At 40.0% G+C, this 52,500-nt stretch overlaps 1 protein-coding gene across 1 annotated transcript; it reads left to right on the forward strand.

Annotated features, from left to right (window-relative positions):
• Positions 1-683: 683 nt before the first annotated feature.
• Positions 684-33,368, forward strand: LOC128643719 (mediator of RNA polymerase II transcription subunit 14; the record flags this gene model as incomplete). The annotated part of the gene is given in 7 exon segments (XM_053696547.1): positions 684-836; positions 7,843-8,112; positions 18,013-18,144; positions 18,247-18,358; positions 30,502-30,633; positions 31,018-31,200; positions 33,286-33,368. Coding segments are annotated over 7 exon segments (1,065 nt in total), but the record flags the coding sequence as incomplete, so codon positions are not given.
• Positions 33,369-52,500: the final 19,132 nt, after the last annotated feature.

Raw genomic sequence — 52,500 nt, forward strand, 5'->3', positions numbered from 1 at the left:
ACAAAAACTGAAAGTTCCCTTTATTTGTTCCACTGTTAAATCCTTGCGTTTCACAAACTCTAGGATTTACTATCACTTTAAACAATTATTTCATCTGCTAACAAGTAACAATTCTTTTTTTTTTTTTGTTATTTGAATACCAGATTTATTTGCTTTTAAGAATTTGGTAGGATATTTTAAAAATAAATTTATAATTAATGCCACAGTGCGTCTACTTCTACTGATGCATTTTTTGTTTTAGTTTTTTTATTAGTTTTTTTTAAAAAACAACCAGTTCACATTTAAAGGAATAGTAAAGTCAGAATTAAAAATTCAGGATTCAGAAAGTGCATGCAATTTTTAAAGAACTCAACAATTCTGTTATCTAATTGTCTTAGTTATTTTGGTATCCCTTGTTGAAAATAATACCTAGATAGGCTCAGGAGTAGCCTTGCCTTGCTATTTCTTCAACAAAGGATATCTGAAGAATTAAGCAAATTAGATAATATAAGTAAATTGGGATGTGACAGATTGTTGTTACCTTAGTTCCAAATAGTGGATTGCTACTCAACAAAGGATAACTAAATACAAGTTAAGTTTTGACTTTACTGTCCCTTTAACTATTTGTTTACTTTATATTAGGTTTGTGTATTTCCAAGATTTCCATGTCAAACATATTTGTGTCCCGATGTTTGATATTACAGATAAGCATTCAGTGGAATTCTATCCATCAAAAATTTCACATATCGCTTGGAACCACTGGTCCTAATTCTGGATGTAGTAACTGCCACAATATTATTCTTCACCAGCTGCAAGAGATGTTCAATAAAATACCAAACGTGGTACAATTATTGCAGGTATTTATTTTTTTTATCCTGAAGATAATTATTGCAAAGTATATCTCCTAAAAAATGTTGTCTCAAAGGTTGTTACATTTGAACTTGTAATTTTAGAGCATGTAATTTTATGACTAGCGACTGTGCACTTTTATGTTTTTAACTCACGCAAAGGGGTTAAATACACACAAGTACTGCTTGGGACCCGCAGAGCACTACTAGTCCAGAGCAGAAACTGCTGCTGATCCAATCAGCAATGCTAATCACATAACCTAGCATTGCATGATTGGCACAATGTTGGATCAGCAGTGCTTTGCTGGTTCCAAGCGGTACTTCTACTAATCCTCTTGTCTTAGTTATGTCCACTAACACTGTTAATTTTTAACTATAATTGATATTTAAAGGAACAAGCACCACCTGGTTTTGAGTAAACATTATACTTAGTGTCACACTTCCTAAAGAGGCCAAAAAGTTAAATCTGTAACCTAGGTTTTCAAGTCGCTGCAAATTGTCAAAACCTGGTATTTCATTTGCAGCATTAGCAGGTTAGAGAATTTACTTTTTGTTCTCTCTAGGAGTGTGGGACAAGAAAAGTGTTTTTCACAAAAGCAAGAAGTGTTTCATTTCTTTTTAACTTCTTAAAATTTAGTTTGATATATTTAGGGGATCTTTAATTGCCTTTGCTTTTCTTGAAATCTGATCACCTTTGTCTTCAAGGGACGGTTCAAAAGAATTAAACGCCAAAAATAATTAACTATCTTGTTGTCAATATACCTTTCCTTTACAACCAGAACAATATGATTACATTGGGAAAAAGTGTTTAATTTAATTACATTACAAATGTAGCTTGTTAATATAGAAACTGAGCAGCATAATGCTTGTAGCTTTATTTGTTCATTATATAAATATATAGAATATTTGTAACGTTCTCTCAGGCGAGGGTTCATATAGAGCAGTGAGTATTTCACTATACTTTAGCACACTCAATGACATACAAATAAGATGTTAGAATAAATGTTTTTTCTTTCATGTAATTAGCAAGAGTCCATGAGCTAGTGACATATGGGATATACATTCCTACCAGGAGGGGCAAAGTTTCCCAAACCTCAAAATGCCTATAAATACACCCCTCACCACACCCACAATTCAATTCAGTTTTACAAACTTTGCCTCCTATGGAGGTGGTGAAGTAAGTTTGTGCTAGATTCTACGTTGATATGCGCTCCGCAGCAAGTTGGAGCCCGGTTTTCCTCTCAGCGTGCAGTGAATGTCAGAGGGATGTGAGGAGAGTATTGCCTATTTGAATGCAGTGATCTCCTTCTACGGGGTCTATTTCATAGGTTCTCTGTTATCGGTCGTAGAGATTCATCTCTTACCTCCCTTTTCAGATCGACGATATACTCTTATTTATATACCATTACCTCTGCTGATTTTCGTTTCAGTACTGGTTTGGCTTTCTACAAACGTGTAGATGAGTGTCCTGGGGTAAGTAAATCTTATTTTCTGTGACACTCTAAGCTATGGTTGGGCACTTTATTTATAAAGTTCTAAATATATGTATTCAAACATTTATTTGCCTTGACTCAGAATGTTCAACATTCCTTATTTTCAGACAGTCAGTTTCATATTTGGGATAATGCGTTTGAATCAATCATTTTTTCTTACCTTAAAAATTTGACTTTTTTTCCCTGTGGGCTGTTAGGCTCGCGGGGGCTGAAAATGCTTCATTTTATTGCGTCATTCTTGGCGCGGACTTTTTTGGCGCAAAAAATCTTTTCTGTTTCCGGCGTCATACGTGTCGCCGGAAGTTGCGTCATTTTTTGACGTCCTTTTGCGCCAAAAATGTCGGCGTTCCGGATGTGGTGTCATTTTTGGCGCCAAAAAGCATTTAGGCGCCAAACAATGTGGGCGTATTATTTGGCGCCAAAAAATATGGGCGTCGCTTTTGTCTCCACATTATTTCTGTCTGATTTTTTCTTTGCTTCTGGTTACTAGAAGCTTGTTTATTGGCATTTTTTCCCATTTCTGAAACTGTCATTTAAGGAATTTGATCAATTTTGCTTTATATGTTGTTTTTTCTCTTACATATTGCAAGATGTCTCACGTTGCATCTGAGTCAGAAGATACTTCAGGAAAATCGCTGTCTAGTGCTGGAACTACCAAAGCTAAGTGTATCTGCTGTAAACTTTTGGTAGCTATTCCTCCGGCTGTTGTTTGTATTAATTGTCATGACAAACTTGTTAAAGCAGATAATATTTCCTTTAGTAATGTACCATTGCCTGTTGCAGTTCCCTCAACATCTAAGGTGCAGAATGTTCCTGATAACATAAGAGATTTTGTTTCTGAATCCATCAAGAAGGCTATGTCTGTTATTTCTCCTTCTAGTAAACATAAAAAATCTTTTAAAACTTCTCTCTCTACAGATGAATTTTTAAATGAACATCATCATTCTGATTCTGATGACTCTTCTGGTTCAGAGGATTCTGTCTCAGATATTGATGCTGATAAATCTTCATATTTATTTAAAATGGAATTTATTCGTTCTTTACTTAAAGAAGTACTAATTGCTTTAGAAATAGAGGATTCTGGTCCTCTTGATACTAATTCTAAACGTTTAGATAAGGTGTTTAAATCTCCTGTGGTTATTCCAGAAGTTTTTCCTGTTCCTAATGCTATTTCTGAAGTAATTTCCAGAGAATGGGATAAATTGGGTAATTAATTTACTCCTTCTAAACGTTTTAAGCAATTATATCCTGTGCCGTCTGACAGATTAGAATTTTGGGACAAAATCCCTAAAGTTGATGGGGCTATTTCTACCCTTGCTAAACGTTCCTACGTCAGATGGTACTTCGTTTAAAGATCCTTTAGATAGGAAAATTGAATCCTTTCTAAGAAAAGCTTATCTGTGTTCAGGTAATCTTCTTAGACCTGCTATATCTTTGGCTGATGTTGCTGCAGCTTCAACTTTTTGGTTGGAGACTTTAGCGCAACAAGTAACAGATCATGATTCTCATAATATTATTATTCTTCTTCAGCATGCTAATAATTTTATCTGTGATGCCATTTTTGATATTATCAGAGTTGATGTCAGGTTTATGTCTGCTAGCTATTTTAGCTAGAAGAGCTTTATGGCTTAAAACTTGGAATGCTGATATGGCTTCTAAATCAACTCTACTTTCCATTTCTTTCCAGGGTAACAAATTATTTGGTTCTCAGTTGGATTCCATTATCTCAACTGTTACTGGTGGGAAAGGAACTTTTTTACCACAGGATAAAAAATCTAAGGGTAAAAACAGGGCTAATAATCGTTTTCGTTCCTTTCGTTTCAACAAAGAACAAAAGCCTGATCCTTCATCCTCAGGAGCAGTTTCAGTTTGGAAACCATCTCCAGTCTGGAATAAATCCAAGCCTTCTAGAAAGGCAAAGCCTGCTTCTAAGTCCACATGAAGGTGCGGCCCTCATTCCAGCTCAGCTGGTAGGGGGCAGGTTACGTTTTTTCAAAGAAATTTGGATCAATTCTGTTCACAATCTTTGGATTCAGAACATTGTTTCAGAAGGGTACAGAATTTGTTTCAAGATGAGACCTCCTGCAAAGAGATTTTTTTCTTTCCCGTGTCCCAGTAAATCCAGTGAAAGCTCAAGCATTTCTGAATTGTGTTTCAGATCTAGAGTTGGCTGGAGTAATTATGCCAGTTCCAGTTCTGGAACAGGGGATGGGGTTTTATTCAAATCTCTTCATTGTACCAAAGAAGGAGAATTCCTTCAGACCAGTTCTGGATCTAAAAATATTGAATCGTTATGTAAGGATACCAACGTTCAAAATGGTAACTGTAAGGACTATCTTGCCTTTTGTTCAGCAAGGGCATTATATGTCCACAATAGATTTACAGGATGCTTATCTGCATATTCCGATTCATCCAGATCATTATCAGTTCCTGAGATTCTCTTTTCTGGACAAGCATTACCAGTTTGTGGCTCTGCCGTTTGGCCTAGCTACAGCTCCAAGAATTTTTACAAAAGTTCTCGGTGCCCTTCTGTCTGTAATCAGAGAACAGGGTATTGTGGTATTTTCCTTATTTGGACGATATCTTGGTACTTGCTCAGTCTTTACATTTAGCAGAATCTCATACGAATCGACTTGTGTTGTTTCTTCAAGATCATGGTTGGAGGATCAATTTACCAAAAAGTTCATTGATTCCTCAGACAAGGGTAACTTTTCTGGGTTTCCAGATAGATTCAGTGTCCATGACTCTGTCTTTAACAAACAAGAGACGTCTAAAATTGATTTCAGCTTGTCGAAACCTTCAGTCACAATTATTCCCTTCGGTAGCCTTATGCATGGAAATTCTAGGTCTTATGACTGCTGCATCGGACGCGATCCCCTTTGCTCGTTTTCACATGCGACCTCTTCAGCTCTGTATGCTGAATCAATGGTGCAGGGATTACACAAAGATATCTCAATTAATATCTTTAAAACCGATTGTACGACACTCTCTAACGTGGTGGACAGATCACCATCGTTTAATTCAGGGGGCTTCTTGTGTGCTTCCGACCTGGACTGTAATTTCAACAGATGCAAGTCTCACAGGTTGGGGAGCTGTGTGGGGATCTCTGACGGCACAAGGAGTTTGGGAATCTCAGGAGGTGAGATTACCGATCAATATTTTGGAACTCCGTGCAATTTTCAGAGCTCTTCAGTCTTGGCCTCTTCTGAAGAGAGAATCGTTCATTTGTTTTCAGACAGACAATGTCACAACTGTGGCATACATCAATCATCAAGGAGGGACTCACAGTCCTCTGGCTATGAAAGAAGTATCTCGAATTCTGGTTTGGGCGGAATCCAGCTCCTGTCTAATCTCTGCGGTTCATATCCCAGGTATAGACAATTGGGAAGCGGATTATCTCAGTCGCCAAACGTTACATCCGGGCGAATGGTCTCTTCACCCAGAGGTATTTCTTCAGATTGTTCAAATGTGGGGACTTCCAGAAATAGATCTGATGGCCTCTCATCTAAACAAGAAACTTCCCAGGTATCTGTCCAGATCCAGGGATCCTCAAGCGGAAGCAGTGGATGCATTGTCACTTCCTTGGAAGTATCATCCTGCCTATATCTTTCCGCCTCTAGTTCTTCTTCCAAGAGTAATCTCCAAGATTCTGAAGGAATGCTAGTTTGTTCTGCTGGTAGCTCCGGCATGGCCCTCACAGGTTTTGGTATGCGGATCTTGTCCAGATGGCCTCTTGCCATCCGTGGACTCTTCCGCTACGACCAGACCTTCTGTCGCAAGGTCCTTTTTTCCATCAGGATCTCAAATCCTTAAATTTAAAGGTATGGAGATTGAACGCTTGATTCTTAGTCAAAGAGGTTTCTCTGACTCTGTGATTAATACTATGTTACAGGCTCGTAAATCTGTATCCAGAGAGATATATTATAGAGTCTGGAAGACTTATATTTCTTGGTGTCTTTCTCATCATTTTTCTTGGCATTCTTTTAGAATTCCAAGAATTTTACAGTTTCTTCAGGATGGTTTAGATTGTCCGCAAGTTCCTTGAAAGGACAAATCTCTGCTCTTTCTGTTCTTTTTCACAGAAAGATTGCTAATCTTCCTGATATTCATTGTTTTGTACAAGCTTTGGTTCGTATAAAACCTGTCATTAAGTCAATTTCTCCTCCTTGGAGTTTGAATTTGGTTCTAGGGGCTCTTCAAGCTCCTCCGTTTGAACCTATGCATTCATTGGACATTAAATTACTTTCTTGGAAAGTTTTGTTCCTTTTGGCAATCTCTTCTGCCAGAAGAGTTTCTGAATTATCTGCTCTTTCTTGTGAGTCTCCTTTTCTGATTTTTTCATCAGGATAAGGCAGTGTTGCGAACTTCTTTTGAATTTTTACCTAAAGTTGTGAATTCCAACAACATTAGTAGAGAAATTGTGGTTCCTTCATTATGTCCTAATCCTAAGAATTCTAAGGAGAAATCGTTACATTCTTTGGATGTTGTTAGAGCTTTGAAATATTATGTTGAAGCTACTAAGTCTTTCCGAAAGACTTCTAGTTTATTTGTTATCTTTTCCGGTTCTAGAAAAGGCCAGAAAGCTTCTGCCATTTCTTTGGCATCTTGGTTGAAATCTTTAATTCATCTTGCCTATGTTGAGATCGGGTAAAACTCCGCCTCAAAGGATTACAGCTCATTCTACTAGGTCAGTTTCTACTTCCTGGGCGTTTAGGAATGAAGCTTCGATTGATCAGATTTGCAAAGCAGCAACTTGGTCCTCTTTGCATACTTTTACTAAATTCTACCATTTTGATGTATTTTCTTCTTCTGAAGCAGTTTTTGGTAGAAAAGTACTTCAGGCAGCGGTTTCAGTTTGAATCTTCTGCTTATGTTTTTCATTAAACTTTATTTTGGGTGTGGATTATTTTCAGCAGGAATTGGCTGTCTTTATTTTATCCCTCCCTCTCTAGTGACTCTTGCGTGGAAAGATCCACATCTTGGGTAATTATTATCCCATACGTCACTAGCTCATGGACTCTTGCTAATTACATGAAAGAAAACATAATTTATGTAAGAACTTACCTGATAAATTCATTTCTTTCATATTAGCAAGAGTCCATGAGGCCCACCCTTTTTTGTGGTGGTTATGATTTTTGTATAAAGCACAATTATTCCAATTCCTTATTTTATATGCTTTCGCACTTTTTTATCACCCCACTTCTTGGCTATTCGTTAAACTGAATTGTGGGTGTGGTGAGGGGTGTATTTATAGGAATTTTGAGGTTTGGGAAACTTTGCCCCTCCTGGTAGGAATGTATATCCCATACGTCACTAGCTCATGGACTCTTGCTAATATGAAAGAAATGAATTTATCAGGTAAGTTCTTACATAAATTATGTTTTCTTGTAATTTTATATTTTCCTTAACAAGATCTCTGGTGGTGTTCTGAAAATGCTGTCCACAGATAATTTGCCAGGCTAGACTATTTGTAAATAGATGGGAACTGTGTTTTATACTAGTATAACATTTATTCCCACCAGGTACTGTTTGATACTCAGCAGCCGTTAACTGCTATCAACAAACTTCCCACTGTGCCAATGCTAGGCCTCACTCAACGAATAAACACGGCCTACCAATGCTTTTCTATCCTCCCTCAGTCGCCCACTCACATCCGTTTGGCCTTTAGAAATATGTATTGTATAGACATCTACTGTAAAAGTCGAGGTGTTGTAGCAATACGTGATGGAGCTTACAGTCTCTTCGACAACAGCAAAATAGTTGAAGGATTTTATCCTGCACCAGGTCTAAAGGTAACAAAATAAATGCATTTAATTTGCAAAGCTGCCCTTCATTCATATCTTTTAACTCTGTATGCATTTAGCATTGTATCTAATATTTATTTCTCCAACATTGGTGTGTCCGGTCCACGGCTTCATCCTTACTTGTGGGATATTCTCTTCCCCTTCAGGAAATGGCAAAGAGAGCACACAGCAAGAGCTGTCCATATAGTCCCCCCTCTGGCTCCGCCCCCCGTCATTCTCTTTGCCGCTCTGAACAAGTAGCATCTCCACGGGGATGGTAAAGAGTATGTGGTGTTAGTTGTAGTTTTTTATTCTTCTATCAAGAGTTTATTTTAAAATAGTGCCGGTTTGTACTATTTACTCTAAAACAGAAAAAGATGAAGAGTTCTGTTTAAAGAGGAGTATGATTTTAGCAGCAGTAACTAAAATCAATTGCTGTTCCCACGCAGGACTGTTGAGCCCAGAGAACTTCAGTTGGGGGGAACAGTTTGCAGACTTTTCTGCTCAAAGGTATGACTAGTCCATTTTCTAACAAGACATAGTAATGCTAGAAGACTGTCATTTTCCCTTTTTGGGATCGGTAAGCCTTTTTCTTAGACTCATAACAGAATGAAGGCTTATTAATGGGCTATATACTGGTTGACACTATTGTGGGCTAAATCGATTGATTTATACAATATTTATATCATATTTATATGGCATTTAGAGTGTTTTTGTGTAGTTAAATACACTTTTGGGAACTTTTTATTTCACCTGGCATTTGGTTAGACTACTATTCCAGTCAGAAAGGCCCCTTCACTCTAGTATGCTGAGGAAGGAGGCCCCATTTTCGCGCCTCTGTTGCGCAGTTTAATTCCAAGGGAGTGCATGCAGCTTCATGTGAGGGGTCCTGTGACTCAAAAAACGGACTCAGGAAGGTTCATTTCAATGGTGAATAACTCTCAGGGAAGGTAAAAAGCCGCAGCAAGGCTGTGGCAGTGATTGTAATGTGTTAAGATTGTTGATTTGAACAAATAGCTCCGGTTTCCTCATTTTAAGGGTTAAAGTCTTGAAACTTTGTGTGCAATACTTTCAAGGCATTAGGACTCTGGGGTGCAAATTTTGTAAAAATCGGATATTGCCTTCATAGTTTTTCAAACTAAGAAATAAAGGGTGCCTTTTTATTATTTAAAGGGACAGTAACGGTTTTGTTTAAAAACGTTTTTATTGTATTATTAGCCTGCCAAATTCTGTCTAACATGTCTGTACCTTCAGATAGCATATGTTCTGTGTGTATAGAGGCCAAGATGGTTCCCCCTATAACTATTTGTGCAAAATGTGCCAGGGCGTCCAAACAAAGTCAGGGCAGTGATGTCACATTTAATAAAATTGCCCAAGATGAAGGTAGTGGGGATAGTTCCTCATCCTCTCCTTCTGTGTCAACACCAGTTTTTGCCCGTGCAGGCGATACCTAGTACATCTAGCGCGCCAATGCTTGTTACTATGCAGCAATTAACTACTGTGATGGATAATTCTATAGCAAATTTATTATCCAAACTACCATCATTTCCTAGAAAGCGCGATTGCTCAGTTATAAATACAGAGGATGAGCAAGTTGGCGCTGATGATAACTTATCTGTTATACCCTCACATCAATCTGTATTGGCAGTGAAGGAGGGTCTGTCTGAAGGGGAAATTTCTGATTCAGGGAAAATTTCTCAGCAGGCAGAACCTGATATCTTGGCATTTAAATTTAAGTTAGAACATCTCCGCGCCGTGCTTAAGGAGGTGCGAACTACGCTCGATGATTGTGATTCTTTGGTAATTCCAGAGAAGCTGTGCAAAATGGACAGATTCTTAGAGGTCTCAGTGCACGCTGATGCTTTTCCGATACCCAAGAGGGTGGCGGACATAGTGACTAAGGAGTGGGAAAGGCCAGATATACCTTTTGTTCCACCTCCCATATCCAAGAAAATGTTCCCCATTGTCGACCCCAGAAGGGACGCATGGCAAACGGCCCCTAAGGTTGAGGGGGCAGTTTCAACGCTAGCCAAGCGCACAACTATTCCTTGCGCTTTCAAAGATCCTATGGATAAAAAAATTGGAAATATTGCTTAAAAAGATATTTGTACCAGCAAGGTTTCCTTCTTCAACCAATTTTGTGCATTATTCCTGTCACCACGGCAGCGTCTTTTGGTTCGAGGAACTAGAAAATTCGCTCCAAAGGAAGACTCCATATGATGAAGTCATGGACAGGTGTGTTGGGGGAAAGGATGGTAGCACGTTTAGAGAACCTTTTAAACTAGGCAAAGGGGGGGAGGGTCAATTTGAACAAAATAGAACAGAGAGATCAGTGTCTGAATATGTCACTCCATTAATATCTCAAGGAAGGGATGACTTAAGAAATGTCACATTAGAAAGTATAGAGGAAAGTACACCAAGTAGCAGCAGAAAGCACATGAAAATTAAATGTATGACAACAAATGCAAGAAGCATGACAGGTAAAATGGGGGAGCTGACGCTCTTAGTTGCAGAAGAGGACTATGATGTTATCAGTATAACTGAAACTTGGTGGGATGATTCACATGACTGGGCAGTTAACTTAGAGGGGTATACATTATTTAGGAGGGACAGGAATAATAAAAGGGGTGGAGGAATCTGCATGTATATTAAACCTGACCTTAAACTACAATAAGGGAAGATATTTATGATACAAGTGACAATGTAGAGACCCTGTGGGTTGAAATAAAGAGTGGGGGGAAAAATCCTAAAAAAATATTACTAGGAACATGCTACAAGCCTCCCAACATTAGTGACCCGGAGGAAACTCAACTACTTATCCAAATAGGTAAGGCTGCTAATAACAGTGCTGTAATTATGGGAGATTTTAACTACCCTGATATAAACTGGGCCAATGAAACTAGTAATTCAGCTAAGGGGGATAGATTTTTAAATGTTCTCAGGGATAACTTCTTGTCACAATTAATAGAGGAGCCAACTAGGAGTAAAGCTATATTGGATTTAGTGCTATCAAACAATACAGATATAATATCAAGCATAGAAGTTAAAGAACATTTGGGTAACAGTGATCATAACATGGTCACATTTGAAATCTCTTTTCATATGCAGTGTTTTAAAGGCTTAACTAAGACTTTTAATTTCAAGAAAGCAAAATTCAACGATTTAAGGAAATCATTAAATAATATAAATTGGGACAATGTATTTTCTAATAAAAATACAGAGGATAAATGGATAATATTTAAAAATTTGTTAAATAAATATACATATCAATACATACCATATGGTTATAAAAAAAAAAATAAAAAAAAAAAGCCGTTATGGCTAAATAAAAATGTGTTAAAAGAAATTAGGAAAAAACGTAGGGCATTTAAATTATTAAAAGAAAATAGTACAGACTCAGCATACAATATTTATAAGGAATGTAACAAAGCATGCAAAAAAGCAATCAAATTAGCCATAATTGAAAATGAAAAATTAATTGCCAAGGATTCTAAGTCTAACCCTAAAAGGTTCTTTAAGTACATAAATAGCAAAAAATCTAAGAAGGATAATATAGGTACATTAAAATGTGTGGAGGGTAGCATGATAAATAATGACGGGGAAAAGGCTGAGGTACTAAACCAGTTTTTTTCTTCAGTATACACAAGAGAGGAACCATTGAATGATACTTTGGAACAGAATAGAACATGCCAGTCCATACCACTAACTGGGTTTTGTTTAGAGGATATCAGGAAAAAACTAAAAAATATTAAGGTAAATAAAACTCCAGGCCCAGATGGAATACACCCAAGGGTGTTAAGTGAACTTAGCACTGTTATAGACAAACCTTTACTCTTAATTTTTCAAGACTCATTATCCTCAGGCATGGTACCCCAGGATTGGCGTAAAGCTGATGTGGTGCCACTCTTCAAAAAGGGAAGCAGGAATGATCCAGGAAGCTATAGACCAGTTAGTCTGACATCAATAGTGGGGAAGATATTTGAAGGGATTATAAGGGATTATATTGATGAGCATATTCGTGTAAACAAGATTATGAGTTCTAATCAGCATGGCTTTAGGAAAAATAGATCATGTCAAACTAATCTAATTAGATTCTACGAGGAAGTAAGTAAAAATATAGATAAAGGGGAATCAGTTGATGTGATATACTTAGATTTTGCAAAGGCATTTGATACAGTGCCACATGAGAGATTAATGCACAAAATTAAGGGACTGGGAATAGCTGAAAATGTTAGCTCATGGATAAATAACTGGATAAAAGATAGGGAGCAACGAGTAGCAGTAAATGGATCATACTCAGATTGGACAAAGGTAATCAGTGGCGTCCCCCAGGGATCAGTACTGGGCCCTGTTCTTTTTAATATTTTTATAAATGACTTGGAGCAAGGATTAAATAGCGACATCTCTATTTTTGCAGATGATACTAAGTTAAGTAAGGTCATTAGGTCAGAGCAGGATGAACTCTCTTTGCAAAGGGATTTGCTAAAATTAGAACTATGGGCAAGTAAATGGAAAATGAGATTTAATACGGAAAAATGTAAGGTTCTACATTTTGGAAGTAAAAATAAGCAGGCTATGTATTTTTTAATGGGACAAGACTTAGCCAAACACAGGAGGAAAGGGATTTGGGAGTAGTAATAGATAACAAGCTAAAGATGAGTGCACAATGCAGAGCAGCGGCTTCAAAGGCTAATAAGATACTAGCATGTATTAAAAGAGGCATTGATTCAAGGGAGGAAAGCATAATTCTGTCATTATATAAAGCCCTGGTAAGACCTCACCTTGAGTTTGGAGTGCAGTTCTGGGGACCGATTGCTAAAAAAGATATTGCAGAACTAGAAAAAGTTCAGAGAAGGGCCACAAAGCTAATAAGGGGATTGGAGAAATTAACCTATGAAGAGAGGCTAGCCAAACTGGGTCTGTTCTCTTTAGAAAAAAGGCGCTTGAGAGGTGACATGATTACTTTATATAAATATATTCAAGGCCCATATACAGAGATGGCAGAAGCTCTTTTATTCCAAGAAAATTGGTTCTGACAAGAGGTCATAATTTAAGGTTGGAGGAAAGGAGATTTAATCTCCTGCAACGGAAACGTTTTTTCACTGTAAGAGCAATAAAATTGTGGAACTCATTACCAAAGGAGGTAGTGAATGCCAATACCATAGATACATTTAAAAATAGTCTGGATAATTTTCTGTATATAAACAAAATTCATGGATATGATTGCTAGTATTAAATGGGTCACATTTTAATGGGGTTATTTAAGCTTAACTGGAGCTTTTTGTAAGTATTTTAGATTTGTATAGGTTGAACTCGATGGACTTAAGTCTTTTTTCAACCTTATCTACTATGTTAGAATTCACGCACTAAAGTTGGCTAATTCCTTTATTTTGGATGCCGCTTTCCAATTTAAGTTAGCGGCGAAAAATTCAGGTTTTGCTATAGTGGCGCGCAGAGCGCTTTGGCTAAAATCTTGGTCGGCGGATGTGTCGTCCAAAACTAAATTGTTTCATATTCCTTTCAAGGGTAAGACCCTTTTTGGGCCGGAATTGAAAGAGATTATTTCAGACATTACTGGTGGTAAGGGTCATGCTCTCCCACAGGATAAGCCTTTCAAGGCTAAGAACAAATCTGATTTTCGTTCCTTTCACAATTTCAGGAACGGACCAAATCCTAACTCTGCAGCCTCTAGACAAGAAGGCACCGCTTCCCAGCCTAAACCAGCATGGAAACCATTGCAAGGCTGGAACAAGGGTAAACAGGCCAAGAATGCTGCTGCTGCTACCAAGACAGCATGAAGGGGTAGCCCCCGATCCGGGACCGGATCTAGTAGGGGGCAGACTTCTCTCTTTGCTCAGGCTTGGGCAAGAGATGTTCCAGATCCCTGGGCACTAGAAATAGTCTCTCAGGGGTATCTTCTAGAGTTCAAGGAACTTCCTCCAAGGGGAAGGTTCCACATGTCTCGCTTATCTTCAGACCAGATAAAGAGACAGGCATTCTTACATTGTGTAGGAGACCTATTAAAGATGGGAGTGATACACCCAGTTCCGATAGCAGAACAAGGTCTGGGGTTTTTTACTCAAACCTGTTTGTAGTTCCCAAAAAAAGAGGGAACTTTCAGGCCAACAATCCAAGAGGGTCAATATATGACTACCGTGGACTTAAAGGATGCGTACCTGCATATTTCTATCAACAAAGATAATTATCAGTTCCTGAGGTTCGCCTTTCTGGACAAACATTACCAGTTCGCGGCTCTTCCGTTCGGTTTAGCCACTGCTCCCAGAATTTTCACAAAGGTGCTAGGGTCCCTTCTAGCGGTGCTAAGACCGAGGGGCATTGCTGTAGCACCTTATCTAGACGACATTCTAATTAATTCAGCGTCGTCTCTTTCCAAAGCAAGGGCTTATACAGACATTGTTCTAGCCTTTCTCAGATCTCACGGGTGGAAGGTGAACGTAGAAAAGAGTTCTCTGTCCCCGTCTACAAGAGTTCCCTTTTTGGGAAAAATAATAGATTCTGTAGAAATGAATATCTTCCTGACAGAGGTAAAAAAATTAAAGCTTCTAGACGCTTGTCAAGTTCTTCACTCTATTCCTCAGCCTTTCCATAGCTCAGTGCATGGAGGTAATAGGATTAATGGTTGCAGCAATGGACATAGTTCCTTTTGCTTGAATTCATCTAAGACCATTACAACTGTGCATGCTCAAACAGTGGAATGGGGATTATGCAGACTTGTGTCCCCAGATTCAAGTAGACCAGATATCCAGGGATTCACTCCGCTGGTGGTTGACTCTAGATCACCTGTGTCTGGGAATGAGTTTCCGCAGTCCAGAGTGGATCTTCGTCACGACCGACGCCAGTCTCTTAGACTGGGGTGCGGTCTGGAACTCTCTGAAAGCTCAGGGTCTATGGTCTTGGGAAGAGTCTCTTCTTCCGATAAACTTTTTAGACTGAGAGCGATATTCAATGCGCTCCAGGCATGGCCTCAACTAGCGGAGGCCAAATTCATCAGATTTCAGTCGGACAACATGACGACTGTAGCGTACATCAGGGCGGAACAGAGAGTTCCCTGGCGATGAGGGAGGTATCCAAGATCATCAAATGGGCGGAGGATAACTCCTGCCATCTATCTGCAATTCACATCCCAGGAGTAGACAACTGGGAGGCGGATTATTTGAGTAGTCAGACTTTCCATCCGGGGGAGTGGGAACTTCACCCGGAGGTATTTACCCAGTTAACACATCTTTGGGGCATTCCAGATATGGATCTGATGGCGTCTCGCCAGAACGCCAAGCTTCCTCGATACGGGTCCAGATCCAGGGATCCCAAGGTGACACTAGTGGATGCATTAGTGGCGACCTGGTCGTTCAATCTAGCTTATGTGTTTCCACCGTTTCCTCTCCTTCCCAGGCTTGTAGCCAGGATAAAACAGGAGAAGGCATCAGTGATTCTAATAGCTCCTGCATGGCCACGCAGGACTTGGTATGCAGACCTGGTGAATATGTCATCGGCTCCACCATGGAAGCTACCTTTGAGACAGGATCTTATAGTACAAGGTCCATTCGAACATCCAAATTTAGTCTCCCTGCATCTGACTGCTTGGAAATTGAACGCTTGATTCTATCTAAGCGTGGGTTTTCGGATTCAGTGATAGACACTCTGGTGCAAGCCAGAAAACCTGTAACTAGAAAAATTTACCATAAGATATGGCAAAAATATATCTGTTGGTGTCAATCCAAGGGATTCTCTTGGAGTAAAATTAAAATTCCTAGGATACTTCCTTTCTCCAAGAGGGTTTGGATAAAGGGTTGTCAGCTAGTTCCTTAAAGGGACAGATATCTGCTCTGTCTTTTTTATTACACAAACGTCTGGCAGCTGTGCCAGACAGGCGTGTGTACAGGCTTTAGTTAAAATCAAGCCTGTTTACAGAACTCTGACTCCTCCTTGGAGTCTAAATTTAGTTCTTTCAGTTCTTCAGGGGGTTCCGTTTGAACCCATGCATTCCATAGATATTAAGTTACTATCTTGGAAAGTTTTGTTTTTGGTTGCTATTTCTTCTGCTAGAAGAGTTTCTGAATTATCTGCTTTGCAGTGTACTTCTCCCTATCTGGTATTCCATACAGATAAGGTAGTTTTTCGCATCAAGCCTGGTTTTCTTCCAAAGGTCGTTTCCAACAGGAATATTAACCAGGAAATTGTTGTTCCTTCTCTGTGTCCGAATCCAGTTTCGAAGAAGGAACGTTTGTTACACAACCTAGATGTGGTCAGTGCTTTGAAATTCTATTTAGAAGCAACAAAGGATTTCAGACAAACTTCATCCTTGTTTGTCGTGTATTCTGGTAAGAGGAGAGGGCAGAAAGCTACTGCTACCTCTTTCTTTTGGCTGAAAAGCATCATCCGATTGGCTTATGAGACTGCCGGACGGCAGCCTCCTGAACGAGTTACAGCTCATTCTACTAGAGCTGTGGCTTCCACATGGGCCTTCAAGAACGAGGTTTTTGCCAAATTTTACAAATTCGATGCTTATGCTTCTTCGGAGGCTGTTTTTGGGAGAAAGGTTTTGCAAGCTGTGGTGTCTTCCGTTTAGGTAACCTGATTTGCTCCCTCCCTTCATCCGTGTCCTAAAGCTTTGGTATTGTTTCCCACAAGTAAGGATGAAGCCGTGGACCGGACACACCAATGTTGGAGAAAACAGAATTTATGTTTACCTGATAAATTTCTTTCTCCAACGGTGTGTCCGGTCCACGGCCCGCCCTTGTTTTTAATCAGGTTTGAAAAATGTCTTTCTTTATACACTACAGTCACCACGGCACCCTATGGTTTCTCCTTTTTCTGCTAACCGTCGGTCGAATGACTGGGGGGCGGAGCCAGAGGGGGGACTATATGGACAGCTCTTGCTGTGTGCTCTCTTTGCCATTTCCTGTAGGGGAAGAGAATATCCCACAAGTAAGGATGAAGCCGTGGACCGGACACACCGTTGGAGAAAGAAATTTATCAGGTAAACATAAATTCTGTTTTCATTTAGTATGTAATTTTCTTTTTTTTTTATATAATTAACTAACCTTTATTATATTTTATATGTACTTATTTTTAAAATCTTTTGTTAATGGACATCATATAATTTATATCCTTACACTTTCAGTGTTTGCTTTTTTTTCTTTAGCCATCTAACAGTTTACAGTCTTAAAGGGACATGGAACTCAAACATTTTATTTCATGAATCAGATAAATCATATGATTTTAACAACTTTCCTACTATCAAATTTGGTCCATTTTTGGTTCTCTAAGTATCCTTTGTTGAATGAGCAACAGTGCATTACTGTAAGGTAGCTGAACACATCTCGTGAGCCAATCACAAGAGCAATATATGTTCAGCCACCATTCAGCAGCTAGCTCCCAGTAGTGCTTTGCTGCTCCTAAAACTACCAAAGCATGTTTTTCAACAAAGGATATCAAGAAACGAAGCAAGTTAACTAAAAGTACATTGGAAAGTTGTTTAAAATTGCATATTCTATCTAAATCTTTAAAGGGACATTAAACCCAAACATTTTCTTTCATGATTCAGATAGATAATACATCCCAATTTAATTCTATTATCTAATTTTCTTCATTCTTTAGATATCCTTTGTTGAAGAAAAAGCAATTCACATTATTGAACCAAGCACACGAGGCCTCTATGTGCAGCCACCAATCAGCAGCTACTGAGCTTTTCAGCAAAGGATATCAAGAGAATTAAGCAAATTAGCTAATAAAAGTAAATTAGAAAGTTGTTTAAAATTGCATGCTCTTTCTAAATTATGAAAGAAAAAAAATTGTTTCATGTCCCTTTAAGTTAGAATTTTATCTCATGCTCTTTTGTTCTGTGAAAGTATTAATTGCAATTTAATGTTTTTTTTTTTTTGTCCCCAGACTTTCCTTAATATGTTTGTTGACAGCAATCAGGATGCGCGGCGGCGGTCAGTCAATGAAGATGATAACCCACCATCCCCTATCGGTGGTGATATGATGGACTCATTGTTATCCCAGCTGCAACCACAGCAGGTAGTGTCTCATTATTTATTTTTCTCCCTCTGTTTAATAAGGCGAGAAGGCAGTTTATAAAATGTTGTGGTGTTTTTATTAATTGCTGCTTTCTTGTTTTAGCAATTTTCAAAGCAAACGGGAACATCAGGTGCATATCCTCTTACTTCACCACCTAACTCTTATCACAATACAGTTGCCCCCTCTCCCAACATGATGCACTCGCAGTCACCAGGTGAGCATTACTCTAAACCTTGTTTGTTTTAGTCAAATCTAAATGCTGGTATTTGTTTTGCATTTAATAATGCATATAAATATTGTTTGTTTTGCTGTTATTGCTGCACACAATCTGATCATGGAGGCCAGTTTTCACTCAAAGCAATCCATAAAAATATATAGCTCTCTATCCCTTCTCTGTTGTTTGGGCAAAAAGAAAGTATTTTATGCAATTTAGGAAAGAGAATCTTTTGTGTTCGCTATACTTCAAAATTAAAGTTTTTTGAAAGCTCGAAGAATGTTGTGTGTTTTTTTGTTTGTTTCTCTAACAAGTTGGAGCTTGACATTTTTTGCACTATAATGGCTTTTTAAATTCAGTCTGTGAGGTTACTTTTATTTGTACGATTTAAAGTGTACTTTCTTGGTTACACAGAAAATAATAGTGCAGAGCTTTTGCATTTATTAGCATTACTGTTGTGTTGCTGTTGAGTAACATCAGTAAAGTGTAAATGTTTTAAAAACACATTAACCTCCTTGTTACTGCAATTATTTATCAAAACTCCATCCACTATTTGCCTTTTTTGGAGGAACCAATCTGGGGTACAGACAATAAGGTTAGCTTTGGTCATAGTGTTGGTATAAAGTGCAGTTTTTAGCCTTGAAGTCATTAGGGTGCATTAAAAGGACATGAAACCCACAAATATGTTTTATTTCGCAATTCAGATAGAGCATATGATTTTAAATTTTCATTTGTTTTGTTCTGTTTGTACCCTTTGTTGAAAAAGATATCTAGTTAGGCTCAGAAGCTGCTGATTGGTGGCTGCACACATATGCTCATGTTACTGGATCATCCAATGTGTTCAGCTAGCTCCCAGTAGTGTATTGTTGCTCATTCAACAAATGATACCAAGAGAGAATGAAGCAAATTTAATTAGAGACATAAATTGGAAAGTTCAAAGCTAAATTATGTGAACAGGAGGCAAAATAAATATTAAAAGTATATTATAAAGTTGTTTAATTATGCATAACAAATCATTTTATATACAAATTTTAAAGTGTTTACTGTTTCTTTTTAGTTCTTCATAAAAGCATAACAATGATGTTTGTTTTACCTAAATAAGAGAGAGCACTCTTGGTGCCCTAGCTGATTTAATGTCCTGGGCCATATTTTCACTTAGTGTGCAGTAAACAATCACATTTAGTATATTTTGTCATCATTTTGTGGTTGTAAAAATTACAAACACAATCTCAGAACAAGTGGTTGACACATCAAATTATAAAACTTCCAGAATATTAAAGCACCAAAAAAAGCTTTGTTTATGATTTAATATATAATATATCTGTGTAAATACTATATGTTTGTGTCTTATTGTTTTAGGCATTTGTTGTAAGTCAGACATAAACGTTAGTTGTAAATTTTAATTTGATATTTATTCCACCTTGTTAAAATCAACAGCTGCACCGTTTATTATATGAATGTTTGAGTTTGCGATAACTTACCAGGCTAGTTTTACTTTCACTAGTGGACTAGGTAATATAGTCCCCAGAATATATATTTACGATGTTTGTTTCTTTAAAGGACCACTAAACGCAGTAGAGCAGCATAATCAATAAATGCATAATGGAGTAATTGCAAAAGTACTTAGTTTGAATTTCAAATGAGAAGTTAATTTTTTTCCTGACAAATGTCTGTTACATTTTCCTTCCTAATGCATCATGTGACAGCCATCAGCCAATCACAAAATGCATATACGTATACACTGTCTAATTGTTAATTTGTCAATCAATAATCTTGTCTTCCTGTTTTAATATTTGTTAAACAAAATGTGGACATACTTTTGTAGCCTTACATAAGCCTGCTCATTTATTCATGCTTCCACCATACGCTCACACACAGCTATACTTTTTATGGGGGAAGAGAAGCTACAATAAATTGAGAGAAAATAACTTTTTTGGGTCCAGTGAGTCATTTATATTATCCCTTAGAAGCTTCAGGGTACTAGAATGATTTCCAGGTTCTTATGCAAAGAAAGGCTTTGGGCATTCTAGGTCTTAGATTGCGGAACACCTAACTAAATGTGTGGAAAGCAGAAAGTGGGATAAAAAACAAAATTTATGCTTACGTGATGAATTTCTTTCTTTCCGGGCATTGAGAGTCCACGATTTCATTCCAGTTACTAGTTGGAATTCAACTCCTGGCCAGCAGGTGGATGCAAAGAGCAAAGTGTTACTTCCCTTACCCATAATCCTTAGGCATTTGGCCGAAGGAAATTGAAAAAAGATAACACAAGGGTATAGAGGTGCTTGAGGTTTATACCCAAAAATTTTGCTTTCTTAACTGTAATAAGGGCGGGTCGTGGACTCTCCATGCCCGGAAAGAAATTTATCAGGTAAGCATAAATTTTGTTTTTCTTTCCTATGGCATGGAGAATCCACAATTTCATTCCAATTACTAGTGGGAACCAATACCCAAGCTAGAGAACAAAGAATGAAAGGGAGGGAGAACAAGACAGGTGGACCGAAACAGAAGGCTCCACCGCTTGAAGAACTATTCTCCCAAAGGAAGCCTCAGCCAAGGGAAAACTATCAAATTTGTAGAATTTGGAAAAGGTATGCAATGAGGACCATGTGGCCGCCTTGCAGAATTGATCCACAGAAGCTTAATTTCTGAAAACCCAGAAAGAAGAGATCCCAAGAGGAATGAGCCGTAATTCTCTCAGGAGTCTGTTGTCCAGCTGTCTCATAAGCTAACCGGATAACACTTCTCATCCAAAGAAAAGAAGAAGTAGAAGTGGACTTCTGACCCTACGCCTACCAGAGAAAACAATGAACAGGGCAGAAGATTGTCGAAAAATCCTCAATTGAAGGTAAAAGAATTGAGCACGCACCTAGGTTATGCAACAGGCATTCCTTCTGAGAAGGATTAGGACAAAACAAAACAAAAAAAACCCAATTTCTCCAACATAGGTGTGTCCGGTCCACGGCGTCATCCTTACTTGTGGGATATTCTCTTCCCCAACAGGAAATGGCAAAGAGCCCAGCAAAGCTGGTCACATGATCCCTCCTAGGCTCCGCCTTCCCCAGTCATTCTCTTTGCCGTTGCACAGGCAACATCTCCACGGAGATGGCTCAGAGTTTTTTGGTGTTTAAATGTAGTTTTTATTCTTCAATCAAGAGTTTGTTATTTTAAAATAGTGCTGGTATGTACTATTTACTCTGAAACAGAAAAGAGATGAAGATTTCTGTTTGTAAGAGGAAAATGATTTTAGCAACCGTTACTAAAATCGATGGCTGTTTCCACACAGGACTGTTGAGAGGAATTAACTTCAGTTGGGGGAAACAGTGAGCAGACTTTTGCTGCTTGAGGTATGACACATTTCTAACAAGACTTGGTAATGCTGGAAGCTGTCATTTTCCCTATGGGATCCGGTAAGCCATTTTTATTAAATAAGAATAAAGGGCTTCACAAGGGCTTTAAAGACTGGTAGACATTTTTCTGGGCTAAAACGATTGATTTATAAGCATTTTTAATAGTTTATAGCTTTGAGGAGTTATTTTATTCTTGGGAATTATGTTAAAGAAACGGCAGGCACTGTATTGGACACCTTTTTCACTGGGGGCCTTCTCTAATCATAGGCAGAGCCTCATTTTCGCGCCACTAATGCGCAGTTGTTTTTGGGAAGCAAGGCATGCAGATGCATGTGTGAGGAGCTCAGATACATAGAAAAAGCTTACTGAAGGCGTCATTTGGTATCGTATTCCCCTCTGGGCTTGGTTGGGTCTCAGCAAAGCAGATACCAGGGACTGTATAGGGGTTAAATATAAAAACGGCTCCGGTTCCGTTATTTTAAGAGTTAAAGCTTTCAAATTTGGTGTGCAATACTTTTAAGGCTTTATGACACTGGTGAAATTTTGGTGAATTTTGAACAATTCCTTCATACTTTTTCACATATTCAGTAATAAAGTGTGTTCAGTTTAAAATTTAAAGTGACAGTAACGGTTTTATTTTAAAACGTTTTTTGTACTTTATCAAGTTTATGCCTGTTTAACATGTCTGAACTATCAGATAGACTATGTTCTGTATGTGAGGAAGCCAAGGTTCCTTCTCATTTAAATAGATGTGATGTATGTGACAAACAATTTAGAGAAAATGATGCCCAAGATGATTCCTCAAGTGAGGGGAGTAAGCATGGTACTGCATCATCCCCTCCTTCGTCTACGCCAGTCTTGCCCACACAGGAGGCCCCTAGTACATCTAGTGCGCCAATACTCCTTACTATGCAACAATTAAACGGCTGTAATGGATAATTCTATCAAAAACATTTTAGCCAAAATGCCCACTTATCAGCGAAAGCGCGACTGCTCTGTTTTAGAAAATACTGAAGAGCATGAGGACGCTGATGATAATGGTTCTGACATGCCCCTACACCAGTCTGGGGGGGCCAGGGAGGTTTTGTCTGAGGGAGAAATTTCAGATTCAGGGAAAATTTCTCAACAAGCTGAACCTGATGTGATTACATTCAAATTTAAATTGGAACATCTCCGCGCTCTGCTTAAGGAGGTGTTGTCTACTCTGGATGATTGTGACAATTTGGTCATTCCAGAGAAATTATGTAAGATGGACAAGTTCCTAGAGGTCCCGGGGCCCCCCGAAGCTTTTCCTATACCCAAGCGGGTGGCGGACATTGTAAACAAAGAATGGGAAAGGCCCGGCATACCTTTTGTCCCTCCCCCTATATTTAAGAAATTATTTCCTATGGTCGACCCCAGAAAGGACTTATGGCAGACAGTCCCCAAGGTCGAGGGGGCGGTTTCTACTCTAAACAAACGCACTACTATCCCTATAGAAGATAGTTGTGCTTTCAAAGATCCTATGGATAAAAAATTAGAGGGTTTGCTTAAAAAGATGTTTGTTCAGCAAGGTTACCTTCTACAACCAATTTCATGCATTGTTCCTGTCACTACAGCAGCGTGTTTCTGGTTCGATGAACTAGAAAAGTCGCTCAATAAAGATTCTTCTCATGAGGAGATTATGGACAGAGTTCACGCTCTTAAATTGGCTAACTCTTTTACTTTAGATGCCACTTTGCAATTAGCTAGATTAGCGGCGAAAAATTCAGGGTTTGCTATTGTGGCGCGCAGAGCGCTTTGGCTAAAGTCTTGGTCAGCGGATGCGTCCTCCAAGAACAAATTGCTTAACATACCTTTCAAGGGAAAAACGCTGTTTGGCCCTGACTTGAAAGAGATTATTTCAGATATCACTGGGGGTAAGGGCCACGCCCTTCCTCAGGATAGGTCTTTTAAGGCTAAAAATAAACCAATTTTTCGTCCCTTTCGCAGAAACGGACCAGCCTCAAGTTCTACATCCTCTAAGCAAGAGGGTAATACTTCTCAAACCAAGCCAGCCTGGAGGCCAATGCAAGGCTGGAACAAAGGTAAGCAGGCCAAGAAACCTGCCACTGCTACCAAGACAGCATGAGATGTTGGCCCCCGGTCCGGGACCGGATCTGGTGGGGGGCAGACTTTCTCTCTTCGCTCAGGCTTGGGCAAGAGATGTTCTGGATCCTTGGGCGCTAGAAATAGTCTCCCAAGGTTATCTTCTGGAATTCAAGGAGCTACCCCCAAGGGGAAGGTTCCACAGGTCTCAATTGTCTTCAGACCACATAAAAAGACAGGCATTCTTACATTGTGTAGAAGACCTGTTAAAAATGGGAGTGATTCATCCTGTTCCATTAGGAGAACAAGGGATGGGATTCTACTCCAATCTGTTCATAGTTCCCAAAAAAGAGGGAACATTCAGACCAATCTTAGATCTCAAGATCCTAAACAAATTTCTCAAGGTTCCATCGTTCAAAATGGAAACCATTCGGACAATTCTTCCTACCATCCAGGAAGGTCAATTCATGACCACGGTGGATTTAAAGGATGCGTATCTACATATTCCTATCCACAAGGAACATCATCGGTTCCTAAGGTTCGCCTTTCTGGACAAGCATTACCAGTTTGTGGCACTTCCATTCGGATTAGCCACTGCTCCAAGAATTTTCACAAAGGTACTAGGGTCCCTTCTAGCGGTGCTAAGACCAAGGGGCATTGCAGTAGTACCTTACTTGGACGACATACTGATTCAAGCGTCGTCTCTGCCACAAGCAAAGGCTCATACGGACATTGTCCTGGCCTTTCTCAGATCTCACGGGTGGAAAGTGAACGTAGAAAAAAGTTCTCTATCCCCGTCAACAAGAGTTCCCTTCTTGGGAACAATAATAGACTCCGTAGAAATGAGGATTTTTCTGACAGAGGCCAGAAAATCAAAACTTCTAAGCTCTTGTCAAGTACTTCATTCTGTTCTTCTTCCTTCCATAGCGCAGTGCATGGAAGTAATAGGTTTGATGGTCGCGGCAATGGACATAGTTCCTTTTGCGCGAATTCATCTAAGACCATTACAACTGTGCATGCTCAGTCAGTGGAATGGGGATTATACAGACTTGTCTCCGACGATACAAGTAGATCAGAGAACCAGAGATTCACTCCGTTGGTGGCTGACCCTGGACAACCTGTCACAAGGGATGAGCTTCCGCAGACCAGAGTGGGTCATTGTCACGACCGACGCCAGTCTGGTGGGCTGGGGCGCGGTCTGGGAACCCCTGAAAGCTCAGGGTCTTTGGTCTCGGGAAGAATCTCTTCTCCCGATAAATATTCTGGAACTGAGAGCGATATTCAATGCTCTCAAGGCTTGGCCTCAGCTAGCAAAGGCCAAATTCATAAGGTTTCAATCAGACAACATGACGACTGTTGCGTATATCAACCATCAGGGGGGAACAAGGAGTTCCCTGGCGATGGAAGAAGTGACCAAAATAATTCAATGGGCGGAGACTCACTCCTGCCACTTGTCTGCAATCCACATCCCAGGAGTGGAAAATTGGGAAGCGGATTTTCTGAGTCGTCAGACATTTCATCCGGGGGAGTGGGAACTCCATCCGGAAATCTTTGCCCAAATAATTCAATTGTGGGGCATTCCAGACATGGATCTGATGGCGTCTCGTCAGAACTTCAAGGTTCCTTGCTACGGGTCCAGATCCAGGGATCCCAAGGCGACTCTAGTGGATGCACTAGTAGCACCTTGGAGCTTCAACCTAGCTTATGTGTTCCCACCGTTTCCTCTCATTCCCAGGCTGGTAGCCAGGATCAAACAGGAGAGGGTATCGGTGATCTTGATAGCTCCTGCGTGGCCACGCAGGACTTGGTATGCAGATCTGGTGAATATGTCATCGGCTCCACCATGGAAGCTACCTTTGAGACAGGACCTTCTTGTTCAAGGTCCGTTCGAACATCCGAATCTGGCCTCACTCCGACTGACTGCTTGGAGATTGAACACTTGATTTTAGCAAAGCGAGGGTTCTCAGATTCTGTCATTGATACTCTTGTTCAGGCTAGAAAGCCTGTAACTAGAAAAATCTACCATAAAATATGGAAAAAATATATCTGTTGGTGTGAATCTAAAGGATTCCCATGGAACAAGATAAAAATTCCTAAGATTCTATCCTTTCTTCAAGAGGGTTTGGAGAAAGGATTATCTGCAAGTTCTTTGAAGGGACAGATTTCTGCTTTATCTGTTTTACTTCACAAAAAGCTGGCGGCTGTGCCAGATGTCCAAGCTTTTGTTCAGGCTCTGGTTAGAATCAAGCCTGTTTACAAACCTTTGACTCCTCCTTGGAGTCTCAATTTAGTTCTTTCAGTTCTTCAGGGGGTTCCGTTTGAACCCCTACATTCCGTTGATATCAAGTTATTATCTTGGAAAGTTTTTGTTTTTGGTTGCAATTTCTTCTGCTAGAAGAGTTTCAGAGTTATCTGCTCTGCAGTGTTCTCCTCCTTATCTGGTGTTCCATGCAGATAAGGTGGTTTTGCGTACTAAACCTGGTTTTCTTCCGAAAGTTGTTTCTAACAAAAATATTAACCAGGAGATAGTCGTGCCTTCTTTGTGTCCGAATCCAGTTTCAATGAAGGAACGTTTGTTACACAATTTGGATGTAGTTCGTGCTCTAAAATTCTATTTAGAGGCTACAAAGGATTTCAGACAAACTTCTTCCTTGTTTGTTGTTTATTCTGGTAAAAGGAGAGGTCAAAAAGCAACTTCTACCTCTCTCTCTTTTTGGCTTAAAAGCATAATCCGATTGGCTTATGAGACTGCCGGACGGCAGCCTCCTGAAAGAATCACAGCTCACTCCACTAGGGCCGTGGCTTCCACATGGGCCTTCAAGAACGAGGCTTCTGTTGAGCAGATATGTAAGGCAGCAACTTGGTCTTCGCTGCACACTTTTACCAAATTTTACAAATTTGATACTTTTGCTTCTTCTGAGGCTATTTTTGGGAGAAAGGTTTTGCAAACCGTGGTGCCTTCCATCTAGGTGACCTGATTTGCTCCCTCCCATCATCCGTGTCCTAAAGCTTTGGTATTGGTTCCCACAAGTAAGGATGACGCCGTGGACCGGACACACCTATGTTGGAGAAAACAGAATTTATGCTTACCTGATAAATTACTTTCTCCAACGGTGTGTCCGGTCCACGGCCCGCCCTGGTTTTTTAATCAGGTCTGATGAATTATTTTCTCTAACTACAGTCACCACGGTATCATATGATTTCTCCTATGCAAATATTCCTCCTTTACGTCGGTCGAATGACTGGGGAAGGCGGAGCCTAGGAGGGATCATGTGACCAGCTTTGCTGGGCTCTTTGCCATTTCCTGTTGGGGAAGAGAATATCCCACAAGTAAGGATGACGCCGTGGACCGGACACACCGTTGGAGAAAGTAATTTATCAGGTAAGCATAAATTCTGTTTTCCTGATTAATAATGCGATCTGAAACTACTTTGGGAAGAAACCAACTTAGTATGAATAACCACCTTATCCGCATAAAAATAAAGTAAGCGGATCACAATAAAGCCGTAAGCTATGAAACTCTACGAGCAGATGAAGAAGCAAGAAGGAACCAGACCTTCCAAAACAACAACTTAACATCAACTGCATGCATAGACCTAACCGGAGCCTGCAGCAGAAATTAAGTACAAGAATAAGGCTCCAAGGAGGAACAACAGGATAAAACACGGGCATTATTCTGACCAGGGCCTGCACAAAAGATTGGACATCTGGCCGATCTGCCTGATGTTTGTGCAAAAGCATAGACAGAGCAGAAATCTGACTCTACAGAGTACTGACTGATAAAACTTTCTCCAGACTTACTCTGCTCCAAGAGAAACCCCTCAATTCACACCAATAAAGGGATATCAGCCATACCTTATGGAAAACCTTGTGAGTAACAGTATTACGAGCCTGAGCATGGTATCAACGACCTTCTCCGAAAAACCACTCAAAGCTAAGACTAGACGTACAATCTCCAAGCAGCCAGCATCAGAGAAACTAGATTTAAGTGGATGAAGGAACCCTGAAGTAGAAGGTCCTTCCACCAAAAGCAAATTGCAAGGAGGAAGAAATTGCATCTTCCCCAGATTTAAATCCATATTTCCAAGTGGATTCCATCTCATGACCTCCTGCAAAGCAGGTAATATAACCACCAAGCTACAGCAGACTATTCCGCGAACCAGGTCCTGTGAGGCCAGGCAGGAGCTATTAGAAACTCAGATGCCCTCTCCTGATTGATACGAGCAATAACTTGAGAAAGCAAACGAATGGAACAGATAAGTCAGACTAAAGTTCCAAGGCACTGACAGAGCGTCAAACAGAGCGGCTTGTAGATCTCTTGATCCGCACCTTGGAAGCTTGGCGTCTTACAAGAGATGCAAATGAGGTTCACAATAACGCACTCTTTTACTTCAAGTCTGCTGATAGGCAGATTCCCCTTTACGCCATAGCATTGCTGTACACACAGCTTTTAAGCTTAGCTAGGGATAGTACAGAATTCAGAACCCTCTCAGGTGTGACGCCATCAGATGCAACTTCAAAACCCCCCACCTGAGAGTTATCATTAAGAATACCTCCGGGAGGAGAGCCCACTCACCCAAATGAAAGGTCTGCCTGCTCAGAAAATCCACTTCCCTGTTGACCACCCCTGGGAAGTGGAAGGCAGAGAGGAGACAAACGTGAGACTCTGTCCTTGATAATACGAGACACCTCTTCATAGCCAACAAACTCAGAGATCCTCCCTGGTGGTTGATGTATGCCACAGAGGGAAAGTTGTGCAATTGGAATCTGATAAACCGGACCAAACCTAGATAAGGCCATGCTGTTAGAGCTCTCAAATCTAGGAAAATTATGAGAAGACTCCTCTCGAGCCCAAAAAACCTGAGGCGTTAAAGATGCTTCCCAGCCCAACAGGCTGGCATCTGTGGTTATAATCATTCAGGATGTTCTCATAAAGCAAGAACCTGTCAAAACCACCAAGATAGAGAATCTCTTGATAAGGAGACTAGAACTATCTCTGCGGGAGATCCAAGTGGACTCCGTTCCATAGTCTGAAGATGTCTCAGAAGGAAACAATCAAGGGGAATAATGTCCATGGAAGCAACCATTAGACCAATTGCTTCCATATACTGAGCCACTGATGGACAGATAGAGGACTATCCTATAAGCGACTAAGGATTTTCGCCAGTCCTCTGCCCTGTTCGTTTGTTTCTCAGTAAAGCGTAAGGGTCATAAAGCTACTGCTACTTACCTTTCTCTATGGTTGAGAAGTATAATTGGTTTGGCTTATAAGACTGTTGGTTAGCAGCCTCCTGAGAGTATTACAGCTCATTCCACGAGGGCTGTTTCCTCTCCTTGTGCTTTTCAAAAATGAAGCTTCTGTGGAACAGATTTGCAAGGCTGCAACTTGGTCCTCTTTGCATACTTTTTCAAATTTTCCAAGTTTGATACTTTTGCTTAGGCTTCTTTTGGTTTTGGGTTCTTCAAACGGTGGTGCCTTCTGTTTAGGTCTGCCTGTCTTGTTCTCCCTCCCTAGTCATCTGTGTCCTCTAGCCTTGGGTATTGGTTCCCAACAGTAAGTGATGACGTTGTGGACTCACCATATCTTAGGAAAGAAAACACAATTTATGCTTACCTGATAAATTTCTTTCTTTCCGGATATGGTGAGTCCACAACCCCGCCCTTTTTTTAATTTTAAGATGGTTGTTTTTGACTAAACCTCAAGCACCTCTACACCTTTGTGTTACTTCTTTTTTCCATTTCCCTTTGGTCGATTGACTGGGGTTTGTGGGAAGGGGAGTGATACTTAACAGCTGGGCTGTGGTGCTCTTTGCCTCCTGCTGGCCAGGAGTGATGTTCCCAACAGTAATTGATGACGTTGTGGACTCATCATATCCGGAAAGAAAGAAATTTAGCAGGTAAGCATACATTTTGTTTTTAAAGGTGTTTAAAATTGTATGTTCTATCCCAATCATGAATTAAATACTTGGGGTTTCCTATTCCTTTAAAGGGACAGTCTACACCAGAATATTTATTGCTTTAAAAGCTAAATCCCTTTATTACCCATTCCCTAGTTTTGCATAACCAACACAGTTATATTAATACACCTTTTACCTCTGTGATTATCTTGTATCTAAACCTCTGCAAACTGCCCCCTTATTTCAGTTCTTTTGACAGACTTGTATTTTAGCCAATCAGTGCTGGCTCATACTAACTCCACGTGTGTGAGCACAGTGTTATCTATATTAATCACATGAACTGACACCCTCTAGTGGTGAAAAACTATCAAAATGCCCTGAGCTAAGAGGCGGCCTTCAATGGCTTAGAAGTTAGCATATGAACCTCCTAGATTTAACTTTCAACTAAGAATACCAAGAGAACAAAGCAAAATTGGTGATAGAAGTAAATTGGAAAATTGTTTAAGATGACATGCCCTATCTGAATAATGAAAGTTTGTTTTGGACTAGACTGTCCCTTTAAGTAAATGCAGATCTAGGAATGTACAATAGAAACTCACTTTTTCATTTAATGCAAATGCTGATTTTTTTATTTTTAGAAACTGCAACTAACAGAATAATCATGTTTCTACTTTGTCATGCACTGTAGATTTCCAATGATTTACATAGCATCCCAGTTCTGACAGCTGTAATTCCATAGATCAAATGTGTTTTGTAAGCGTGTGCTAATATCTACACAGTGGGGCCTATCTTTTTGTCAGTTTTATTAAATGTTTTATTCTTTTGCTAGGAAATCTGCATGCCGCCAGTTCTCCTAGTGGCGCACTCAGAGCACCTTCACCTGCATCCTTTGGTCCAACCCCATCACCCTCTTCCCTAGGAATTTCAATGGTTCAGACTGCAAACTTTGCTAGCCCTCATGGTGGGTATTTCTACTCAATTTTAATTAATGTGTAAACCAGCATTTTAGTTTTTTTCCTTTTTTAAAAAGAAAACATTTGATTTATCTATGATTTGCACACACAATCTGTAATTTATTCCCTAACACACACACCATTTACCCTAAAAAGTAGCCAATGAATACTTTAGAAGCCTTCCTGTTAAAAGTACCTCATCCTCTGTTTAATTGATTTAATTTACCTGTTTGTTAATCTGATTATCCTACAGCCAACATCCATGTTCTTGTTTATTAAAACTATATTATACAACTAATGTACATGAATATTAAAATTAATTCTAATGGTAGGATTAATAAAAATTGTCAGTGCAGGTGATGTAGTAAAATCTTATTTTGCAACTTGCGCAGGTACACTAGACCCAAGTTCTCCGTACACCATGATGTCACCCAGCCAGCGTGCAGGGAACTGGCCAGGGTCACCTCAAGTATCTGGTCCCTCTCCAGCAGCTCGTATGCCTGGAATGTCACCAGCAAATCCATCTCTCCACTCTCCTGTCCCCGATGCGTCTCATTCCCCTCGAGCTGGAACAAGTATGTTGTAGTTCCAATAATATTTATAAGTTTAGAACATAGGGCTGATCTAGAACATTTTTAAAGATAAAAGCCCATAGTTTTGCTCACCACTTGCAGTTTATTGAACATAATGTTCTGCATTGCAGAAAACTAATAGAAAAAAATATAAATTAAAATAAATTAAAAAACAAAGTGACTTGCTAGAGTAGGCACTTTTCCTGTTCCTGACCAATACAAAAAATGTATATCTCAAATAGTTAAATATAATCTATGTAAAATGTGTCTATATACTAAATTTAAAAAAAGAAAGAAAATATTTCTAGTTATACACATTATGAGATATATATATACTTTGATTAAAAAATAATTATGCGCCCCTTCTTAGTCTTATTTAGTTAGGAAATAGATATCCATTTATGGATAGCTTAAAAATTCAGTCTGTCATTTTACAGATTAAAAAATCTAAATATTTAACTTTATTAGCTAAACACCCTATACCAGCTTGCAGAAACCAGCTATATTGACTGATATGAATAGTTCTAAGTGACTGAAGAATATCCATATCTCAAATTCTGAGGAAACAAAATATGCCATGCTAAAAATAATTCTGCATTGGCACCTTTTCAAACTATATTTTGGTATTCTTTCGGTTGGCAAACCACATTTTTTAGGTATTTTAAACTTAAAAATTAATTTTGGTGTGTTTGGTATAGGAGGTGTTGAAAGCAACATTTTTTTAACCCAAACCTTACTCCTTAAAGGGACAGTAAATGTTAAAAAAAAAAAAAAAGTTGCATAATTCTGCACTGTGTGCAGAATTACGAAACATTATCCTAGCGACACCATCAAAAACTAGAGATTTCAGGGATTTACCCCCCACCAAAGGTATACTTGCCTTCCGTGCCCAATTGCGGCATTAAACTAAATGTAGCGCACTCCCGCGCTGGGTAAATCTGTAGGCTTCATATTTAGTTCAATGCCGTGATCTGGTGCTCTGTGACTATACTGGAGGAAAATGTTGCATAATTTGGCACATAGTGCAGAATAATGTAACCTTATTTTTTACGTTTACTGTCCCTTTAATGTTGTGTTTTTTGTTTACCTCCATGCCTAAAGCCTGCTGATGGGGAATCATATATACCCAAGGCATACAGAGGGGCTTAGGCTGTTATTGCTATATATGATAAACATTGTTTATGCAGTTCTATATGTGACATAAATTACCAGTGTTAAGTGTTAACCAGCTTGTTTGGTTAAAGACTTGTGTAGTGTGTAAATTTTTTAAATAAGTATCATGGTGACTTTTTTTTTTAAATTATAAAATGACTTCAGCTTCAGTTGTTGGGGGAAAAAAAGGAAAAATTGGATTTCTTTGTTATACTAGTTAAAGGACCACTAAATACAGTAGAATTGCATAATTAACAATGCATAAAAAAGACATTGCGAAAGCACTTATGCTAAATTTTAAAGAGATTTTTTTTAATCCAACAATTTTCAAAGTTGGTTAAATTTTCCTTTCCTCTACATCATGTGACACACACTCTCTCTCTCTCTAGGGGCTGGGGCATCAGATAGTGTGCATAGAAAATATTGTGCTTGTTTTGATAATAAAAGTGAATTGGGAAGTTGTGTGCAATTGCATGCTCTATCTGAATCATGAAAGTTTAATTTTGACTTGTGTTCCTTCAACATTCTGGTGTTTGGTTCTGCCATGTATGTCATTTATTAAAACAGTTATAAAAATGGCACGCAAACGTTACTATCGATGAGGATTTAAAAAATAAAAATAAGAAAAATGTTCTTTGTATACTCCTTGAGAGGGCAGAAAACATTCTGTAATCTAGGTTTTCAAAATACTATTTCAGCATTTTAAATGTCTCTTTGAGATGATGATAATCACATGACTATTTTACAAGAGCAAGACATTTTAACACAATGTTATTATACTTAATGTCAACTCCAATTACATGTAGGAACTAGCAATAGTTCCAGTATATAAGTACTTGGTTGGAGTGGTTGTTTTTTTTTTTTTCTTCTCCCTATATGTTGGGGTTATGACAGAAACATTCTACTTTTTTTTATAATTGTATTTATTTCCAACAGTGAGTACAGTTACACAATATAGGTTTTGTTCCACCTCACAGGGTGGTAAAGTGCATTTAGAAAGCAGGAAGATACATCAGTAAGGATATTTGGAACATTTGATAATACCAATACGTTTATACCTCTCAGAGCAATGTTATAATCGAAAATAACAAATATTGAACACAACTTGTGTATTCACTATTGGGGTTTTATAGTTATAACTATTACTAAACTAACCAAAACAAACAACACTAAACACCTACATAACCTAAAATACACTAAGATAAATAAATGTGTGGGGCAGGATAAACATTACATTGTTTTTTTTGTTGTTGTTGTTTTTTCCTTTGCTGTTATTTTTTGCATGTTCAAACAAGTACTGTGATATTGGAAAGAGTATGTTGGGTCTATTACATTTGCTGGATCTGTCAATGTTTAAAGTTACGGACATAACGTACTAGGTAGGTATAAGAGCGCAATAGAAGGGAAGAGTGTGGCCAAACACACAGGAGTGGGCACAGGATATAAAAAGGTTGTGTCAACCAGGAGTTTGATATTAATGGTTTTTATTTACTATCAATATGAAAGTGAAATGAACGAAAGGGGGGTGACTAGCCCTGTTGATATGTAATTAACATGGATGTTATAAATGAGTTCTGACCTATTACTGTTATCCAGGGAGTCTTTAAAACAAAATTATCCTACCTCCCGTGATAACAAAGTTGTGCTCTAGTATGGCACCAGATTAAGTAGTAAACAATAGATTATGCAGCGGTATAATAAAAGACTGGGTACTATATGGCTGGAGTTTGCGCAGTGCCCTAAACGCTAGTGGAGAAGGTGAACCGCAGATTGACTTTCTGCGTGATGCATTTACCCCCTCAAGAGAATGGCAGTAAAATCCCCACATTGTTTACAAGTTGCAGGAATTATAATACTTAACATTTGCTTAAAATAAAACACAAATAAAAAACTAACTATACTATAAAAATAACAACACAAAACAGAGTAAAGCAGCACCTGGCTGAAAGTCCAGTTAGATATTCTGGCTCCAATCACTATAAATATAATCAATATTATGCAGAATAGCATGCAGCTCCCCATAGGGTCAAGTACATGTCTATATACTGTTGATAAATTTAATGATATAAAACTTTAAAAGGTTAATACGTGGACCACACCAGTCAGAGACATTAGACTTTGCACTTAATATATCTAATACTTCAGTGAGACAAGAAACCTTTGCTAAGCTGCTTAATTGGCTGAATGTTAATCAGATTTTGCTGATGTCACAAAACTTATAACAGTGCAATAGTTCAAAACATAATGTGTACAGAAGTGTTGTGGAGCATATGAAAGCTGGTCAATAAGATATGCCCATTCAGACACATCTACTCCTTTCTGGGGCTTAGGAGAATACTAATGTCAATTAGCATAACATAAGGAGGTGAATGTTATAATGCAGAGCCGTCTATATATCAATAGCTTAAGTTAAATGAGCTTGTAAAAGGTGACCGGCTCAAACATAAATCACAGTGTGAAACTGACTAGCCGACTCCTCTCCGGGGATACAAGTTACGCAGAAGATCAAAACAGCCTGTGCTCTCACACTCATGCAGTTTCTTACACGCTGACAGTGAACAGAACACCCATAATTGAAGCTGTCTTCTCAGAGTCTGCATGCTGGAATGTTGTGTCTCTGGTGGAGCGGGACCAGCAAAAGGGGGAGGGTCATAGATGCTATAATCCCTGAAAAGATTTGTCAGATACAAGTAAAGTGGAACTGGCAGGCAATATTCCATAGAGAAAATAGCAGTCTCATATTGTTTACTGAAAATATCATGCATTTCAATAGGTGCTGTAGGCATACCTTCCCGTTCTGTGTCACAAGCAACTCTAAGAATCTTCAGATTACATGTAGAGTGTACAGATTCAATTTCTACACAATGGCTTGTAGGCTTGCTAGAGGGGATGTCGGCAGAAGTGTAGGAAACATTTATGACTTTGCTCTGTGTCCTCTCCGTGTCAGACAGGTCTGAAACTTGAAACTGCGCCATCAACTGCTGCATTGTCTCTTCCAATCTGTCAAAGGCAGGCAATAGCTGCGCAGCAAGAGCAGGGACCAGAGAATGCACAAAATCACCGGTCTCCGAAGCCATTATTTGCCCCTAGGTATATTTTCTTGTATGTGGTTCCAAGCTTAGGGTTAAAGGGTTCTGTGGTGAGGTCCGCTTTACTATTACAATTCAAAGAGCAGTTTTCTATTACAGGGGGTATCCCTGTTTAACCAGTAAATGTGCCTTCCGGGGTAGAAGTGGTAAATTGTCTTCTGTCTGCTGTGGTTCCCGGACAACATGAGTGTCAAGGGAGATGCAGATGGCTTAGGATGTTAGCTACAAAATAGTTATTCAAGGAGGTTTTCCACGGAGCCATGAAAACTTGCAGCCATCTTGGGGAGCCGCCCACCGGAAGTCAACATTCTACTTTTTAATATAGCTCGTTTTGGTGTTATCAAGCTGCTTGTTACCACAACCTCAAATATCTTTCTAATGACACGGTGAGTACACGGATCATTATCAATTACTGTTGGAAATATCACTCCTGGCCAACAGGAGGCGGCAAAGAGCACCACAGCAGAGCTGATAATTATCACTTCCTTTCCCACAAACCCCAGTCATTCTCTTTGCCTACGTTAATTGCAAAGAGGTGGTAAAGTTTAGATGTCTGAAAGAATATTCTTCAAGATTTTATTATTTTGAAGCAGAGCAAGTTTGTTCTCCTTTCTGGGGTTTAGCCGTAGTCCATGTCAGTCTCCTTCAGTAGAGCATTGGTGGCTTTTAAGCAATTGGGAACTTGTGGGGTATAATCCTCACTACGCCTCCCAAATAGTTGTTGCTGCCCTATCCTGAAAGCCTGATTAGGATTATTCAGTCATTCCTAATTTTCCCACGGGCCCATATGAGGGAGATGACCACTCATACCATGTGAGCTGCCCTGCTGCCGGGCAGATTGATCTTCAGGTAAGTGCCTATTTCTCCAACATTGGTGTGTCCTGTCCACGGCGTCATCCATTACTTGTGGGAAATGTTCTCCCCCCCCCAGGGAAAGGCAAGGAGAGCACACAGCAAGAGCTGTCCATATAGCTCCCCCTCTGGCTCCGCCCCCCAGTCATTCTCCTTGCCGCTCTGAACAAGTAGCATCTACCACGGGGATGGCAAGGAGTTTGTGGTGTTAGTTGTAGTTTTTTATTCTTCTATCAAGAGTTTGTTATTTTAAAATAGTGCTGGCTTGTACTATTTACTCTATAACAGAAAAGTGATGAAGATTTCTGTTTAAGAGGGCTATGATTTTAGCACAAGTAACTAAAATCCATTACTGTTACCACGCAGGACTGTTGAAACAAGAGAACTTCAGTTGGGGGTAACAGTTTGCAGACTCATCTGCTTCAGGTATGACTAGTCTCCTAACAACACAGGCTAATGCTAGATAACAGTCATTTTTCACTCGAAATCAATCCTAGGATTGAAGAATTGTACACCTGGGTAGCACTCTTCCCCTTATTCACGGGTGGCACAATTGGGCAGAGACTGGATATCTTGGGAGAGAGAGTGCTAGGGGATATTTAAAATATAACCTTTATTTCTTAATTTAAAACAAAAACAAAAAGCTTACACATAATTCACATATATACTATGTTTAAAAACACAGGATTTGGTCGGATTTTAGGTAATTGGATTACCTAAAATCCGACCAAATCCTGTGTTTTTAAACATAGTATATATGTGAATTATGTGTAAGCTTTTTGTTTTTGTTTTAAATTAAGAAATAAAGGTTATATTTTAAATATCCCCTAGCACTCTCTCTCCCAAGATATCCAGTCTCTGCCCAATTGTGCCACCCGTGAATAAGGGGAAGAGTGCTACCCAGGTGTACAATTCTTCAATCCTAGGATTGATTTAGAGTGTTTCAGTATACAAGTACACAGCACCTCAGCCAAATTGTTATAAACACAGAATCATAGATACAAACCTAGACAGACTGTATCTATAAATTCAGAGATTAATAGGCTACCCTAATTCCTAACCCTTAGCAGTGCCATTAGTACTTTCGTTTTTTCTTTGTTGAACAGTCATTTTTCCCCTCAGGGGAAACGGTAAGCCATTTTTCTTTCACCTCAGCAAAAAAGATAACAGGCTTCCCCTTTTTGTTTTTTATGCTGGTAGACACTGTTAGGGGCTAAATCGATTGGTTTTTATTACAATATTATACCATTTGAAATATTTTATAAGCTCACATACACTTGAGAACGTTTTTTATTGATCTGGCTTGTTTTAGACACCTAAATCTAGTCAGGAAGGCCCCTTCACTCTAGTGTGCTGAGGGAGGAAGCCTCATTTTGGCACTTCAGCTGTGCAGTTGAATTTCAAGGCAGTGCATGCAGATTCATGTGAGAGGGTCCTGTGGTTCAGAAAGTGACTCCAAAAGGCTTTTTTCTGTGAATGGTGACCCCTAAGGAAGGTAAAAAGCTGCAGCAAGGCTGTAGCTGGGATTGTGGTGTGTAAAAATGGTTAAATCCAACAATTAGCTCCGGTTTGCTTGTTTTAAGAGCTAGAGTCTCCATATTTGCTGTGCAATACTTTCTAAGCATTAAGACACTGGGGTCCAAATTTCAGAAAAATCGGATATTGCCTTCATAGTTTTTTGAACATTCAGAAATAAATGTCATTTTATTATTTAAAGAGACAGTAACGTTTTTGTTTAAAATCATTTTTATTGCATTGTTTGCCTGCCTAAATCTGTTTAACATGTCTGTTCCATCAGATAACCTATGTTCTGTGTGTATAGAGACAAATGTGGTTCCCCCTTCGAGTGTTTGTGATAATTGCGCCATAGCGTCCAAACAAAATCAGGACAGCTCTGTTATTTTTCATAATGTTGCCCAAGATGATTTATCTAATGAAGGTAGTGGGGATAGCTCTACATCCTCTCCTTCTGTGTCTACACCAGCTTTGCCCGCGCAGGCGACACCTAGCGCGCCAGTGCTTATTTCTATGCAACAATTATCAGCAGTAGTGGATAATTCTATAGCAAATCTTTTATCCAAACTGCCAGTTTTTCAGAGAAAGCGTGATTGTTCAGTTTTAAATACAGATAAAAAGGATGAACAATCAGACGCTGACGATGCCTTATCTATTTTACCCTCACATCAATCGGAATTGGCTGTGAGGGAAGGGCTGTCTGAGGGTGAAATTTCAGACTCAGGAAAAATTTCTCAACAGGCAGAACCTGATCTAGTGGCATTTAAGTTTAAGCTAGAACATCTCCGCGCTTTGCTTAAGGAGGTATTAGCTACTCTGGATGACTGTGATTCCATGGTAGTACCAGAGAAGTTGTGCAAATTGGAGGTCCCAGTGCACGACAACGCTTTTCCAATACGTAAGAGCGTAGCGAACATAGTGGAAAAGGAGTGGGAGAAGCCAGGTGTACCCTTTGCCCCACCTCCTATATTTAAGAAAATGTTTCCCATAGTAGACCCTAGGAGGGACGCATGGCAAACGGTCCCGAAGGTTGAGGGAGCTGTTTCAACACTAGCGAAGCGCACAACTATTCCTATAGAGGACAGCTGCGCTTTCAAAGATCCTATGGATAAAAAATTGGAAGGATTGCTTAAAAAGATTTTTGTTCAGCAAGGGTTCATCCTTCAACCAGCTACGTGTGTTATTACTGTCACTTCAGCGGCGTCCTTTTGGTTCGAAGAACTAGAAAGGTCGCTCCAGAAAGAGACTTCCTATGAAGAAGTCATGGACAGAATTCACGCATTAAAGTTAGCTAATTCCTTTATATTGGATGCCGCCTTTTCAAATAACGAAATTGGCGGCGAAAAACTCAGGTTTTGCTATAGTAGCGCAGAGGGCGCTCTGGCTAAAATCCTGGTCGGCAGACGTGTCGTCCAAGACTAAGTTACTGAATATTCCTTTCAAGGGTAAGACCCTTTTTGGGCCGGAATTGAAGGAAATTATTTCAGACATCACTGGGGGTAAGGGCCATGCCCTCCCACAGGATAGGCCTTTTAAGGCTAAGAACAAGTCTAATTTTCGTTCCTTTTGCAATTTCAGGAACGGACCGGCTAATAACTCCACTGCCGCTAGACAGGAAGGTAACGCGGCCCAGCCCAAACCCGCTTGGAAGCCCATGCAAGGCTGGAACAAGGGTAAACAAACCAAGAAACCTGCTGCTGCTACCAAGACAGCATGAAGGGGTAGCCCCCGATCCGGGACCGGATCTGGTAGGGGGCAGACTATCTCTCTTCGCTCAGGCTTGGGCAAGAGATGTTCTGGATCCCTGGGCACTAGAGATAGTTTCCAAGGGATACCTGTTAGAATTCAAGGGACTTCCTCCAAAGGGAAGGTTCCACCTGTCTCGCTTATCTTCAGACCAGATAAAGAAACAGGCATTCTTACATTGTGTAAGAGACCTATCAAAGATGGGAGTGATAAACCCAGTCCCCTTCGGGGAACAAGGTCTAGGGTTTTACTCAAACCTGTTTGTGGTTCCCAAAAAAGAGGGAACTTTCAGGCCAATTCTGGATTTAAAGATATAAAACAAGTTCCTCAGAGTTCCATCCTTCAAGATGGAAACCATTCGGACAATCTTACCAACAATCCAGCAGGGTCAATTTTTGACTACCGTGGATCTGAAGGATGCGTATCTGCATATCCCAATCCACAAGTCTCATCATCAGTTCCTGAGGTTCGCCTTTTTGGACAAACATTACCAGTTTGTGGCTCTTCCATTCGGTTTAGCCACCGCTCCCAGAATTTTCACAAAGGTGCTAGGGTCCTTTCTAGCGGTCCTAAGACAGAGGGGCATCGCTGTAGCACCTTATCTAGACGACATCCTAATCCAAGCGTCGTCTCTTTCCAAAGCGAGGGCTCATACAGACATTGTGTTGGCTTTTCTCAGATCTCACGGGTGGAAAGTGAACATAGAAAAAAGTTCACTGTCACCGTCCACAAGGGTTCCTTTTCTGGGAACAATAATAGATTCTGTGGAAATGAAGATCTTTCTCACAGACGTCAGAAAGACAAAGCTTCTAAAAGCTTGTCGAGTTCTTCACTCTATTCCTCAACCCTCCATAGCTCAATGCATGGAAGTAATAGGACTAATGGTCGCAGCAATGGATGTGGTTCCTTTTGCTCGAATTCATCTAAGACCATTACAGCTGTGCATGCTCAATCAGTGGAATGGGGACTATACAGACTTGTCTCCCCAAATTCAAGTAGACCAGGTAACCAGGGACTCACTTCTCTGGTGGTTGACCCAGGATCACCTGTCTCAGGGAATGAGTTTCCGCAGAACGGAGTGGGTCATCATCACGACCGACGCTAGCCTCTTGGGGTGGGGCGCGGTCTGGGACTCTCTGAAAGCTCAGGGCCTATGGTCGCGGGAAGAGTCGCTTCTCCCGATAAACATTTTGGAACTAAGAGCTATATTCAATGCGCTCCTGGCTTGGCCTCAGCTAGCGGAAGCCAGGTTCATAAGATTTCAGTCGGACAACATAACGACTGTTGCGTACATCAATCATCAGGGGGGAACAAAGAGTTCCCTAGCGATGAAGGAAGTAACCAAGATAATCTAATGGGCAGAGAATCACTCCTGCCATCTATCTGCTATTCACATCCCAGGAGTAGACAACTGGGAGGCGGACTATTTGAGTCGTCAGACTTTCCATCCGGGGGAGTGGGAACTCCATCCGGAGGTCTTTGTTCAGTTAACCCAATTATGGGGCATTCCAGACATGGATCTAATGGCGTCCCGTCAGAACTTCAAGATTCCTTGCTACGGGTCCAGATCCAGGGATCCCAAGGCGACTCTAGTGGATGCATTAGTGGCGCCTTGGTCGTTCAACCTAGCATATGTGTTTCCACCGTTTCCTCTCCTCCCCAGGCTCATAGCCAGGATCAAACAGGAGAAGGCCTCGGTGATTCTGATAGCTCCTGCGTGGCCACGCAGGACTTGGTATGCAGACCTGGTGAATATGTCATCGGCTCCACCATGGAAGCTACCTTTGAGACAGGACCTTCTAGTACAAGGTCCATTCGAACATCCCAATCTAGTTTCTCTGCAGCTGACTGCTTGGAAATTGAACGCTTGATTTTATCCAAGCGTGGGTTTTCAAATTCTGTGATTGATACTCTGGTCCAAGCCAGAAATCCTGTGACTAGAAGGATTTACCATAAAATATGGAAAAAATATATCTGTTGGTGTGAATCCAAAGGATTCTCCTGGAGTAAGATTAAAATTCCAAAGATTCTCTCCTTTCTCCAAGAAGGTTTGGATAAAGGATTGTCAGCTAGTTCTCTAAAAGGACAGATTTCTGCATTATCCGTCTTGTTGCACAAACGACTGGCAGCTTTGCCAGATGTACAAGCTTTTGTTCAGGCTTTGGTTAGAATCAAGCCTGTTTACAGACCCATGACTCCTCCTTGGAGTCTAAATTTAGTTCTTTCAGTTCTTCAAGGGGTTCCGTTTGAACCTTTACATTCCATAGATATTAAGTTACTATCTTGGAAAGTTCTGTTTTTGGTTGCTATTTCTTCTGCTAGAAGAGTTTCTGAATTATCTGCTTTGCAGTGTGATCCACCCTATCTGGTGTTCCATTCAGATAAGGTTGTTTTGCGTACTAAGCCTGGTTTTCTTCCAAAAGTTGTTTCCAACGAGAACATCAACCAGGAAATAGTTGTTCCTTCTTTGTTTCCGAATCCAGTTTCAAAGAAGGAACGTTTATTACACAATTTAGATGTTGTTCGTGCTTTAAAGTTCTATTTAGAAGCAACAAAAGATTTTAGACAAACCTCATCCTTGTTTGTCGTTTACTCTGGTAAGAGGAGAGGTCAAAAAGCTACTGCTACCTCTCTCTCTGGCTGAAAAGCATTATCCGCTTGGCTTATGAGACTGCCGGACGGCAGCCTCCTGACCGTATCACAGCTCACTCTACTAGGGCTGTGGCTTCCACATGGGCCTATAAGAACGAGGCTTCTGTTGACCAGATATGTAAGGCAGCGACTTGGTCTTCTCTGCACACTTTTGCCAAATTCTACAAATTTGATATTTTTGCTTCTTCGGAGGCTGTTTTTGGGAGAGAGGTTTTGCAAGCCGTGGTGCCTTCTGTTTAGGTAACCTGATTTGCTCCCTCCCTTCATCCGTGTCCTAAAGCTTTGGTATTGGTTCCCACAAGTAATGGATGACGCCGTGGACCGGACACACCAATGTTGGAGAAAACAGAATTTATGCTTACCTGATAAATTACTTTCTCCAACGGTGTGTCCGGTCCACGGCCCGCCCTGGTTTTTTTAATCAGGTTGAAATTTTTTTTCTTTATACACTACAGTCACCACGGCACCCTATAGTTTCTCCTTTTTCTCCTAACCGTCGGTCGAATGACTGGGGGGCGGAGCCAGAGGGGGAGCTATATGGACAGCTCTTGCTGTGTGCTCTCCTTGCCTTTCCCTGTGGGGGAGAACATTTCCCACAAGTAATGGATGACGCCGTGGACCGGACACACCGTTGGAGAAAGTAATTTATCAGGTAAGCATAAATTCTGTTTTTTATTTTCTTAGAGAGAATATGGCACTTTGTCAGTTCTGTTTTTGGGACGTTAAGCACTAATAATCCTATTTGGGGTTAATAGGACTTTAGTAGGCAGTGTGTGCAGGCACTGGGGATGTACAATTTGTTGGAGAGGCTCAGATTTAGTTAATTGTTCTTGTTTAATTCCGGACTTTGTGGGACAGAGACAGTGGGGTTTTTACTATGTGCAACGACTCTGGAGGCTCAGATTTAGTTAATGTTCCGGTTTAATTCTGGACTTATTCCGGCTCCTAGCTTAAAGGGACACTGAACCCAAATTTTTTCTTTCGTGATTCAGATAGAGCATGAAATTTTAAGCAACTTTCTAATTTACTCCTATTATCTATTTTCATTTATTCTCTTTGTATCTTTATTTAAAATGCAAGAATGTAAGATTAGATGCCGGCCCATTTTTGTTGAACAACCTGGGTTGTTCTTGCTGATTGGTGGATAAATTTATCCACCAATAAAAAAGTGCTGTCCAGAGTCCTGATCCAAGAAAAAAGCTTAGATGCCTTCTTTTTCAAATAAAGATAGCAAGAGAACGAAGAAAAATTGATAATAGGACTAAATTAGAAAGTTGTTTAAAATTGCATGCTCTATCTGAAGCACGAAAGAAAACCATTTGGGTTCAGTGTCCCTTTAAGCATCGGATATATATGGGTGGAGAATGTTAAAATCGCCTTTAATATGGGTTACGGCACTTTGTGGTTTTTACTGTCCTAGAGGTTCAAGAAACGCTTAGGTTTCTTATGTGATCAGCGGGTGATGCTAAAGTTTTTATTAGACTAGAGGCGCGCAGCTGAGTTGATTGCGCGCTATTTCTGTGAAGTACATTTGTTCCCGCCCTCATCTTCTCTCTGCATGGCGGATACGCACCATTTTTATTTCCGAATGGAACAATGTGTCTGAGCAGGGATACGCTTTCCTCTTGGTTCTCAGTCAGAACAGAGTTTGCTTGCCGAAGATACTGTTTTCTAGGAGCTGGGGTTTTTATTATGTTAAAGTGATTGTCAATTTTGATGCTAAAGTTCCCGTTTTTTAAAAATTTGATTAAAAACAGGGGCACTTTAATTCATCAAAATTTACATTTCACTCGTGTTGTGAAAAAATACTTACCTTTTAAACTTGACAGCCGCTCCAGCTTCCTCCACCCGTCGCAAAGCCTCTTCCTGGGTCTAAAATTAGCAATCCGGCTTCCTCCAATCACGGCGTTGAATCAGACACTGATTCCCCCGGGGGAAGCCGTGATTAGAGGATGACCTATCCATCATTTCTGACGTCAGAAATGGCTTGCAACGTCCAGAGGAAGCTGGAGCTGCTAAAATTTTGCACAATGTAAATGGGGTACCTTTCAATAATCTGGTGGTCTTTAGAAGGTGCTACACATTTCAACATTTTTATCTAATGTTTCTTTCATGTAATTAACAAGAGTCCATGAGCTAGTGACGTATGGGATATACATTCCTACCAGGAGGGGCAAAGTTTCCCAAACCTTAAAATGCCTATAAATACACCCCTCACCACACCCACAAATCAGTTTTACAAACTTTGCCTCCAAGGGAGGTGGTGAAGTAAGTTTGTGCTAGATTCTACGTTGATATGCGCTCCGCAGCAAGTTGGAGCCCGGTTTTCCTCTCAGCGTGCAGTGAATGTCAGAGGGATGTGAGGAGAGTATTGCCTATTGAATGCAGTGATCTCCTTCTACGGGGTCTATTTCATAAGGTTCTCTGTTATCGGTCGTAGAGATTCATCTCTTACCTCCCTTTTCAGATCGACGATATACTCTTATATTTACCATTTCCTCTACTGATTCTCGTTTCAGTACTGGTTTGGCTTTCTACAAACATGTAGATGAGTGTCCTGGGGTAAGTAAGTCTTATTTTCTGTGACACTCTAAGCTATGGTTGGGCACTTTATTTATAAAGTTCTAAATATATGTATTCAAACATTTATTTGCCTTGACTCAGAATGTTCAACTTTCCTTATTTCCAGACAGTCAGTTTCATATTTGGGATTATGCTTTAAATTATCATATTTTGTCTTACCTCAAAAATTTGACTTTTTTCCCTGTGGGCTGTTAGGCTCGCGGGGGCTGAAAATGCTTCATTTTATTGCGTCATTTTTGGCGCGGACTTTTTTGGCGCAAAAATTCTTTTCCGTTTCCGGCGTCATACGTGTCGCCGGAAGTTGCATCATTTTTTTGACGTTATTTTGCGCCAAAAATGTCGGCGTTCCGGATGTGGCGTCATTTTTGGCGCCAAAAGCATTTAGGCGCCAAATAAATGTGGGCGTCTTATTTGGCGCCAAAAAAATATGGGCGTCGCTTTTGTCTCCACATTATTTCAGTCTCATTTTTCATTTGCTTCTGGTTGCTAGAAGCTTGATGTTTGGCATTTTTTTCCCATTCCTGAAACTGTCTTATAAGGAATTTGATCTATTTTGCTTTATATGTTGTTTTTTCTCTTACATATTGCAAGATGTCTCACGTTGCATCTGAGCCAGAAGATACTACAGGAAAACCACTGCCTGCTGGATCTACCAAAGCTAAGTGTATCTGCTGTAAACTTTTGGTAGCTATTCCTCCAGCTGTTGTTTGTAATAATTGTCATGACAAACTTGTTAAAGCAGATAATATTTCCTTTAGTGATGTACCATTGCCTGTTGCAGTTCCCTCAACATCTAAGGTGCAGAATGTTCCTGATAACATAAGAGATTTTGTTTCTGAATCCATAAAGAAGGCTTTGTCTGTTATTTCTCCTTCTAGTAAACGTAAAAAGTCTTTTAAATCTTCTCTCTCTACAGATGAATTTTTAAATGAACACCATCATTCTGATTCTTTGGACTCTTCTGGTTCAGAGGATTCTGTCTCAGAGATTGATGCTGATAAATCTTCATATTTATTTAAGATGGAATTTATTCGCTCTTTACTTAAAGAAGTACTAATTGCTTTAGAAATAGAGGATTCTAGTCCTCTTGATACTAATTCTATACGTTTGGATAAGGTTTTTAAAGCTCCTGCGGTTATTCCAGAAGTCTTTCCTGTTCCTAATGCTATTTCTGCAGTAATTGCTAAGGAATGGGATAAATTGGGTAATTCATTTACTCCTTCTAAACGTTTTAAGCAATTATATCCTGTTCCGCCTGACAGGTTAGAATTTTGGGACAAAATCCCTAAAGTTGATGGGGCTATTTCTACCCTTGCTAAACGTACTACCATTCCTACGTCAGATGGTACCTCGTTTAAGGATCCTTTAGATAGAAAAATTGAATCTTTTCTAAGAAAAGCTTATCTATGTTCAGGTAATCTTCTTAGACCTGCTATATCATTGGCTGATGTTGCTGCAGCTTCAACTTTTTGGTTGGAAACTCTAGCGCAACAAGTAACAAATCGTGATTCTCATGATATTATTATTCTTCTCCAGCATGCTAATAATTTCATCTGTGATGCCATTTTTGATATTATTAGAGTTGATGTTAGATTTATGTCTCTGGCTATCTTAGCCAGAAGAGCTTTATGGCTTAAGACTTGGAATGCTGATATGGCTTCTAAATCAACTCTACTTTCCATTTCTTTCCAGGGAAACAAATTATTTGGTTCTCAGTTGGATTCTATTATTTCAACTGTTACTGGTGGGAAAGGAACTTTTTTACCACAGGATAAAAAGTCTAAAGGTAAAAACAGGGCTAACAATCGTTTTCGTTCCTTTCGTTTCAACAAAGAACAAAAGCCTGATCCTTCGTCCTCAGGAGCAGTTTCAGTTTGGAAACCATCTCCAGTCTGGAATAAATCCAAGCCTGCTAGAAAGGCAAAGCCTGCTTCTAAGTTCACATGAAGGTACGGCCCTCATTCCAGTTCAGCTGGTAGGGGGCAGGTTACGTTTTTTCAAAGAAATTTGGATCAAATCTGTTCACAATCTTTGGATTCAGAACATTGTTTCAGAAGGGTACAGAATTGGTTTCAAGATGAGACCTCCTGCAAAGAGATTTTTTCTTTCCCATGTCCCAGTAAATCCAGTGAAAGCTCAAGCATTTCTGAATTGTGTTTCAGATCTAGAGTTGGCTGGAGTAATTATGTCAGTTCCAGTTCCGGAACAGGGGATGGGGTTTTATTCAAATCTCTTCATTGTACCAAAGAAGGAGAATTCCTTCAGACCAGTTCTGGATCTAAAATTATTGAATCGTTATGTAAGGATACCAACGTTCAAGATGGTAACTGTAAGGACTATATTGCCTTTTGTTCAGTAAGGGAATTATATGTCCACAATAGATTTACAGGATGCATATCTGCATATTCCGATTCATCCAGATCATTATCAGTTCCTGAGATTCTCTTTTCTAGACAAGCATTACCAATTTGTGGCTCTACCGTTTGGCCTTGCTACAGCTCCAAGAATTTTCACAAAGATTCTCGGTGCCCTTCTGTCTGTAATCAGAGAACAGGGTATTGTGGTATTTCCTTATTTGGACGATATCTTGGTACTTGCTCCGTCTTTACATTTAGCAGAGTCTCATACGAATCGACTTGTGTTGTTTCTTCAAGATCATGGTTGGAGGATCAATTTACCAAAAAGTTCTTTGATTCCTCAAACAAGGGTAACCTTTCTGGGTTTCCAGATAGATTCAGTGTCCATGACTCTGTCTTTAACAGACAAGAGACGTCTAAAATTGATTTCAGCTTGTCGAAACCTTCAGTCACAATCATTCCCTTCGGTAGCCTTATGCATGGAAATTCTAGGTCTTATGACTGCTGCATCGGACGCGATCCCCTTTGCTCGTTTTCACATGCGACCTCTTCAGCTCTGTATGCTGAACCAATGGTGCAGGGATTACACGAAGATATCTCAATTAATATCTTTAAAAACGATTGTTCGACACTCTCTAACGTGGTGGACAGATCACCATCGTTTAATTCAGGGGGCTTCTTTTGTTCTTCCGACCTGGACTGTAATTTCAACAGATGCAAGTCTCACAGGTTGGGGAGCTGTGTGGGGATCTCTGACGGCACAAGGAGTTTGGGAATCTCAGGAGGTGAGATTACCGATCAATATTTTGGAACTCCGTGCAATTTTCAGAGCTCTTCAGTTTTGGCCTCTTCTGAAGAGAGAATCGTTCATTTGTTTTCAGACAGACAATGTCACAACTGTGGCATACATCAATCATCAAGGAGGGACTCACAGTCCTCTGGCTATGAAAGAAGTATCTCGAATTTTGGTTTGGGCGGAATCCAGCTCCTGTCTAATCTCTGCGGTTCATATCCCAGGTGTAGACAATTGGGAAGCGGATTATCTCAGTCGCCAAACGTTGCATCCGGGCGAATGGTCTCTTCACCCAGAGGTATTTCTTCAGATTGTTCAATTGTGGGGGCTCCCAGAGATAGATCTGATGGCCTCTCATCTAAACAAGAAACTTCCCAGGTATCTGTCCAGATCCCGGGATCCTCAGGCGGAGGCAGTGGATGCATTATCACTTCCTTGGAAGTATCATCCTGCCTATATCTTTCCGCCTCTAGTTCTTCTTCCAAGAGTAATCTCCAAGATTCTGAGGGAATGCTCGTTTGTTCTGCTAATAGCTCCGGCATGGCCTCACAGGTTTTGGTATGCGGATCTTGTCCGGATGGCATCTTGCCAGCCATGGACTCTTCCGTTAAGACCAGACCTTCTGTCACAAGGTCCATTTTTCCATCCGGATCTGAAATCCTTAAATTTAAAGGTATGGAGATTGAACGCTTGATTCTTGGTCATAGAGGTTTCTCTGACTCCGTGATTAATACTATGTTACAGGCTCGTAAATCTGTATCTCGAGAGATATATTATAGAGTCTGGAAGACTTATATTTCTTGGTGTCTTTCTCATCATTTTTCTTGGCATTCTTTTAGAATACCGAGAATTTTACAATTTCTTCAGGATGGTTTGGATAAGGGTTTGTCCGCAAGTTCTTTGAAAGGACAAATCTCTGCTCTTTCTGTTCTTTTTCACAGAAAGATTGCTATTCTTCCTGATATTCATTGTTTTGTACAAGCTTTGGTTCGTATAAAACCTGTCATTAAGTCAATTTCTCCTCCTTGGAGTTTGAATTTGGTTCTGGGAGCTCTTCAAGCTCCTCCGTTTGAACCTATGCATTCATTGGACATTAAATTACTTTCTTGGAAAGTTTTGTTCCTTTTGGCCATCTCTTCTGCTAGAAGAGTTTCTGAATTATCTGCTCTTTCGTGTGAGTCTCCTTTTCTGATTTTTCATCAGGATAAGGCGGTGTTGCGAACTTCTTTTGAATTTTTACCTAAAGTTGTGAATTCCAACAACATTAGTAGAGAAATTGTGGTTCCTTCATTATGTCCTAATCCTAAGAATTCTAAGGAGAAATCATTGCATTCTTTGGATGTTGTTAGAGCTTTGAAATATTATGTTGAAGCTACAAAATCTTTCCGTAAGACTTCTAGTCTATTTGTTATCTTTTCCGGTTCTAGGAAAGGCCAGAAAGCTTCTGCCATTTCTTTGGCATCTTGGTTGAAATCTTTAATTCATCTTGCCTATGTTGAGTCGGGTAAAACTCCGCCTCAAAGAATTACAGCTCATTCTACTAGGTCAGTATCTACTTCCTGGGCGTTTAGGAATGAAGCTTCGGTTGACCAGATCTGCAAAGCAGCAACTTGGTCTTCTTTGCATACTTTTACTAAATTCTACCATTTTGATGTATTTTCTTCTTCTGAAGCAGTTTTTTGGTAGAAAAGTTCTTCAGGCAGCGGTTTCAGTTTGAATCTTCTGCTTATGTTTTTTGTTAAACTTTATTTTGGGTGTGGATTATTTTTCAGCAGGAATTGGCTGTCTTTATTTTATCCCTCCCTCTCTAGTGACTCTTGTGTGGAAAGATCCACATCTTGGGTAGTCATTATCCCATACGTCACTAGCTCATGGACTCTTGTTAATTACATGAAAGAAAACATAATTTATGTAAGAACTTACCTGATAAATTCATTTCTTTCATATTAACAAGAGTCCATGAGGCCCACCCTTTTTTGTGGTGGTTATGATTTTTTTTGTATAAAGCACAATTATTCCAATTCCTTATTTTATATGCTTCGCACTTTTTCTTATCACCCCACTTCTTGGCTATTCGTTAAACTGATTTGTGGGTGTGGTGAGGGGTGTATTTATAGGCATTTTAAGGTTTGGGAAACTTTGCCCCTCCTGGTAGGAATGTATATCCCATACGTCACTAGCTCATGGACTCTTGTTAATATGAAAGAAATGAATTTATCAGGTAAGTTCTTACATAAATTATGTTTTTTTCAATCCCTTTATGTTGCAATAAAAATCCTGCAGTTAATAAGTTTTGTTTTTTCTGCAAACTTAGTATTGTACGCAAGTAGAGCTCTTGCCCACTAAGGTTAGTTAGGCTACTCAGTTAGAAGTTGCTTCAACTTTTATGCAGCAAGTATATACCCTTCCTGAGGTATATAAGTCAATCTTAGAGTTAAAATGTTAACCTTATGTCTCTTTGGATGATACTGTTTAGGCCACAGTTTTTTTCATCAAACGTCCCAAGCCTTTGTATGGCGTCACGTGCAGTGCCCTGCGGTTCCTCTCATCTCCTGGAGGAGGTATTTGCTTGCAGAATTGTCTGCCCAGGTATCTTCGTGTATATGTGGCATTTTCTGCTTTTCCTATTTTAAAGGGAAATTGCAAGAGGAAAATGATAGAATCTGATAGTAAGGTTTCTGCAACGCTTACTGCTACACATATTGCCCCTCTTATAGTGAATGAGGAGGATAGTCTGTAGCATCTGAGGGTTAAAGCTCAGATTCGGACAGTATAGGTCCTTCATTTGGTGAAGTAGTTCTCTTCAGATTCAAGCATGGACACCTTTTGTGTATTTTTAGGAGGTTGGCTTCTAGATAGACCTCAGCTCCCCTGTCATTGTCAATCCTCAGAATCTAGTAGAATTTAATATATACTATGATTCATCTGTAAAGAATTTTCCTGTGCACGACTGTGCTAGGAGAATTTTCTCAGGTATAGGAAAAGTCAAGGATTCCTTTCTCCCCTCCTTTTGTCAGTAATAAGCCGTCTCCTTTAAATTTCATGACACATGATGTTTAAAGTAGTAGGGGTCATTACCATAAAGGGTAGATGCTCTTTTAAAAAGACAAGTGCAATATCTTTTTGGTGCAATGCCTTGTCTGATTCCATTTGGAATACTCCATGAGGAGGTCCAGATCAGATGGGCCGTTAGGCCAATCTTTTATTTATGTTGCTTCCTGGTAACTTCAGGAAGTCTTCCCCTTTGTTTTCCAAGCTGGAGCAGTTCAAGTCCTCTTGGATACCCAGTCAGTCTTGGGTCAGGGGGAAGTAATTATGGAAATCTGCCTTTAACTCTCAGCACTAGGGTTTGCCCCCGAGCAAGGATTGGATCCTGTGGGGGGGCAGTTTCTATCAGTTTTTATCAAGCCTGCATACAGGATGCCCTGGATCCCTAAAGGACTGTAGATATAGTATTTCAGGGTCAAGATTTGGAATTCAACCTCTTCCTCCCAGGGGCAGGTTCCACTTCTCAAGATTATTTGTGGACCAGATAAGAAGAGAGGAGTTCTTGAAATGTTTTCAGGATCCTCCACCCTGAGAGTAATGTTCCTGTTCTAGTTTTGGAACAGGGTTTAGTTCCTTTTTCATGTAAAAGAGGGAACTTTTAGTCCTTTTGGACAGTAAATGTTTAACCAAGTTTTTCATACCGTTTCTTACAGATGGAGACTATTCGCTCCTTTCTTCCTTGGTGCAAGACGGTCAGTCTATATTGACCTTAGACTTTAAGGATGTGTATCCTTAGGTTCCCACTCAATTATCTTATAATTTGAGTTTTGCCTTCCGGCCAAGCTTTTTCAGTTGTGGCTCAACTATGGTTTTGCCACAGATTCTAGTGGTTTCTCATTCTGGGCTGCAATTCTATTCCAGGATCGCAGGGGCGTCCAGGGGCGTCCCTCCTGGATGTCCTATTGGTATCTTTCTACAAGCAAGATCTCATTCTGAGTTTTTTGTTTTCTTAGTTCCACAAATGGCAATGGAGCTGGAAAAGACGTTACCTTGTCCCAGCTACAATGGTCGGGTGCTTAAGGACCTTCATTTTTTCCTTATCGATGATACTCTGTCTGACAGAGGTCAGAAGAGCCAAGACCCTTCCTCTTGCCTCTCTCTTCAGTCTCCTGTTCGAGAATCAGTGGCTCTGTATATGTAGGTGATTGGTCTGATGGTGTCTTCTATGGGCATCATTCCCTTGCTCAATACTGTTTGAGAGCTCTGCAGTTGTGCATGCTCTGACGGTGGAATGGGGATTGTCCGGATTGTCTCAGAAAATCTAGTTCAGTACGACAAGGGTCTCTTCCCGTGATGGTTCTATCTGGGATCGGTCTCAAGTCGCATGCTCCGGAGATTTTTCTGCGGCCACCAGCCGGCTGGGCTGAGGAGGAGCTTGGGTTTCGTTGAAGGCGCAGGGACTAGGGTCCTGGGAGATGTCTGTTCTCCCCTTCACTTTTGGAGTTGGGAGCGATTTACAATGCTCTGATGTTTGGCCTAAGTTGACTTTAGCCCAGTTTTCGGGTTCCAGTCAGAC

The sequence above is a fragment of the Bombina bombina genome, unplaced genomic scaffold, assembly GCF_027579735.1.
Source record: "Bombina bombina isolate aBomBom1 unplaced genomic scaffold, aBomBom1.pri scaffold_1588, whole genome shotgun sequence".
NCBI lineage: Eukaryota > Metazoa > Chordata > Amphibia > Anura > Bombinatoridae > Bombina > Bombina bombina.